This window comes from Microcaecilia unicolor, chromosome 1 (assembly GCF_901765095.1).
Source record: "Microcaecilia unicolor chromosome 1, aMicUni1.1, whole genome shotgun sequence".
NCBI classification, from domain to species: Eukaryota; Metazoa; Chordata; class Amphibia; order Gymnophiona; family Siphonopidae; genus Microcaecilia; species Microcaecilia unicolor.
This window is the reverse complement of record NC_044031.1, coordinates 646,377,642-646,449,730: the sequence shown is the minus strand read 5'-3', so window position 1 is coordinate 646,449,730 and position 72,089 is coordinate 646,377,642. Positions and strand designations below refer to the sequence as shown.

The 72,089-nt window shown below is 43.6% G+C and overlaps 1 protein-coding gene across 2 annotated transcripts; it reads right to left on the bottom strand.

The window, feature by feature from the left end:
- Positions 1–15,023: 15,023 nt before the first annotated feature.
- Positions 15,024–54,409, bottom strand: LOC115482548 (cathepsin S-like). 2 transcript variants are annotated; one of them, XM_030222425.1, is made up of 8 exons: positions 54,306–54,409; positions 50,822–50,928; positions 44,890–45,032; positions 35,059–35,241; positions 31,787–31,969; positions 28,739–28,898; positions 18,299–18,398; positions 15,024–15,324 (listed from the first exon to the last, which is right to left on the bottom strand). In XM_030222425.1, exons 2-8 carry the CDS (start codon positions 50,925–50,927, stop codon positions 15,225–15,227), a joined length of 975 nt encoding a protein of 324 aa, XP_030078285.1. In that variant the 5' UTR covers position 50,928; positions 54,306–54,409; the 3' UTR covers positions 15,024–15,224. The 2 variants fall into 2 exon arrangements, with proteins under 2 accessions (XP_030078285.1, XP_030078293.1); XM_030222433.1 differs by having other exon boundaries at positions 50,822–50,954; positions 54,306–54,350.
- Between the last annotated feature and the right edge of the window lie 17,680 nt (positions 54,410–72,089).

Sequence of the window (72,089 nt, the reverse complement as noted above, 5' to 3'; positions counted from 1 at the left end):
CTTGAAATTTAGGACGTCCATAGAGATGGTCGCCCCTAGACTTGGTCGTTTCTGATTTTTGGCGATAATGGAAACCAAGGACGCACATCTCAAAAACGACCAAATGCAAGTGCTTTGGTCGTGAGAGGAGCCAGCATTCATAGTGCACTGGTCCCCCTGACATATCAGAACACCAACCGGGCACCCTAGGGGGCACTGCAGTGGACTTCCTAAATTGCTCCCAGGTACACAGCTCCCTTACCTTGTGTGCTGAGCCCCCTAAACCCCCCTAAAACCCACTACCCCCAACTGTACACCACTACCAAAGCTCTTACAGGTGAAGGGGGGCACCTAGATGTGGGTACAGTGGGTTTGTGGTGGATTTTGAGGGGCTCACATTTACCACCACAAGTGTAAAAGGTAGGGGGGATGGGCCTGGGTCAGCCTGCCTGAAGTGTACTGCACCCACTAAAACTGCTCCAGGGACCTGCATATTGCTGTCATGGACCTGAGTATGACATTTGAGGCTAGCATAGAGGCTGGCACAAAATATTTTTAAAGATTTTTTTTGAAGGTGGGAGGGGGTTAGTGACCACTGGAAGAGTAAGGGGAGGTCATCCCCGATTCTCTCCGGTGGTCATCTGGTCATTTCAGCCACCTTTATGTGCCTTGGTTGTAAGAAAAACACGACCAGGTAAAGTTGTCCAAGTGCTCGTCAGGGACGCCCTTTTTTTTCCATTATGGGTTGAGGACATCCATGTGTTAGGCACGCCCAAGTCCCGCCTTCGCTACACCTCCGATACGCACCCTTGAACTTTGGCCATCCCTGCGATGGAAAGCAGTTGGGGACATACAAAATCGGCTTTCGATTATACCGATTTGGAAGACGCTGTGAGAAGGACGCCCATCTTCCGATTTGTGTCGAAAGATGGGCATCCTTCTCTTTCTAAAATGAGCCTGAAAGTGAACAAAACCAACAACTGATTAGCTAGGCAGAGTCAGTGTCCTTTTAAAACCAACAGGCGCGGACGATTCCAAGATGGCGCTTTGATCACATGCACCTGAGTAAGCTCCCTGGGGACGCTGTGAATTGTTGCCTCTTGCGGGTCCCTCGTCTCGTCGTTCGCGATGGGAAAACGGAGGGGGAAGGTAAGGGAGCTTCCCTCGGCTCCTGGGCCCTCGTCAGCATTGAAGCAATCGATTTTACAGTTCCCCAAGATGCCACCGGGACCTCTTTGCACGTCGACTCCTTCTGCAACTGTCGACGCGTTGACGTTGATGGGAAGCGGAGATGGGGCTTCTCTGAGTCTGTCAGGTTCTCAGGTTCAGAGCCCGCGGGACTGGGCTCTGGAGCAAACGTGAGCCCTTGGGCTGCTGACGAGGAGCGACAGCAGCAGGCAAAACCCACCAACCAACACTGGGTAAACACACCGGCAGGGACTGCAGGCACTGCCCAGCGAACCGGAACACATGGACTGGAATCCCCCGGACTGGAACACACACCGGACCGGAACACACTGGACTGGTCCCCCGGACTGGAGGACACAGGACTGGAACACGGGACTGGAGCACCCTGGACTGGTCCACACAGCTTCACCTGCACTTAGCTACTAAACCCCCCAGAAGTTGAGCTCCTGGGTTCGAGTAGCCGACAGGACTTACTGGATACCGGATGACATAGGGACCAGGACTGGAAACAGAAGTGCTCCTAAACCTAAACTGATCTACGTGCTCCCAATCCCTAAACCAGCAGGAGTGTTCCTAACAGTAAACTGACAAAAGGACTTCCTAAGCCCTATACTAAACAGGAGCTCCTAATCCCTGCTCAAGAAAGGAACTTCCTAAGCCCTAAACTAACAGAGCAGGGAACTAAACACAAAGCTAACACAGGTGCTACTAAGCACCAAGCTACAAGCAGAACTTTACACTAATAAGCTGAACACAGAACTAACCAGCTACCTAAGCACTGCTCTAGCAAGCTAGACACAACTAACAAGGTGCTTCCTAAGCACTACTCTGGCAAGCAACCAGAAGAGCTCCTAGCACTAAAAGGGAAGACAGGGGAGCCACAAGGAGGGAAGCTAACACATAAGCCAAAAGTGCTTCTAAAGCACCAAACACCAACAGCAAAGACTGCAATGCTCCTAATAGCACAAACACCAGAAGTACTTCTAACAGCAAACTCTGCAGTGTTCCTAACAACACCAAACCCTGAAGTACTTCTATCAACAACAGAGCTTCCAAAGCCCTACACACAGCAATGCTACCAAAACCAAGAGGGACCAGAAGGGAACCAAAAGGGAAAAGCAGGAAAGCTAAACACACAGTCACCAGTGCACACTGCACTAACACTAACCTGGACCTTAGCAAAAGCAAGCAGGGAAACTAGACACAGAGTCAGAAGTGCACACTGCACCACCCTACCTACAGCAAACACCACTGTTGCAAAGGCCCTGAAGGAAACAAGACCACTTCCTTATCAAGGCCCTCCCTGATGATGTCACACTCCCTAGACCTAGGCAAAAGCACACTGACCCAGAGAGGCCCAACCCACACCAATGCAAAACCGTGAAACACTTGAAGCCAGTACACCCAAAGAGAGGTAGAGCAACTCAGGCAACACACAGCTGTAGTAAAGTAAAACAATTAACCCCATGCTGCTGGAAGCTGCCAGCACAGAGAGACAGAGCCAGCTCAGAAAGGACAGAGAAAAGAAACAGAAGCCAGCTAAGAAGCTGACCCCCAGGAAAGAGGTAAGTTTGAGAGAGGTTCAGACCCCAATCATAACAGCACCTCCCCCTCAAGGCTCCCGTGTCCCCACGGGAGCTCCAGGTCTCAAAAGACAATTTAGGTCTCCATGGGTAGCTGTGATGAAATCTCCCAATGGGTTTCACAACATAAATCTGGGCGGCTGGGCAGGACGTGACAAGTACATCTGGAACTAGGAAACCAGAATGGCTTTGTCCGCCACGAGGCTCTTTAGAACGGCTGCTAGGCAGGATCAGAGTCTTGGATGCAACAAGTGGAGTCCTATTCAACAGGAACCATCTCTTGAAGGAGTCCACAACTTCCTTGACTTCCTGGCACTCCACTGTAGCAGCCAGAACTGGGCTAGAGCCCACACCCATCCTGGAATCTAAAGCCGGACAGGAACTCGAACAGGACTTCAGACTGGACCTTGCCTCTTGGCTGGAGCTGGAACTCAGGAGGGGTTCAACATCTTGGTTGAAGTGGGAACTCAGAGTAGACTCAGCATCTTGCCTGAGACTGCAATCTGATCCGGCCTCAGCCTCTGGGCCGGAACTGCCACTCAATTCGGACTCAGCCTCTTGGCTGGACTTGGTACTCAACGTAGACTCAGCATCTCGGCTGGCACTGGGACTTGCTCCGGACTCAGCATCTTGACCGGGACTGCAACTTGACCTGGACTCAGCATCTTGCCTGGAACTGGAACTCCAACTTGACCCGGACTCAGCATCTTGACCGGAGTTGCAACTTGACCCGGACTCAGCATCTTGCCTGGAACTGGAACTCCAACTTGGCCCGGACTCGGCATCTTGGCCGGGACTGCAACTTGACCCAGACTCAGCATCTTGCCTGGGACTGGAACTCCAACTTGACTCGGACTCAGCATCTTGACCGGGACGGCAACTCTCACCGGGCTCAGCATCTTGACTGAAACTACAACTCGCTCCAGACTCAGCATCTTGACTGAAACTACAACTCGCTCCAGACTCAGCATCTCGGCTGCCACTGCTGCCACTCGATCCGGACTCAGCATCTCGGCTGCCACTGCTGCCACTCGATCCGGACTCAGCATCTTGGCAGGCAAAGCCCTTCAGGCTGGACTCAGAAGTTTGGCGGGAAAAATCAGGAAGCCACCTTCTTTCAGCTTGGGCTTCAGGAGTATCCCGTAGGGTTGGCTCTGAGAGGAGTTGGAAGCGGTAAAAGAACAGCTTGGTAGAGGGATCAATAGCAGAAACTGGGTTTTCTTCGAACCCAAGCCAGGAGAGACGCCTTCTTTCCGCTGCAGCTTCAGGAGTATTCTTCAGGGCTGGATCAGACAAAAGTGCAACCCGGTAATCCTGGAGTGTCAGAAACGGATCCAGATCAAAAATGGGGTTGGAACTGGGATCCAAACTGGTACTAGGAGGCCTGGTTTGAAGCGCCACTTGAACTGGACTCCGAGGCTTGCGTGGAGGCGCCATCTGGACTGGCACCGGAGGCTCGGTGAGAAGCCCCTCTCGGACCGGAATCGGAGGCTCGGCCAGCAGCGTCCCACGGACTGCACTCTGAAGCTTGAGTGGAAGAGCCACTTGAACTGGCATCGGAGGCTCGGTCAGAAGCGTCCCTCGGACCGGACTCTGAAGCTTCGCTGGACGTGCTGCTCGGACTGGATTCAGAGGCTTGTCTGGGCGCGCTGCTGGGACTGGACTGGAGTCCAGCTGAGCCCATAGCATAGAATTCCCCAGACGTCTCCTCTCAGCGACCGCTTCAGGAGTATCCCACAAAGCTGGATTCAAGACAAGGCTGCGGCGATACTCAGCGAGCGTGATAAAAGGGTCCATATCTGAAACTGGGTTTTCAGTGATTCCAAGCCACCGGACACGTTTTCTCTCAGCTGCCGCTTCAGGGGTCTTCTTCAAAACAGGATGAGACAAAAGTTTCCCACGATACTGACGAAGAGTCATAGAAGGATCAAGAACAATGACGGAGCTGGACCCCAGCTGGGTCAGCTGGGCAGGGGTTCTTGCCGGGCTCATGGCCTTTGCAATCTGTCAGGTTCTCAGGTTCAGAGCCCGCGGGACTGGGCTCTGGAGCAAACGTGAGCCCTTGGGCTGCTGACGAGGAGCGACAGCAGCAGGCAAAACCCACCAACCAACACTGGGTAAACACACCGGCAGGGACTGCAGGCACTGCCCAGCGAACCGGAACACATGGACTGGAATCCCCCGGACTGGAACACACACCGGACCGGAACACACTGGACTGGTCCCCCGGACTGGAGGACACAGGACTGGAACACGGGACTGGAGCACCCTGGACTGGTCCACACAGCTTCACCTGCACTTAGCTACTAAACCCCCCAGAAGTTGAGCTCCTGGGTTCGAGTAGCCGACAGGACTTACTGGATACCGGATGACATAGGGACCAGGACTGGAAACAGAAGTGCTCCTAAACCTAAACTGATCTACGTGCTCCCAATCCCTAAACCAGCAGGAGTGTTCCTAACAGTAAACTGACAAAAGGACTTCCTAAGCCCTATACTAAACAGGAGCTCCTAATCCCTGCTCAAGAAAGGAACTTCCTAAGCCCTAAACTAACAGAGCAGGGAACTAAACACAAAGCTAACACAGGTGCTACTAAGCACCAAGCTACAAGCAGAACTTTACACTAATAAGCTGAACACAGAACTAACCAGCTACCTAAGCACTGCTCTAGCAAGCTAGACACAACTAACAAGGTGCTTCCTAAGCACTACTCTGGCAAGCAACCAGAAGAGCTCCTAGCACTAAAAGGGAAGACAGGGGAGCCACAAGGAGGGAAGCTAACACATAAGCCAAAAGTGCTTCTAAAGCACCAAACACCAACAGCAAAGACTGCAATGCTCCTAATAGCACAAACACCAGAAGTACTTCTAACAGCAAACTCTGCAGTGTTCCTAACAACACCAAACCCTGAAGTACTTCTATCAACAACAGAGCTTCCAAAGCCCTACACACAGCAATGCTACCAAAACCAAGAGGGACCAGAAGGGAACCAAAAGGGAAAAGCAGGAAAGCTAAACACACAGTCACCAGTGCACACTGCACTAACACTAACCTGGACCTTAGCAAAAGCAAGCAGGGAAACTAGACACAGAGTCAGAAGTGCACACTGCACCACCCTACCTACAGCAAACACCACTGTTGCAAAGGCCCTGAAGGAAACAAGACCACTTCCTTATCAAGGCCCTCCCTGATGATGTCACACTCCCTAGACCTAGGCAAAAGCACACTGACCCAGAGAGGCCCAACCCACACCAATGCAAAACCGTGAAACACTTGAAGCCAGTACACCCAAAGAGAGGTAGAGCAACTCAGGCAACACACAGCTGTAGTAAAGTAAAACAATTAACCCCATGCTGCTGGAAGCTGCCAGCACAGAGAGACAGAGCCAGCTCAGAAAGGACAGAGAAAAGAAACAGAAGCCAGCTAAGAAGCTGACCCCCAGGAAAGAGGTAAGTTTGAGAGAGGTTCAGACCCCAATCATAACAGAGTCCTGGAGACCGCAGGGATCCACCACAGCCAGGAAGTGAACTATTCGCTGCAGCCCAGCCAGTATCCAACACTGAAGGGGTAAATTCGGAGCTGACAGAGGGGAGGACAGCGGTGAATTTGAGTGGGACCTCGGATCCTGTGTTTTCGGCCGAATTGGCCTTAAAGGTACTGCCACAAGGTATTGTTACCAAGCTCTCTCATACTGAGACCCCACCACATCTCCTTTTACCATCAGGTGGAATAAGCAAGCCCTCTATTGTGACACTTGAGTCACTGTGGGATATGGTATATAACACTCACTCCTCTATGCAAAGTATGTTAAAAGAAAATACTAACAATATTAAAACTCTTTCAGAAGCAGTTCTGATACAGGCACAGGTGACAGCACAGCAGTCCTCTAAGATTGAAAAAGTGGATACTAAAATTCAAGAAATGGGGTCTTTGGAATCCGCTTTGGTTAAGGATAATAACTTTTTGCATAAATGTTTGGAATACCTTGAAAACCAGTCTCGGAGACATAACCTTCGGTTCCTTAATTTCCCCAAGTCTCCTTTAATTCCTCCAATTGAGATGGTGAAAAAATATATGATTGACATTCTGGGAATGGACAAAGATTCATTGCCTCCCATAACTCGGACCCATTACATCTGGAACATTAGGGGGACATTGGGAGACCCCCCTGGACGAGAAATGGGTGAAGAAATGAACCTTACTTCCTTCCTGGAAAGTTCGCTGGAAGTGATCACCCATAGGACTACAATGTTAGTCACTTTTGTGCTGGAGCCAGATCGGAATGCTGTATTAAGACTTTCCCTGAGGCATTTAGAAGAACTGTTTATGGGCTCCAAGGTTAGGATCTTTCCTGATCTTTCCGGGCTGACACAAGCGAGACGTAGGGCTTTTTGGAACTGCTTCCCAGAGTAGAAGCCTTGAAAGCAAATTTTGTAATACGTTTTCCTTGCATATGTATTGTATTGCTTGAGGGCAATTTCAATTTGTAGACCCAAAACAGCTTAAAGATTTCCTAGAAACTAGAGTTGAAGTGACTGTTACATGCCCTCCTACATAGCAGGCTGGAGTCTGAACTTAAAGGTAGCAACTGTGTAATAATAATTTAATATTTTTGCTTTTTTTTCCTTTCCTTGGAATCACTTTTCTTTTTATAGTGGACGGAAAATAGTTCTTATTGTTTCCTCATATTTTTATGTAATGAGATTTTCTTGTTATTTGAATGCGAATTGCATAATCACATTGCTGTGTGAATTGTTAAATGATTCATAAAGGATAAAAAAAAAAATAAAACCAACAGGCGCCATATTTAAAAAGCTGACAAAGATACATAGGGCGATATTAATGAGGGTAAGAATATACATGGTCGTTTCTCTCTCGATGCCTGGCTCTCCGTTTTTCTTGAGCCCTCATCCCCATCCCTCATTCTTGGTGACTTCAACATACACATTGATAACCCATCCGACTCATATGTTTCTCAGTTCCTCACTCTTACCTCCTCCTTCAACCTCCAACTGAGCTCCTCCACCCCTACTCACAAATCTGGCCACTGTCTTGATCTCGTCCTCTCTTCTACTTTCTCACCCTCCAATTTCCGCGCATCAGCTCTTCCTCTCTCTGACCATCACCTAATCACATTCACACTTCAGCACCCTCCCCCTTATTCTCGCCCAACACTAAATACTACTTCCAGAAATCTCCAGGCTGTTGACCCCCTCACCTTATCCTCTAGTATCTCTGATCTCCTCCCTTCCATCATGTCTTCCGAATCTGTTGACAAAGCTGTTTCCACTTACAATGCCACTTTCTCCTCTGCTCTAGACACCCTTGCACCGTCCATCTCCCATCCCACAAGGCGTACCAATCCCCAGCCCTGGCTGACCCCTTGCACCCGATACCTTCGCTCCTGCGCCCGTTCGGCTGAACGCCTCTGGAGGAAATCTCGCACCCATACTGATTTCATTCACTTCAAATTCATGCTATCCTCCTTCCAATCCTCCCTATTCCTCGCCAAACAGGACTATTACACCCAATTGACTAATTCCCTCAGCTCTAATCCTCGTCGTCTCTTCACCACCCTCAACTCCCTCCTCAAAGTGCCCTCTGCTCCCACCCCCCCCCCTCACTCTCTCCTCAATCTCTGGCCGACTACTTCCGTGACAAGGTCCAGAAGATCAACCTCGAATTCACCACCAAACCTTCTCCTCCTCTTCATCCTATAACCCACTCTCTCAACCAACCAACCCAGGCCTCCTTCTCCTCTTTTCCTGATATCACCGAAGAGGAAACCGTCCATCTCCTCTCCTCCTCGAAATCCACCACCTGTTCCTCAGACCCCATCCCCACCAACCTACTTAGCACCATTGCTCCTACTATCACCCCCACCATCTGTCATATCCTCAACCTCTCTCTCCACTGCAACTGTCCCGGACACCTTCAAGCATGCTGTGGTCACACCACTCCTCAAAAAACCATCTCTTGACCCTACATGTCCCTCCAACTACTGCCCCATTTCCCTCCTACCCTTCCTCTCCAAGATACTTCAACGCACCATTCACAGCCGCTGCATTGATTTTCTCTCCTCTCATGCCATCCTCGATCCACTTCAATCCGGCTTGCACCCCCTACACTCGACAGAAACGGCACTATCTAAAGTCTGCAATGACCTGTTCCTCGCCAAATCCAAAGGTCACTACTCCATCCTCATCCTCCTCGACCTATCCGCCGCTTTTGACACTGTCAATCACAACCTACTTCTTGACACACTGTCCTCCTTTGGGTTCCAGGGCCCTGTCTTCTCCTGGTTCTCCTCTTATCTCTCGCATCGCACCTTCAGAGTACACTCTCATGGTTCGTCCTCCTCCCCTATCCCGCTCTCTGTTGGAGTTCCTCAGGGATCTGTCCTTGGGCCCCTCCTTTTTTCAATCTACACCTCTTCCTTAGGCTCCCTGATCTCATCTCATGGTTTCCACTATCATCTTTATGCTGACGACACCCAGCTGTATCTCTCCACACCAGACATCACTGCGGAAACCCAGGCCAAAGTATCGGCCTGCTTATCCGACATTGCCGCCTGGATGTCCAACCGCCACCTGAAACTGAACATGGCCAAGACTGAACTTATTGTTTTCCCACCCAAACCCACTTCTCCTCTCCCTTCACTCTCTATCTCAGTTGATAACACCCTCATCATCCCCGTCTCATCTGCCCGCAACCTCTGTGTCATCTTCGACTCCTCCCTCTCCTTCTCTGCACATATCCAGCAGATAGCCAAGACCTGTCGCTTCTTCCTCTACAACATTAGCAAAATTCGCCCCTTCCTCTCTGAGCACACCACCCGAACTCTCATCCACTCTCTCATTACCTCTCACCTTGACTACTGCAACCTACTCCTCACCGGCCTCCCACTTAGCCACCTATCCCCCCTTCAGTCCATCCAGAACTCTGCCGCACGTCTTATCTTCCGCCTTGACTAATATACTCATATCACCCCTCTCCTCAAGTCACTTCACTGGCTTCCGATCAGATACCGCATACAGTTCAAACTTCTCCTACTAACCTACAAATGCACTCAATCTGCAGCCCCTCCTTACCTCTCTACCCTCATCTCCCCTTACGTCCCTACCCATAACCTCCGCTCTCAAGACAAATCCCTCCTTTCAGTACCCTTCTCCACCACCGCCAACTCTAGGCTCCGCCCTTTCTGCCTCGCCTCACCCCATGCTTGGAACAAACTCCCTGAGCACATACGCCAGGCCCCCTCCCTACCCATCTTCAAATCATTGCTCAAAGCCCACCTCTTCAATGTCGCTTTCGGCACCTAATCACAACACCTCCACTCAGGAAATCGAGACTACCCCAACTTGACATTTCGTCCTTTAGATTGTAAGCTCTTCTGAGCAGGGACCGTCCTTAGTTATTAATTTGTACAGCGCTGCGTAACCCTAGTAACGCTCTAGAAATGTTAAGTAGTAGTAGTAGTATTTCCAAAGCGTGGAAGGTCCATAAGCTCATAAGTTTCCTTTACTTTGAGCAAACCTATGCAAACAGCACATCTTTAAAGATAAGTATCTGTGATGCCCTTAAGAAAATTATTTTCAAAAACTCGAGAAGAGGATCAAAGAAATATATAAAGTGATAAAGCACTAATTAATAAGAAAATAAAAAAAATAAATAAAAAGGTTCTCTCTCTGGAGGTTTTTAAGGCTGATGAAGAAGTCCGCCCAGCAAATCATCGCAAAAGCAAAAAAACTAGCCGAGCATCTGAAGCCTTTCTCCTCCTTGAAATAAAGGATTGCTAAATGAAAAATTATAAGAAGGTAAAGATTGTAACGTGTTCCTAGTAGATTTAGAGGATTATTTTTCTTCCAGTTTGTAATATTGGATGATCATACTCAAAAACGTTACATCAGTATATTAGTTTTGCTTTGATAATCTTTTACTATTAAAAAATCTTGGTATTATTTGAAACTAGTAAAAAAGGCCCGTTTCTGGCTCAAATGAAACGGGCGCTAGCAAGGTTTTTCATTGAGTGTGTATGTTAGAGTGTCTGTGAGAGTGACTGTGTGAGAGAGAGTGAATGTGCAAGTGTGTGTGTGTGACAGAGTGAGTGTGGGTGCAACTGTGTTTGTGAGAGTGTGTGTATGTGAGAGTGAATGTGCGAGTGTGTGTGTGTGTGTGTCAGAGAGAGAGAGTGAGTCTGGGTGCGAGTGTGTCTGTGAGTGAGAGAGAGTGTGTGTGTGAGAATGAGGGTGTGCAAGTGCGTATGTGAGTCACAGTGCGTGTGAGATAGTTTGTGCTTCACACAGATCCAGTGTGTGTGTGTGTCTGAGAGAGTGTGAGAGAGTTTGGGTGCGATACACAGACTCTCTGTGAGACGGAGAGAGTGTATGAGACCGATAGAGTGTGTGAGAGTGGCTGTGGCCCCCCCTCCCTCTCTGGTTTCTGGATCCCCCAGGCCCCTCCCCCTCTGAGGGTTGTGGGCCGCCCCTCCCCCTTTTAGGTCTGAGGCCCCCCCAACCCCCTCTGGTCTCTGGACCCCGTTCCACATCCCCTCTCAGGACCCCATTCCCCCCCTCTCTTTTGTGAGGACCCCGTTTCCCCCGGGTTCAGGACCAGCCCTCCCCCTTTTGGGGGCTGATGGCAGTTCGAACAGCTGCAGAATACATACACTGATTAAGTGTAACATAGTGATTAAAGAATTGCACCTTTGAAACTGCTATAAATTCTTACATGCCTGTCAAGCTTCCCGCACTCTCGCTGGTCATCTCCCACACTCCCACTGGGGAGCCAATAACTTCCGCTTAGCATCCTCCCCTTCCATAAGCAGCAGGAGATCCCTTAACAAGGCATCATTTGAAGTATGTCAAAGGGTAGAGCCAGGAGGCAGAGGGGTGGGGATGGGCAGAGCTGCGGTGTGTCCTAAAATCTCCCACTGAAAAATAGAGTCCCATTGGCAGCTCTAATACACATTCAAGCACACACACACATATTAGGGATGGGCAGTCAGAAATGTTTGTTTCTTGTCATTACTTGTGTCATTTCCAGGAATGTTCATGTTATGTGTTTTTGTCTGGCCATTTTGTCATCACAGGAGCAAAGTCATTTATGGACTCATTTTCAAAAGAGAAAAACATCCAAAAAGTGGCATAAAATCTTCATTTGGATGTTTTTCTCACAAAAACATACAAACTGGTATTTTCAAAACCAATTTTTAGATGTTTTTCTATGAAGTCCATCAGAAGTGCGTTCAAATCACAAGGGTGTGTGTCAGAGGCAGGGGCATAGCCAGACAGCAGATTTTGGGTGGGCCTAGGCAAGAAGTGGGTGGGCACCAAGCGTTCTCCCCCTCTCACCAAAAAAAATATCTCAGCTGGTGGGAAAATGCTTCGCTCCACTTTGGCAGTCTGCAGCAGGCATGTGCTGAAAACTGAGCATTCACAGGTGCCAGTATCGTGGAAAGCAGCGTTTTTGTTACCATCAGGGGGAAGTTTTCAGTTGGCGGAGCTTGGGATCCCCACTAGCTACTGCTAAACATGTGCTACTGTTGGGTGGGCCTGAGCCCTAAGTGGGTGGGCCCCGACCCACCTAGGCCCACCTGTATCTACGCCACTGGTCAGAGGCATGTTAAAGGTGGGATCTGGGCATTCCTAACACTTGGACGTTTTTCAGTCATAATAGAACAAAACAAAACCGTCCAGAACTAAAACTAAGACGTTTTGAGCTAGACCTGTTTTTATAATGAATAAGGCACAAAAGGGTGCTCTAAATGATCACTGGAAGGAATCAGGGGTTACCCCCAATATCCCTCCAGTGGTCACTGAGCCCATCCCACCCTCCAAACATGTGAATACAAATATGATTTAGCAACCTCTATGACAGCCTCAAATGTTAGAGCCAGGTCTATTAGAGCAGCATGCAGGTCCCTGGAGTAGTGTAGTGGCTAGTGCAGTACAGTGCACCATGGCGTGCACCAAGCTTTCCCCCTCCCCAGCTCACACCACTGCCTCATCAGTGACAGCTTCCTTCACATTTTACTTCGAATTGTTCTTCCATGTTCAGTCTCAATCCTATGTGCCTTGTGTGAAGAGGAAAACCTGTAGGCAAAGGCCTCGGAAGGTAAAACAGTAACCTGAGAACTCAGGAGACTACAACTCCCAGCTGACCCGGGATAGAACACCTGACCCAACTAATGATTGTAGCACGCACTTCAATTCCCAAGCTCCTAGAGAGGGGGGGTTATGACCTATGTATATTCCTTCTTATGCTAGGCCTGTTACAAAAGCCTTTACATTGCTCTGTTTGGTTCTCACAAGTTAGCCTAATACGTTTGCATCTTTGTAACATACAGTGCTTTCTCAGGAACTGAGGAATGACACTTCAAGGATGCACATTTGGCTGGAGCTGAGACCATGCCTTTCATATAAGGTGGATATAACCTTGGGAGGTGGTGAGAGACTGAGGATACAGTGAGCCTAAGATGTCCAGAATGTTTCAGTTTTGGGGAGAGAGGACACAAGGGGATTGTAATATGTATTACTTTGCTCTGTGACTAACTACACGCTGTACTCACGCTGTACTGATAAGTAATTAGCCAATGGCCACCAAGTGTGCATGTGCACACACATCAGGAGAGACTGATATAATACAGGAACATCCATATATGGCACAGGCTACTTTATGATTTTAGTTTAGTTAGTTTAGGAGAAATCACATGATTTGGGAGAAAAAGGAACTTACAAATGGTATATATGTGAAGGCTAGGAAAGGTGTTAGTGAGCAGACTTTGTTATTCAGTCTTTGCGTCTTGCTTTTCTGTGTGACAACTTGCTCCAGAGAGAACAATTATTTTGTATTTGGCTTAGTGATATACCAATAAAGATTTTTACTGGTTGCGCCTACAACTAAGTCTAATTGTCACTCTTATTTTTTCAGCCCACAGGGCTGAACTCTTTCCCCTCCCTAAGGACAAGGGACAGGGATTACACACCTGCTCTGGGGGCCCAATCAGGAGGATTTGAAGAAGCTGGGGGGGGGGGGATACAAGGAGAGGAACCAATGGAATGGCAACCCTTAGAGGGAGTTCCTGAGGTCTCCCAGGAGAGTGCAGCTACTGAGCCGGAGCCTATGGATGTTTCAGCCCTGGCCAAGGTAAAGGGGTATAAGCTGAAAGGATTTATAGCAGTCGTGCTCTTTAACCTGGTACAGCTGTGGAAGTAGGATTCTCAGAAAAGAGCCCTGGAGTTTGAAGCATTTGAACCAGCTCAGGGCTTACTGCAAAGACTGAAATTTGTTCCCGAAGGGTAAGGGAAACTGGATAACGTGCTTAAGCCTGATCCAAGTGGGTGAATACCATGTGTTTGCTGCTGGTATGGTAAAGGGAGGTGGTACCTTCAACCTCTAAATGCACAAGGAGGTGAAGGAACAAAGGGCTTGAGATGAAAACAGAGGAACTGTCATATATAAATGAACTTTATGCTAGTAGATAAATGAACTGTGTTCCAGTATGAACTTTATTTCAGTATGCAAAGGAACTTTGGGCCAGTATAGGAGCATGCTTTGTTCAGGTGAAAGAATTTTCTTCAAGACTGTATTAACTGTTGAGAAGGAGAGCACCTTCTGCTGGGAGGGCTTCTAGGTGAGGGCCTATATGAACTTAAAGGTTAAGTGCTCAGGCCCTTGAAAAGACTGATCCTGGAGGTAAGGGTCAGAGATTTGTGTTTGTTCATGGACATGATTTCTAAATATTAAAGAAAGGCCATACAGGAAAGATGGAGTGGAATCGTGGCTCAGGATTATCGAGGGCTGACTGACACCCCAGCTACCCCGTGGAAGGAGATGTTGTGACACTTGTCTGTACAGACTGACCACTGAGATTCCAGTTTGGGGGCTTCAATTTATACTGCCCTTTCTCTGCTGAATAGAGATTTCAGCTAATTACCTTGATGCCTCTAATAGCTATCAGTTGTTGATAAGTAGCTAGAGTGACCACTCTAGAGTGGGATTTGTAGTATGGAGTGTTGCCAGAATTTGGGTTTCTGTCAGATACTTGTGACCTGGCTTGGCCACTGTTTGAAAAACAGGATACTGGGCTAGATGGACCATCGGTCTGACCCAGTATGGCTACTCTTATGTTCTTATGTTCTAAATGTTAGCATTCAAAGTGGCAAAATGAGGTTTGGTGACTATTTTTTCCCTTTGTGCTCATCAGATGTAACAGCCAGTTAATATAAGAATATCTTCAGTAAAGAGATGTCTCCGACACAATATATTTACTAAATATTCTTTTTTTATTAGTTTTCCAAAATAGCAGTGATTTTTGAGAAGCAGAACAGTGTTCAAATCAGGAACAAATAGCATATGAGGACATTAATGAGTCCAGAACCTTGGTTATCAGCAGTGAGGACCTTCCATCAACATACACGTGGGTTCTTTAATAAGATGTCTACAAACAGATGATAATTCCAGCCATCGAGATCACATAAGGTCTGCAGCAGATGCCCACTCACCGATATTACAAAGGTTGACATTGCGTCTGATTTTCACATAGCCATTTTCTCCCCAGTAGTGACCCCAGCTGGAAAAGAATGAATGAATGAATGAATGAAAAGAAAAATTAACACAGAATAAATTGTAAAGACAGTAGAAGAGAAAAGAAGAACTACATCAAAAAAAGAAGGCAAGATTCAGGAGAATAAAAAAAAGACCACCGAAAGAGATCAGAGAATTTAGAAAGTGCTAGGAAGATTATATATTTGACTACAGTTAATTTTCAGAAAATTTTCAGGACTGCATCTCTTTAGAAGATGTATTATTGAAATTCTCCTAATACTCAAGGAAGTTTACTACCATCTTCAAAGGCACATACACACTCACACCAAATAGCCAGGTCCGAGAGTTCATTCAGGGGTCCTTTTACCAAGCTGAGGTAAAAGGGTGCCTGAGGTAGCGTTGGTGCGTGTTTTTGCCATGTGCCGAGGCCCTTTTTTACTGCCGTGAATAAAAGGCTGCCTTTTGCTTTTTTTAAAGGTAATCAGTAGAGATAAAACAAAATAAAACATGAAAAAGAAAATAAGATGACACCTTTTTTATAACTTAGTACATTTCTTGATTAGCTTTCGAAGGTTGCCCTTCTTCGTCAGATCGGAAATAAGCAAATCTTGTTATATGACAGTATATATAAGTGACTTGGGTATAACAAAAGAGAGGGAACAAAGTACAAACTAAAGTCCAAACAAAAAAACAGCACCACGGGCCTTTAAAATGGAACAAAGTTCTTTAATGAATGAGCCTTGACCCGACACGGGCCGTGTTTCGGTGACTAGCACCTGCGTCAGGGGTCACAGTGATGACGTGGAAAACTTGGGGAATAACTCGAATATTTTCATCTACAATATTCCTTACCCCACGTCTCACGTAGCAAAAGTTATAAAGCACCAAGGCACCTTCACTTTCTGTATCCAACTTAAGTTAATCAAAAAATGTCTCCACCCTGTGTGACGTGGTATTAAAAGCAGAGCCTTTTGAGAGCACAGCTTTTCATCCATTTGGATACAGAAAGTGAAGGTGCCTTGGTGCTTTATAACTTTTGCTACGTGAGACGTGGGGTAAGGAATATTGTAGATGAAAATATTCGAGTTATTCCCCAAGTTTTCCACGTCATCACTGTGACCCCTGACGCAGGTGCTAGTCACCGAAACACGGCCCGTGTCGGGTCAAGGCTCATTCATTAAAGAACTTTGTTCCATTTTAAAGGCCCGTGGTGCTGTTTTTTTGTTTGGACTTTAGTTTGTACTTTGTTCCCTCTCTTTTGTTATACTCGGGTCAAGGCTCATTCATTAAAGAACTTTGTTCCATTTTAAAGGCCCGTGGTGCTGTTTTTTTGTTTGGACTTTAGTTAGTATATATAAGTGAGACATCAAAGCATTTCAGTGACAATCTAACAGGGTGGGGATGGAGGTGCATGGGTGAGACAGGGGGATATGCATGGAGACAGGAGAGTGACAAACAAAGCAGTACAATTTACAATTTTATGGCTTATAATGGGCTAGAAAGCCCAGATCTCTGTTAAGTCCTGTCTGGTGGGTGTCAAAATATTTAATCATTCTGACTTCAAAGGTCTTACGTTCCTGTATTGTTTTAAAGTTACCTTTCAGGATTCTTACTATGAAATCACTAGTACAGTGTTCCGTTTTTGTAAAGTGTTGCCCCACATTTAAAGAAATGGCCATGTGGCAAGTGAACCACTTTCTGCGCAGCCATTTCTGGGCAAGGCTGCCAAAAGACACAGCTGGACCTAGGGCAGGACCAGCCCCCCCACTCAGGCCACCACCCTGCCCCCTTACCTTCTTGTGTCTGCTCCTCCCCCTCAGTCTATCATCTCCTGTTCTTGTGTACCGGGACTCGGGTTATCACCTTAACGAAATCACTTGGGCCCTGGTACACAGGAGCAGGAGACAGACCCGGAAGCAGGCAGGCAGGAAGAAGGTTCTGCTCTCTTGAAACCTTGTCAATGCCTGGCCTCCCGTCGGAGGCCTGTATTCGGGGGGGGGGGGGGGCCTTACTGCCACCTATTTACGTGATGGTAAGGGCTTCCATGCTAACCCAGGGGTACAAAAATAGAAAAATAGAAAATATTTTTGTAGCGCTAGAAATGGCCCACACTGGGGTTAGGAACTACTGCCAGGATTCTGCGGTAGTCCCGATCTGGCACATGGCAAAGCAGCGGTAGCCCTTCCACACTATGTAAAAGGGCTCCTCAGTTTGAGAATTAGGAGGATCTGTTGATAGAACCTCAGAAAGAGACACATTATTACTTTGGAGTGGGAAAAAATGGACCCAAAGCAAGCCCTCCAATTTTAGGGGAGTCCCAGGGGTGGACTTGGGAGAGGGCAAAACATACCCCCTCCCCCCCCCCCATGCGTTAAACATACTTTTGCTGGTGGGGATGCAGAAGACCCACCAGCCAAAGAAATGCAGTGACTGAACCACTTCTCGCCTCCATGTGCTGCTTCTGTAATGCGGAAGTCAGCAGCATGCCTCCAGCTGTCAACTCTAGAACTTTCCAAGCATGCTCAGGTCTTGTGCAAACTGAACATGCTCGAGAAGTCCCAGCGTGAACAGCAGGACTTCAGATTTACAGAAGTAGCTCAAGGAAGAGGGAAGCATCTCGAGCACTACATTTCTTTGGCTGGTAGGGCTTCAGCATCTCTGCCAGCCATTTAAGGGGGTGCTGCAGGTTAGAAGGGCACCCTGTGGCTACGCCACTGGCTCAAAATTGTCTATTTAAAAGGACAATACACTTTTTCTGGGACAAAAGTTCTGCTTTTCCCAGACATGTTGAGACCTAAGCAAGGGAGACTGAGTGCTTTGTACATTTTAACATTGTTAGAGGGTATTTCTCTTTTTGGTGCAGTTCTAAAGACAAAAATAAGTAAATGATTCACTCAGGGTCTTTTTAAGGAAACAGAAAGTGAAAGGCAAGCCTATTTATCTTTTGTATTAGTGTCTATGCAGTGTAATAGTGAATTCTCAAAGGGTTTCCATCATACCTGTTCTTTACTATCCAGTATTGTTCATAGTCCAAAGATCCATAACCCACAACAAGCATTGCATGGTTACTATACTCAGCACACTCATCATCATAGATTCCTGGTGGTGGCAGTGGATGGAGGGAGGGGGAGATAGAAGAGACTTTATTACATGTCAATTTTGTATATGTATCAAGACAATAATTGTAAATTTAGCATCGCCCACTGTCAATATTCCTGTCTACACAATAAACCTATACCTCTCTCTTCTTTTGTCCCCAGCACAGTTCTGAAGGGGAATATTTACTTTTGAATGGTCTGGTGGGGGGGGGGGGGGGGGGGTTTCTTCATTTTTTAAAATTTTGTTCGTTGGGGGGGGGGGGGGGGGTGCTGTTGAGCACCATGTGAGCAGGATGTGTGTTAGCCGAGCTCCCACCAAAGTCAATATAACTTAACCAAATAATATAACTTAAGCAAATAAATTGAAAAAAAAAAGGAAACTCTGCTTTTTTTCCTTTATATAATAACACGGATAGTGTGATTATTAAAGATGACATCAATTAAAGCAGGTAAACGGAATAGAACAGAGCCTGCACCTCCACAAAAGAACACTACTATCGATTCTGATGAAAATGCTGCAGCCATATTAGAAGAAATCCGCTGCCTAAAAGAACTCATGTGTGAAACTAAAGGTGATGTCACAGAAATAAAAGAAGACGTTTCCACCATTAAATTGGAACTATTGAGATTCAACAATATAATAGAAATTCTTGAAAACAAAGCTAAGGTTGCTGAAGAGAACATCAAAATACTTCAACCTCAATGTAAGAAAATCACTGTATTGGAATGTGAGCTGGAAGATGGTAATAACCGAACGAGACGCAACAATATTTTCGTGTACTTGGTCTACCTGAAACAACTGAAGGATCTAGTATGACTTCCTTTCTGGAAAAATTCATTCCTGAAATATTAAATCTAAAATTTAACAAAGATTTCAAAATTCAAAGAGCACACAGAGTGCCTACCTACCGGAGCTCACATGATAGATATTCGAGGCAAGTAGTGCTCAAAGTTCTCCGATATAACCAAGTATTTGACATAATGCAACAAGCAAAAATTAAAGCTCCAAACATGAAGGATCGACTTTGCATTTCCTGCCGGACCTCAGCAAGAACACCATTAGCAAATGCAAGTACAAGCTTGTTACTTGGCTATCTCTCTCCGCTCTGCCTTCATTCAAATGGAACTAGAACTGCCTGCTAATCAACTCTGTCTGAAGTTATCTCTTACTTAATTGAACAATAGGCTGTTCAGAGCTCTTGTTTAATGTTGTTTACAGAGCTTTTGATGTCAAATTTGCACTCAATGATAGTGGCACTTTGTCAATTAGCTCAAAAGCTGTAATGCTTAGTTAAAAGATAGCCTACTGTGTAATTATCCTTATTAGCAGTGCTAACAAAACTATACAATCTGCAATATGGTGGATTTGATATCTTCTTACTATATTTCCCACGCTGACACTTATAAACTCACAGATATACTAATATAAATATATCCACAGTGCTCACCAAATTTGAATAGCATGGAGATTTATGATCTTGTCAGCGAAGTTTACATTAATTCAGTGATAGGATTTATGCTATTAAAGATATATTCTACAGTCTATTTATCTTTAATTGCAGTGCTTTCAATGTAATACAGTCTGCCAAATGTCAGTTTTCCTTTCTCCCGCGCTGCTGTCTAGCATCACAGCGATTGCCATATTTAACAGGGTGATGATTGGGGTATTAAATCTGTGCTGTGTTTGTATAGTGGTTGGCAATACAAACACAAACCCATTTATTGTCTCTAATCAGGTAGAGTCAAAAGTAAGGCTGTATTTTTGATGAGATTCTTGATGTTCACTTATACTTTGATAACAGCGCTCACAGAATCATTCAGCCTGCAGTTTGACGTTTCTCTTTCTCGCACAGCTGTTTTTGATATGAAATCTATATTATTGTTGATATGTCTACGGTTCTCAACAAATTCAACAGCATGACATTTACAGTCTTTCCTTTTATCCTGCGCTCATTAAATGATCTTGAATCAAGCTCGTATACTTATCAATGAGTATGTTAAAGAAACATTAGATAATGCTTTTGGTTGATTCAATAAAGCTTAACAACATCAATGACTTACTGATTAGTTTTCATCTTCTCTTTCTACACTGCCACTATGGTATCAGTGTAAAAACCATACTGTGATTAAATCAGATGGTTCACAACATAAAAACAGACTATACTAGGATTATCTCAGATGGTTGCAATATAAAGATATTTGTATTGCTATTATAACATGATATATTATTGTTAATGCATCTTTATTAACTATGCATATAATGATATATAGCCTACGACATGTTGTTTTTCCTTTTCTTACACCGTCAAAGTGATTATTTCCTCTAAACCATGAATTGGTTGTAGGGGAAAAAAAAAAAAAAAAAAAAAAATATATATATATATATATATATATATATATATATATATATATATATATTGCACTATCTCTGATATCAAATATGACCCAAAGACATACTATCAATGTTACTATTTTTCATATATTATGCTCTTTTCAAACTCCTCTTATTGACCTATAAGTGCATTCACTCTGCAGCTCCTCAATACCTCTCCACTCTCATCTCTCCCTACATTCCTCCCCATGAACTCCATTCACTGGGTAAATCTCTCTTATCTGCACCCTTCTCCTCCACTGCTAACTCCAGACTCCGTTCCTTTTATTTTGCTGCACCTTATGCCTGGAATAGACTTCCTGAGCCGGTACGTCAAACTCCATCTCTGACCGTCTTCAAATCTAAGCTAAAAGCCCACATTTTTGATGCTGCTTTTAACTCCTAACCCTTATTCACTTATTCAGAACCCTTATTTTATCATCCTCACTTTAATATTCCCTTATCTCTTGTTTGTCCTGTTTGTCTGTCCTAATTAGATTGTAAGCTCTGTCGAGCGGGGACTGTCTCTTCATGTTCAAGTGTACAGCGCTGCGTACGTCTAGTAGCGCTATAGAAATGATAAGTAGTAGTAGTAGTCTTTTACACATGGTGGGAGTCTCCTAGGTGTAACACTCTCTCCCTCACTTTATTATGTGCATATCATCCTATGCCATTACACTTGTGCTTATGTTATTGTTTTCTTTGCACAAGATTAGCATCAGTGCATGTTTAAGTCATTCTCTCACACAAGTATTAAATAACGCTTGTTTCCTTCTCTATAAGTTACGGAGTTTATATCAGACTAAGTCACCAAGAAGTTTCATAAATAATTGTTATGGTTATTAAAATAATCTCTCTCAATGTAAAGGGTCTAAAAAATCCTATTAAGAAAAAAAATCTTCAATTATGTCACAAAATTAAACCCTGATATAATTATACTACAAGAAACCCACCTATCAGTTACCGAAGCTAATAAGATCTCACCACGCTGTCCTGATGATGGCTTCAGATGAGACTGGAGCAGAATCTCCCCAGATGCTATCTCAGCTGTCTGTGTCTTAGATGTAGTGCAGGTCTTTCTCAGCAAACAAGTAGGTTTCCGTCTCTCCGTTGGTTTTCAGAGCCAATATCTCTGCCACAGGTATTTCCACCAGTTATCCAGGTCACAAGGTTGGTATCATACAGTCTCTGGCTCACCCCGAGCCTTGCTGGATTTCTCAGGTCCTTACCAGGTACTCCTCCTCCAAGGGTCTCCGACTAACTAACTTCTCCCACTCTCCCCACGTTCTTCCAGATCTCTCGGTCGGGTGATAGCCTGGACCAATTATGATCACGTACAGTCCAGTGCATGGGCAAGAAGAATTCTTTGTTTTGTGACCTTAGAGATAGTAACTTCTGGTGCCATGAGTATGACTCCCTTCCCAGCTTCTCAGAGATAGAAGGGGGATGGTTGGAACACAGAATGTCCTTGGCTTCAGCAAACCTGTCAGTGATTTTCCACAAGCTGAAGCTGGATCTTGCTGACACAGAGATGTGCAGGTCAGAGGGTTGTAGCAGCCATCTTATTGTACCAAGATGTCATAGGCTTGTATAGGCCAAGACCAGCTTATGTAAGATCACAGGGAAATACCCCTACAGTCCTCTGGGGAGGCGCAGAGCAGAGGCGAACCAGGCATTGAATACAAACAAGATACCAGACATGGCAAATAGGACACACTCAAGACAAGCAACAAGCACCACCAGAAAAGGGAGATAGACCACTCAGGCGGGCCGCAAGGCCGATCTGGAACCCACTCATACAGAGTCCAAGATTATGGGTCTCACAGCTGAACTGAAACCGAATCATACCAGAGGGAAGGGAAAAGAAACAGAACAGAATCTCTTGAGCAAGTACTACTCAAGCAGTGCACACACACTGCACTAAACAGAGCCACAAACAAGGGGTCAAAAAACCCTACACAATGGCACAAAGAAACTGAAGAGGAAAAGACAACCAACCCCACTTAGACTCACATGGTAGAAATCACAAGTAAAAGATAAGAAAACCACACAGGAAGGCAGCACAGGACTGGGCTTAGAACCCCAGCTATAAATGAATAGTCGTAACCAAGTCAAAAAGACATCACACAGAGAGGTAGCTCAGGACTGAGTTAGTAGTCCCAGCTAAACGGAAGAACTGTCCACCCATGTCAAACAGAGAGGCAGCTCAAGGCTGAGTTAGTAGTCACAGCTAAACAGAAGAACCACCCACTCAAACACAAACAGAACCAAACAGAGAGGACACTCAGGGCTGTGCTAGAACCACAGCTATAAACAAATAATCCTAACCAAGTCAAACAGAAATCACAGAGAGAGGTAGCTCAAGGCTGAGCTAGTAGTCCCAGCTAAACAGAAGAGCTGTCCACTTGTGCCACACAGAGAGGCAGCTCAAGGCTGAGCTAGTAGTTACAGCAAACAGAAGAACCATCCACTCAAACAGAATCAAACAGAGAGGATGCACAGGACTGTGCTAGTAGACACAGCTAAACGGAAGAACGGCCCAGTCGTGCCACATAAAGAGACCACTCAAGGCTGCGCTAGTAGTCACAGCTAAAAGAAAAAGCAGCCCACTCAAACACAACCAGAAACCTCACAGAGAGAACTCAAACAGAAAGCACACAGGAAAACCTCAAGGCAAGGCCACACAAAGGAACACTCACGGCTATGCCACACAGCATTCAAGGATAAGGGAAGCCACTCATGAAGGAACATTCTAAGCTGTACCATACAGCACTCAGGGAAGAGGGAAGCCACTCAAAGGAATATTCAAGGGTGTGCCACCAGGCACTCAAGGAAAAAAAGGAAGCCGCTCATAGGAATACACAAGGCTGGCCAGGCAGCACTCAAGGGTATAGGGAAGCCACTCATAGGAACACTCTAGGCTGTACCATACAGCACTCAAGGGTAAAGGGAACCCACTCACAAGAATACACAAGGCTGTGTCACACAGCACTCAAGGATAAAGGGAAGCCATTTATAGGAATGCACAAGGCTGTGCCACAGAGTCAAATATCAGACACTAGAGACAAAGGGCAAAGCAAGCAAACAGGCAAATCTGCCTTTACATACACAAATCAGATAAGGAGCAATGCTCACAAGAATCAGGAGACAAACACAGCAGACAAAGAGTTAAAGCAGGCTAAAGGGAAAGGCTGCTTCTAAAACACATCAGAAAGAAGCAGGGCTTACACTGCAGTCAAATGTTTAAAGAAAACAAAGGGAAAAACAAACAATGTTTTTACCAGAACTCAGCCAGCACCCACAGCCAGGTAAGGAAAAGGCAGGCAGAGACAGAGCACACACAGCTGCACGTAAGCAAGATAATCAAGGAAAACAACAACCGGCTCTCTGAACAGAGAAAGGTAACAAGGGAAACCACACAAGGAAACAGAACAGGCTTATGCTGGAGAGCCTAGATAACAAGGAAGGAATCTATTCAGGTACAAACCAGAACCACACACACAGAAAAACAGAACAGGGCTTTGCTTGGGAGCTAAGTTAGCAGGCATGCAATCCATACAGATTCAAACTAGAACAACACACACAGAGAAACAGAAGAGGACTTTGCTTAAGAGCAAACCTAACCGGAAAGTAATCCATACAGATTCAAACCAATATCACACACACAAGGCTCAGGGCAGTGCCCAGAGACACAGCTTAACAAGAAGACCAGTTCCCTCAGAATCAAACAACAGTACAACAAAAAAAAAGGGAAAAATAGACCTGTTGAAAAGGCCACGCAGGAAAGCTCCCTGGGTCATAAGTACATAAGTACATAAGTAGTGCCATACTGGGAAAGACCAAAGGTCCATCTAGCCCAGCATCCTGTCACCGACAGTGGCCAATCCAGGTCAAGGGCACCTGGCACGCTCCCCAAACGTAAAAACATTCCAGACAAGTTATACCTAAAAATGCGGAATTTTTCCAAGTCCATTTAATAGCGGTCTATGGACTTGTCCTTTAGGAATCTATCTAACCCCTTTTTAAACTCCGTCAAGCTAACCGCCCGTACCACGTTCTCCGGCAACGAATTCCAGAGTCTAATTACACGTTGGGTGAAGAAAAATTTTCTCCGATTCGTTTTAAATTTACCACACTGTAGCTTCAACTCATGCCCTCTAGTCCTAGTATTTTTGGATAGCGTGAACAGTCGCTTCACATCCACCCGATCCATTCCACTCATTATTTTATACACTTCTATCATATCTCCCCTCAGCCGTCTCTTCTCCAAGCTGAAAAGCCCTAGCCTTCTCAGCCTCTCTTCGTAGGAAAGTCGTCCCATCCCCACTATCTTTTTCGTCGCCCTTCGCTGTACCTTTTCCAATTCTACTATATCTTTTTTGAGATACGGAGACCAGTACTGAACACAATACTCCAGGTGCGGTCGCACCATGGAGCGATACAACGGCATTATAACATCCGCACACCTGGACTCCATACCCTTCCTAATAACACTCAACATTCTATTCGCTTTCCTAGCCGCAGCAGCACACTGAGCAGAAGGTTTCAGCGTATCATCGACGACGACACCCAGATCCCTTTCTTGATCCGTAACTCCTAACGCGGAACCTTGCAAGACGTAGCTATAATTCGGGTTCCTCTTACCCACATGCATCACTTTGCACTTGTCAACATTGAACTTCATCTGCCACTTGCACGCCCATTCTCCCAGTCTCGCAAGGTCCTCCTGTAATCGTTCACATTCCTCCTGCGACTTGACGACCCTGAATAATTTTGTGTCATCGGCGAATTTAATTACCTCACTAGTTATTCCCATCTCTAGGTCATTTATAAATACATTAAAAAGCAACGGACCCAGCACAGACCCCTGCGGGACCCCACTAACTACCCTCCTCCACTGAGAATACTGGCCACGCAATCCTACTCTCTGCTTCCTATCTTTCAACCAGTTCTTAATCCATAATAATACCCTACCTCCGATTCCATGACTCTGCAATTTCTTCAGGAGTCTTTCGTGCGGCACTTTGTCAAACGCCTTCTGAAAATCCAGATATACAATATCAACCGGCTCCCCATTGTCCACATGTTTGCTTACCCCCTCAAAAAAATGCATTAGATTGGTGAGGCAAGACTTCCCTTCACTAAATCCGTGCTGACTTTGTCTCATCAGTCCATGTTTTTGTATATGCTCTGCAATTTTATTCTTAATAATAGCCTCCACCATCTTGCCCGGCACCGACGTCAGACTCACCGGTCTATAATTTCCCGGATCTCCTCTGGAACCCTTCTTAAAAATCGGAGTAACATTGGCTACCCTCCAGTCTTCCGGTACTACACTCGATTTTAGGGACAGATTGCATATTTCTAACAGTAGCTCCGCAAGTTCATTTTTTAGTTCTATTAATACTCTGGGATGAATACCATCAGGTCCCGGTGATTTACTACTCTTCAGCTTGCTGAACTGACCCATTACATCCTCCAAGGTTACAGAGAATTTGTTTAGTTTCTCCGACTCCCCCGCTTCAAATATTCTTTCCGGCACCGGTGTCCCCCCCAAATCCTCCTCGGTGAAGACCGAAGCAAAGAATTCATTTAATTTCTCCGCTACGGCTTTGTCCTCCTTGATCGCCCCTTTAACACCATTTTCGTCCAGCGGCCCAACCGACTCTTTGGCCGGTTTCCTGCTTTTAATGTATCTAAAAAAATGTTTACTATGTATTTTTGCTTCCAACGCTAATTTCTTCTCAAAGTCCTTTTTTGCCCTCCTTATCTCCGCTTTGCATTTGGCTTGGCATTCCTTATGATCTATCCTGTTACTTTCAGTTGGTTCTCTTCTCCACTTTCTGAAGGATTGTTTTTTGGCTCTAATGATTTCCTTTATCTTACTGTTTAGCCACGCCGGCTGACGTTTAGTCTTTTTTCCCTTTTTTCTAATACGTGGAATATACTTGTCCTGAACCTCCAGGATGGTGTTTTTAAACAGCATCCACGCCTGATGCAAGTTTTTTACTCTGCGAGTTGCTCCTTTCAGTCTTTTTTTCACCATTTTTCTCATTTTGTCGTAATCACCTTTTCTATAGGAGTAGGCTGATGATGTCTCAAGTAGGAAATTAAGCAGAAGCAGGGAGACCAAAGTGAGGCTTTGCTTCAGGGACACCAAAGTGAGGCTTGGCTAACAGAAAGAACAACAACAGGAAAAAAGGCAGACTGGAGAGGTCACACAGCTAGATACAGAGAAACAGTAGGTCTGGACATAAGGGCACGGCCACAACCGTGACACTCATGAACAATGGAACAGAATTGGAGTCCTTCATCGAGGAACTGAACAACCACAATGAAGTCATTGCTGCTGAAAGAGTGTGGCTTACATTCAACAAACCCAAACAGGAGGAAGTCCGTCACATGATAACAAGATTCTCTACATCATATTGCATGTTGGTATATGCCCAAATTACATGATGATAGAAGCCCTAACCCTCTTCCTCAAACAATTCACAACCTACATGACAACAATGCTGGAGTGGAGGAGTGGCCTAGTGGTTAGAGCACCAGTCTTGATATCCAGAGGAGCCCATTTCAATTCCCACTGCTGCTCCTTGTGATCTTGGGCAAGTCACCTAACCCTCCATTGCCTCAGGTACAAGCTTAGAGTGTGAGCCCTCCAGGGACATACCCAGTAAAATTACCTAACCCTACTCTACCCAAACTGTCAGAAACTTGTATACAGGTCTGTCCATTCAACAGAGTTCTCATACATACCAAATAATGGAACTCTCTTCCTAAGGACCTCAGATACACGTCCCACTACCTAGAATTTCGTAAACATCTCAAAGCTTTTCTGTTCTGGAAATTCCTCCTTGAGAACAACACTACATATCCGAGACTAAGAATCATCACCCCCCACCCATTTGCTGCACACCGCATTCCTGGATATAACACAAATGATGCTATCTAACATGTTCTTACTTTAAAATTTGTTAGCCACATTGGACCAATTCATTTTGGAAAATCGTAGGATATAAATGCTGTTATAAATAAATAAATAAATAAATAGGATCTCTAAGGGAGTGATAGGGAGAGTAGATGACATGGATGAGTAGACTGGATAGGCCATATGATCTTTATCTGTCTTTATTTTTCTCTGTATGTTTCTATGCGGATTTACAAAGCCCGCCTTTTTTTTTAATTTCTCCCTCCTTTCGTTGTCATACCTGCTATGATTTATCAATGGCAATGTCTCCAAATGGGTTAGTTTTGCAAATACCATGACAATAAAGAACCTCACTCCTAAGCCAGGGTATGTGGAATATGATCTCAGTTTTTCAAATTTGCACTGTATAAAGAATGTGAAATTTAATACACCTATGCCTGAGTTGCATACAGGCGGGGGTGGGGTTATTTTATAAGAGGCCATTTACCTGCATATAAAAGTAAAAACATGTGAAAAAGCCTTTTCATAAAATTATCCCAGAGAGTTTCCAGAATAAACACATGTAAATTCTTATTTGTCATGAATGTTTGTCTTGACTAGACTGTAAGCTCTATAGAGAAAGGGTCGCCTCTTACTTGTGCCTGTGCAGCACTGAATATGTCTAGATTTTGTTTTCTGAAAATATGTACATTAAACTAAATTAATTTAGTGCTTTAAAAATTATTAGTTGTAGTGGTGGCTGGAAGTTACTGCTTCCTATGGGGGACAGACTTGTTTTTCTCTGGCATTTGCTGTTAATGTCACCCTCAGAACTTGTCCAGCTCAGTTTATCATCCTCTGCAGAACATCTGAATTAAAGTGACAATGCGCATGAAGTGAAGAATCATTTTGACATCATTTGTGGAACCATGTGACTTGCAGCAGTAACCAGAGCTCTGTGATATAGAGAGATTTCCTGCTTTTTCACAGTACCTCATCTCCTCTACCTTCTACAACATCTGAACAGAGCACAGTCTAATAAGAAATGCAAAACTCTGACCTCTGTCGTAGAGTTGGAAGTTAGGATGTACAGCAAATGTTATAGACATAGGTCCATCAGAAGCCAATGCAGATGCAATGTTGTCTTCTGTAGCCAAATTATAGAATTTAGAAGAGTTCAGTGCCAGGGCTTGACGATGTTTGTATCGACATTCACTGCCCTGTGGAGAGAAAATATTAGCAAGGGAGAATATGCTCGGCTCTTGCAATGAGAATCAGCAACAGAAAACAGTGTTAAGGAAAGGTTAAGCCATATCACATTTCACCCCATTGCATCTCTATACTTGTAGTCATGCTTTTCCTAGGGATGTTGCAGTCCATAGCGTAGTCTGCTTCCTTGCCTAGTCTACCTAAATGCTTAGAAATTAAGTCTCACAAAATTAGCCAGGTCAATATTCAAAGTCATTTACCTGAATTACTGTATCAGAAGCACTATTCTCAGTCATAAGACCAACTCTAAAAACTTTAAAAAATGTATACTATCTTTGACCATGTCTTCAGCAACAAATTCCAAGCCTAATTATGCATTGGCTTAAAAAATACTTTCTTAACTTGTTCCTAATTCACTACTGGTGAATTGTATGGGTGGCTCCCTAGCCCTACTGTTATGCATTAACTTTTCCTAAACTATTTATGGTTTTATGAATCATATTCCTTCTGAAGTGTATTTTCTCTAGCCTGAAGTGGTAAAAGTCGCGCAGCAATGCCGACACAGCCCATTCAAAGTGAAAAGGCTGTGTCTGCATTTCCGCACCAACAGCTGCTAGCGTGGCTTTGTAAACAGGGGGGAAAGTATTTTCTCATAGGGAAGCCATTCCATCACTGTTAAATCTGTCCATTTGCATGATCAAGTTTTATTATGTTATCCTACTGTGAAGAAAGTCAAGTCTGTAAAATTTTTGTCATCATCTTTTTTGTATCAGGCTCTCTCTTTATGGAATTGTTTACCACTTGAACTCAGAAAAATCAGAAATTACTCAGTCTTTACAAGGTTGCTTAAGATTTTCCTATTTTGTACATATGTTGTATCTGGAGCTAAATGATATTATTGTTTTGATTATTTTGCTTTTCTTTTAAAATTATTTAGCAACTTTGTTAGCTTTCTTGAAGAAATGGTTCAATTATTTCTATCTTATCATTACCTGCAGTGGACTATTTTGGTATCTGTAGGCTTTAAGCTTTGCATGCAATGTAATGATGCTCTTCTCTGTTCCCTTTTAGTTCTACCATATCTTTCTTTGAGATGAGATGAGATGAGATGACAAACACTATTCAATGAATAGTGCCAAAGTTAGGTGCCTAAATCCAGTGTGCGGTGCTTGAATTCTACAAGAGAATCTTGGCACTCAAATTCCATTACAGAATAGTAGCGTAAATCATCATTTATGAACCTACATTTAGGTATGAATGGCAGGCATAAATGTGCAACCTATATATAGCACTTTAGTACATAAATAGCAGTATTCTATAAGCTACACGTGTAAAATGTAGCTCTGCCCATGCCCCTCCCCTGTGAATGCCCCCTTGCACTTTTGTGTTATGCAGCTTGCATCCTCGCATTAAAGAATACTACTGCAGCCACACTAAGGGAGAAGAAATTTTGGGTGGGCCCCGGGAAACCCAGGCCCACCCGTGTCTACGCCACTGTAACACAGTAAGGGGTCCTTTCACTAAGTTGCAGGAAAAAGGGCCTTGCAGTAGCAGCGGGTGCTGTTTTTCCCATGCTCCAGGGCCCTTTTTACTGCAGCCAGTAAAAAGCCCCCCCAAAATGTCCAATAAGATAACTCTTACCGCATGGCCATGCGGTGGGGAGCACTTACCGCCACCCATTGAAATGGTGGTAAGGGCTCCCTCGGTAACCTAGCAGTGTGCAGCGATGCCCAATTACCACCAGGTTTATTTTTTCTCTGGAAATGGCGCGCACTCGCCCTAGAACTACCGCTGGTGGCTGCATTGGGCCGGCGGTAGTCCCAGAATAGTGTGCAGTAAGCCCGCATTGGGATTACTGCCGCTTTGTAAAAAGACCTCTAACATAGTAAATGACATTCTGCCCAACAAGCTAAAGTCATAGCATATGGTATAATGAGATATTACATATGCATATGTGATCTTCATCTGTCCTTGCCATTTTTGGAGCATAGACCTTAGAGATCTGCTCAGCACTGGTTGTATTCCCCAACTACTGGACTTACTGTTGAAGCCCCACTCCAACCCATCCAGGCCTGTTCAGGCATGATCAGGATACTGACTGTAGAAATCTGCCTGGAATTGGCCTTATTTCCTAATTACTAGAGTTGCCATCTAAGCACCGCTAAGTTTGTTTTGATTCTATTCTTTTTCCATATAGGATCCTTTAGTGTTTATCCCACGTTACTGTTTTCATCTCCGCCACTTCCAGCGAGAGGGTATTCCAGGTATCTACAACTCTCTCTGTGAAAAAGTACTTCCTGATGTTATTCCTAAGTTAACCCACCCCACCCCCTAATATTTACATTCCCATTTAATTCTGCCAGGCTGCCCTGCTGCATTGAAAAGCAGTACATATCTTGCCCCTCCAAAGCAAACTGGATGAGGTAGGCTTTAAGCACATGCATGTGTTCAAGGGCCCTCTGCTATGCACAGTGCTTTTAATTGTTACAATTGCAATGTGCATGTGGCCTTCTTGAATTTTGTCTATTCTCCTAAGGATGTGATTAGAAAGTGTCAAGTAAAAAAAAAAGGTTCTGTAAACCATTAATTTTGGAACAACCCAAATCATTGTGAATGTATCTTTATTTCTAGAGATACAAAGGAGATTCGTATCCTTAACTGCCTTGAAAAATGTCTCTCCCTCCGACTTGAAGAACTCCGGGGGCCGTAGGGGTTGCATGGTAGCACCAGCAACTCTCCAACGTGCCCCCTTACCTGGAGGTGAAAGAGGTTTACAATACTTTCTGTCTTCACCTGGAGATCAGTTTGCACTATTGTCAGCTTGACGCCTTCCATTAACACTAGTCAAGTTTCATCAGACTGTAATTTTATTACGCATTGGTTATGAAAGAGTACTCACATATCCTTTGTATTTGTAGCTGGAACTTTTCATCAGGCCATTATCTAGTACATAATCAAGTGCAGCATCGGGAAATCCACCACAACAGCCGCCATTTTCATAGCTACAATCCACCAGCTGCTGCTCGCTCAGTTCCACGAGTGGTCCATATTTGATACAGTATCGAGATTCTATCGTACCCACCTGGGAAAAGAAAAGAAAAGATGAGGTGTGACTTCAAAACGATGATTGCACTGATTTAGAGAGACCCCTAATAAAACAAACATTTCCCAATTTTGATAAAGATTCAAATCTGTTGTAAAACGTGTTGAGCACTATTAGTTTGAAAATTTGGAATAAAGTTTGGAATAAGGAAATGATGATGATGCCGTACTTCCAAATTCTTCCATTTTTGAAAAAATGTCAGTTGAAGACCCTGCCATCACATATCTATAAGGCTCTAAGATGTCCACTACCACAAATCTATAGGGCTCAGTGCCTGAGCTCTCAGATGTCCACTACTTCTTAGAGAAGTCCTCCCATCCCCTTTATCATTTTTGTTACCCTTCTCTGTACCTTTTCTAATGCCACTATATCTTTCTTGAGATGTGTTCATCCTTAGGTTTTAATTCACCACTCCTTAACCCAGGGCTTTTTTTGAGGGGGTACTTGGGGGTACTGAGTACCGGCACCTTTTCCATTGTCTGCTAAAATTGACCTATGGACCCCAAGTTTTAATGAAAAAGCTCAGGCTCTACACACCAGTTCTGCCTTGTCATAGATTCTGTGACTGGTTGCAGGGGACCTAGCTATTGTGGGGCGATCACCCCACCCCTGAAGGGTGGCCTAGCATTTGAGTACCAGCACCTGTTTTGCTAGAAACAATGCACTGCCTTAACCATTCATGTGTCCGGTTTTGATCAATGAATGGTTCCTGGAGTAACACTTTGTAATTCCCACTCTACTTATGCATTTGCCAATCGTTGTTTCTCCCCCTGCTGATCTAATTCCTTGAAGAGGTTTTTAAAATTCTTTTGCAATTTTGTTGCCTCCTTTGTTGTGGTACAAATGGAATTTCACCCATTCCTTCTTCTCATCGGAATGCTTGTCCAAGTTTAATGACGGAACTGGATTCTGGAAGATTTATGTCATATTTCAACACCTTTTGTGCGTTGAGATTTGATGATGCCTGTAATACTGTATGCAGTAACTCTGTGCCGTGCTCCTTCCTGAAACCTGCTTGATAATTCCATACATATAAAAACTTACATCCCACAATCTACCATTTAATTTTTATGTGGATCACAAAAGATTAAACTAGGCATCCCTAGGATATATAGATCAAAAGATTTAAAGGGAGTAAAACAATAAAAACAACTTATATTCCAAGGTGATTCTTAAACAGACAAGCCTTCAATTTACTCCAAAAAAAACCCCTCAAATACTCAGTTGTTAACCTAATATCTAGCGGCAAAGAGTTCAACAAAAAAGCAGCCTGATACTGAAAAGATTGAACCATCCTTTTCTTAGATCTTATCTGTTTCATATCTGGAAAATGTAATTTCAAGGTATTATCCTGTTGCAAATAATCCAAATAACCAAGAAAACGTCTGAAAATGAATCCATTTTTTTTTGTCTATGAACCATCCGTACAATGTGTTATTCAAAATGACCTTGAAAAGGCAGGTGTGCAAATACCAGCACTCTTATATAGCAAATTATTTTTAAAAGTGTTGTTTCCTTTAGGGATGGACTGTGTTTTTGCAATGTCAACAAATATTTCATGTCACTGCATGCCATTAAAAAACAAAAATGAGTAGAAAAACACAAACGTGTGTGTGTGTATATGTTTGCTAATAATGGGAAAAGGATACACTCTTTTCCAATAGTGCACCATTGCGAATACGTGAACCATTGTGTGCTCTTTTTCCAAATAGTGTGCACGCTTTCAAAAGAGTACACACTACATGACTGTTCCTGTGACAAAAAAAATTGCCAAATGAAAATGACTAAAATAAGCATTCTCAGAAATGGCATGTGAAACAACACAAATCACTAGATAATTTGTGTTACATTCTGTACATTATTATGTTTTATTCACTTTATTGTTTGTAAGCCACGTTGAACTTGAGTCTATTTCGAGTTAACGTGGGGTATAAATGTCATAAATAAATAAATAAATATTCAGTACTATTTAACCAGCCAGGAAAGGTTCCTGGCTGGTTAAATAGCACTTAACTGGCTATTCGCGAATACTCAGTGGGGGATAGCTAGCTATTCCCCGCTAATATTTGGCATCAGAGCATAGCAGCTAATAGATTATATCATGTGATATAACCGGCTAGCGTCGAATATTCAAATGCTGGCTGGCTATGTTTTGTGGCCAAATCAGGCTACGCAAATACCAGGCCTATCTTTGGCCGCTATGAACTTAGCCAGCCAGCGCTGAATATTGACTTAGCCGGCTAAGTTTACAGTGGCCAAAAATAAACTGGAAAAGGCCCGGCATTAACTGCAGGAGTTAGCCAGGTTGCCTCCCACAGTCTGAATATCAACTCCAAAATGAAAATTTTCTGCCCATCCCTAGTTTCCTTACCACCCTCACTGTAATGGTGTTTCCGCTTTAGCACTCAGCATGGCTGGATTGTGATTAGACAGTGGATGTGTTAGTAAGGCAGTCCCCAGTTCTAATTCACTATCAACAATCACTGATGAGCCATGGATAATGTGGGGCTTGATCTCAGGGCACTGTTATCTCCTCTCTACCAAACTAAACACATAAAAGGCAAGTCTATAAGCCAGTTGCTCACATTTAAACACACATTACTGACATATATAGGCGTATGTGCCAATATTCTGCCTGAGTGCTACTCTGCAAATGTCTGCTTAATTTGCATAGCAGGTACAAACATAAATGTTTTTGCAAAGGGACGTACACAAGGAAAGAGCATGGGCAGGACACAGATGGGACTTCTGCTTACACAGGTAAGTTACAGAATACTGTATATTATATGTGTCCCTGCTGCATTTAGGTGCTCATACTTAGACCAGAACCATAACTGGCATAAGGTAGGCATGGAAACCAGACTTTCAAGATTGTTTTATTCCAACATGCCTTTGGTGATAATTTGAATGATATATGATGTCAGATTTCTGTTACCTCCACCTCTCCTTCCCCCAGTCCATTCTCTCAACCCTCCTTCATACCTTGCATCCTTTTCTTCCTGTTCTGAAATCACTGAATATTTAAGGATTGAAAGAGCCATGTTCTGGGAGAGTTAAATCATCTTTACCGTGGCGAAAGCCCAGCAGGAGCCACAGGCTTCTTGGTTCTTGACAGCTGTGACACACTTCTTTTCTCTCCAATCAACATTTGGGGGCAAGGCTCGATACTTCTCATCCTGGTAGTTTTTAAACTTTCTCTCCTCACGTGGCGGAAGATGTAAGCAGTCCATCCTTTTTAGTTCATTTTCACTCTAAAAAATGAAATAATTTTGTAAGAAAAGGGCAAAGAGAGTGCAAGCAATGAGATGCTGACAAGGAAAAACTAGGTTTGAGTTAGGAAATGTCAACAACAGGTTTGGCAACAACAGCCCTCCTGAGATATCAGCTCCCCCCTCCCATGATCTAAGCCCCCTGTTTCTGGCCCCCTCCCTGTGACCACTCCTTTCAACTCCTGAACCTCCCCTTGCAGACCCTCGGGCCTACTTCAATCCCTGAGGGTCTTGCAATAGAGGGACCTGCAGAGAGTTGGAGGGGGGTCCCATGCGGAGATAGATGTCGTAAGGGGTGGGAATGGGAAGGAGACAAAAGGAAGTGGGCTTGAATTGTGAAGGGGCTACAGGAAGAGGGCCAGAACATTTTTTGTGTCATTTCTCGTGATGACATAAGGAGGGGCGGATCCACACAAAACAGAATTTCCCTCAAACAACATGGAAAACAACATGAAACGAAAATTTTCTCGCTGGCCATCTTTAGTGGAAGCACTGAGAAAGAAACAGAAAATGAAAGATAGTGTGAGTGACATTATGGACTAAAAAATTGGTGCCAAAACAGAATATGCTTAAATTTACGAATACTTTATAGAATAAGCCTACAGTTTCATGTGGTTTATGGAATACACTGAGCACTCGTCCTTGTGACTAAATTTAGTTGCAGGCAGTTGTGCCAAGTAAAACTTGGAGTAAAAGCTAATGTCTAAATTAGGTATTGATCAGGTGTATTCTCTGTTTACAATGATATATCATACTATTGATTGTGGTAGGAGAAGCAGGAAGTACAGAACGAAGGAGGGAGAATGGAATGGGTTAAAGAGATAAACCAGTATGATTGTGTTATGAGAAGGAGGGAATGAGAGAGAGGATACCTAAATTTTCTTTTTTGAACCCAAGATTGAAATAAAGAAAATGAAAGAGTGAGATAAGCTTCAGGGCACGCTGTGGAACTGCAGGGGGTAAAACTAAAAGCAAGCAGCTGCAGGAAGCCTCAGGCTGGTGCAGTGTTGCCAGTTACCCGGTTCCCAAACCCGCCCAAAACGTTCACACCCCGCCCCCGCCATCATCAACCCCGCCTCCGCCATCATCAGCTCCACCCCTGCCGTCATCAACCCCGCCTCCTCCGTCATCACCCCCGCCCAAAACGTCATCAACCCCGCGCAAAACGTCATTAGCCCCGCCCCCTGCGGCCCGAAAAACCGCACAAAAAACAGCGGAAAACCCCCCCAAAATAGCCCAAAAAACCGCGACCCGCAGCGGACAAAAATTTCCTGCAGCGGTTCACGGAAAACCGCCCAATTGGGCGGGAAAACTGCCCACCTGGCAGCCGTGGGCTGGTGTCTACTTCTCCCACCTCCCTCTGCAACCTTTTGGCTAACTAAGGAAAGTCTGACCAATGGGTTGCAGGGTAAGCAAGAAGCAAGGTTGGTGTCTCCTCAGCACCTGCTCTTGCCTCTCCCTGCAGCCTTTTGGCTGGATAAGGACTATCTGGCCAATGAGCTAATGGGATAATAGAGAAGAACTGCAGTGTAGGGTCAGATAAACTCCTTCCCTCCTCCAAGTCCCTCCTTTGATCAGCCATAGAGAGAGAGAGGGGGGGGGGAGGGGGAGAAGTGCCGCTGAGAGAGGCACTGGGAAAGGAATGAGGAATTAATAGAGAGGCAGGGAGTGGAAAGAAAGGTCTGAGAGAGAACAGAGGACCAATAAGAGGTGTGAAAGAGCTGCTGGCAGAGGGACTGGAAAAAGGAGGTTAGCTGTGAAAGGAGTACTGGTTAGAAGATATAATACTGCTGTGAGGTCAGGAGGAGGGAGGTGAGGAACCAAAAACTATTTCTCAGAAACATTTAGACTATTGGTACAATCATTAACATTATCCCAATTTGATTATTGTAATGCCATGTATGCTGGCTGTGAGGAGTACCTGTTGAAAAAAACTCCAAACAGCTCAAAACACTGCAGCCAGGTTTCATATATAAAATATCTCGTTTTAAAAGTGCCCCCCCCCCTTTATTAATCAAATTACTCTGGCTTCCCATCAAAATGAGAATCACCTTCAAATTATGTACCTTTATCTTTCAAATACTAAATGGCACAGCTCCAGACTATATGGTACCAATAAACTTACGTAAGTATTGCCACACTGGGACAGACCAAACGTCCATCAAGCCCAGCATCCTGTTTCCAACAGTGGCCAATCCAGGTCACAAATACCTGGCAAGATCCTGAAAAAGTTCAATACATTTTATACTGCTTATCCCAGAAATAAGCAGTGGATTTTCCCCAAGTCAATTTAATAATGGTATATGGACTTTTCAGCCGTCCAGACCTTTTTTAAACCCCACTATGCTAACCGCCTTTACCACATTCTCTGGCAATGAATTCCAGAGTTTAATTACTCGTTGAGTGAAGAAACATTTTCTCCGATTCGTATTGCAGCTTCATCGCATGCCCCCTAGTCCTAGTATTTTTGGACAGAGTAAACAAACAATTCACGTCTACCCGTTCCACTCCACTCATAATTTTATAGACCTCTATCATATCTCCCCTCAAGCCGTCTTTTCTCCAAGCTGAAGAGCCATAGACGCTTCAGCCTTTCCTCATAAGGAAGTCATCCCATCACCTTTATCATTTTCATCGCCCTTCTCTGTACCTTTTCTAATTCCACTATATCTTTTTTGAGATGCGGCGACCAGAATTGAACACAATATTCGAGGTGTGTTTGCAGCATGGACCAATACAAAGGCATTATAACATCCTCATTTTTGTTTTCCATTCCTTTCCTAATAATACCTAACATTCTATTTGCTTTCTTAGCCGCCGCAGCACACTGAGCAGAGGGTTTCAACGTCGAGATCTCTTTCTTGGTCAGTGACTCCAACGTGGAACCTTGCATTACGTAGCTATAGTTCGGGTTCCTCTTTCCTACATGCATCATTTTGCACTTGTTCACATTAAACATCATCTGCCATTTAGACGCCCAGTCTCCCAGTCTCGTAAGGTCCTCTTGTAATTTTTCACAATCCTCTTGCAATTTAACAACTTTGAATAACTTTGTGTCGTCAGCAAATTTAATTACTTCACTAGTTACTCCCATCTCTAGATCATTTATAAATATGTTAAAAAGCACAGACCCATGGGGAACCCCACTATCTACCTGTCTTCATTGAGAATACTGACCATTTAACCCTACTCAAATTTAACCCTACTTAAATTTTGTAACCACCTTTTTAGCAACACGTAAGCCACATTGAACCTGCCATACGGTGGGAAAATGTGGGATACAAATGCAATAAATAAATAAATACTCTGTTTTCTATTCTTTAACTAGTTTCTAATCCACAATAGGCCACTACCTCCTATTCCATGACTCTCCAATTTCTTCTGGACTCTTTCATGTGATACTTTGTCAAAAGCCTTTTGAAAATCCAGATAACACAATATCAACTGTCTCGTCTTTATCCACATGTTTTTTCACCCCTTCAAAGAAATGTAGTAGATTGGTGAGGCAAGATTTCCCTTCACTAAATCCATGTTGGCTTTGTCTCATTAATCCATGCTGTTGAATATGCGCTGTAATTTTGTTCTTTATAATAGTCTCTACCACTTTGCCTGGCACCGACGTCAGGCTCACTGGTCTTTAATTTCCCAGATCCCCTTTAGAACCTTTTTCAAATAATGGCGTTACATGGGCTACCCTCCAATCTTCTGGTACCACACTTGATTTTAACAATAAATTACATATTGCTAACAATAGTTCCACCAGTTCATTTTTCAATTCTATCAGCACCCAAATATCCGCTCCCCTGAGATGTACACATAAACTAGTTGATTAATGAGCCAATTAACATTAAGAATTGGACGCTAAAGATCAATAAATATTAATTGGCACCATTAGGTGTTGCGTGCACATCTGGGTACATACTATTTCATAAGCCTTGTCACTCAAATCCCATAGCACACAAACCAAAAGAGGACGTGGCCATGGGAGGGGCATGAATAAGTCAAGGGCATTCTCAAAAGATGCATACAATGTTACAGAATTCTGGGGATCCATGCCCAACTTGTGTGCCAGGATTTATACCAAGTTTCAGCTGTCATAAGTCCTCTCACCCAGTGGAAATCCATTTTAGGATTCCTGGAGCACCCATTATAGGACAGTGCTGATTTTTCCCAGCACCTATTTTTCAGCGCCATTTACTGAATCTGGCCCTAATGGGGGAAGAGAGGGATGGAAGTTGCAGAAGGAGTGCGGTTAGGAAAAGAGTCAAGAATAAGCAAAGAAAGAAGATAGATTCAAGTCATAAGCACCCAAAGCTGAAAAATATCAGCTGCTCCCTGCAACTGAGCAAGCCCAAGTATCAGTGGATGGGAGATGTAATATTACTAATTGGGCTGGGTCAGTTTTGGGTGGCTGCTGGTATCTGCTTTTTAGTTCAGCCTTGCAGACACTGGGGTAAATAAGGCATTTTATTAGCAGGATAGGGAAATGAGAAGAAGTTGTGGTAGCATACAATATCATGAACTGAAAAATTCCATTTTGAAAATGACTTTTTCTTAGCAGTACTGATATTGAGAGGGGCTTTGGTTAGGAGTTGAATTAAGGTGTTTCAGTTTTCATAAATAATAAAAGTATTGTTCCCCCCATTATATCCCACAGGAGGTAGAAATGGTGAGCTTAGATGGTGCGCTGAGCTAAAAAAGTAGCATTGGAGCAACAGTAGAAAGAGGTGACAGGAGACCATTAGCAAAGTTTAGGTGGGGGGAGGAGAACAAAGGGCATATTGTCTTACAGACTTTTATGTGTTTCCTGTTTAAGCTTCCTGGCTTTCCTCCTGCTTAGTTGCTGAATCCTTTCTCCCATCTTTGGTCTTGGTAAAACTCTGAAGCCACCTTCCAGCTCTTGGCTGGGCTCCCTGAATCGGATACTTGTTCCATAGCTACTGGAGCAATATCATGCAGGCAGACCAGAGCAAAGTGACTTAGTATGAGTGCATGCTCCTATGCCCTGGGCTACTAAAACATGTTCTCCCAGTCGGCATATAATCTGATCTCTAATAATTCTGTATATTTCCTGGAATGTAGGAATTTTAAGATGTAATCCGCTTATAGTCTATTTTGATGTTAGCGGAATATAAAAATATGAAAAGAATAGAATAGGTTTCAAGCTGTGATCCTTGCTGGGCTTCCAGGGCTCAGAGTGGACATGTAACAAAGAATCTAATGTGGCAGCAGGGGGTGAATCTGTGAATACCCCGAGAAGTGCTACAGTACAGGGAATGGGGAAGCAGGACCAGTCTTAGAAAACAGGGATATACCCGATGCCAGAGAAACAATCCAAGCCTGAGTCACAAACTGAGAAATTAGTTAAACCTATCAATGAAAGAAAGAAGTCTCGCCTGCAGAGAAGAAAAAGCAGTGAAGGGACGGGTGAGCCAAACTTGCATGAGAGGGCAACTGGTTAGGGGAGAGGTCATTGGAGCTCACTGGGGAGTGGAGGTAAATAGAAGGCTGGATCAAGAGGAAGCGAGAAGCAGAGCAGGCTAAAAAGATATAGGGAGTGGAGCAGGCAGAGAGCCAGGTCTGCCGAGAGACTGAGCCGGGTAAGGGGCAAGGCCGCTACCACCCCACCCCCTCCAGGATCGTCACCGCTGCCGGGCCTCCCCCCCCCCCCCCAGGATTGTCACCGCTGCCGGGCCTCCCCCCCAGGATTGTCGCCGCTGCCGGGCCTCCTCCCCAGAATCATCACCATTGCCGGCCCCCCCCAGGATCGTTGTTGCCGTTGCCGCCAGTCCTCCCAAGGATCGTTGCTGCCACCAGGCCCCCTCAGGAACCGCTGCCCCACCCTCCCCGATCGCTCGATCGCTGCTGCCGCCTGCCATGGGTACCTTGGCTGGCGGGGATCCCAAGGCCCCACCAGCAGAAGAGTTCTCCAGTGCTGCTGTTCTTCCTTCTGCCGCATGGCCTTTTCCTGCGGCTGCTTTTTTTCTTAGGCAGCCTGAGGGGAAAAGCAGCTGCAATGGAAGGCAATGCGGCAGATGCTGTGTCTGTTCTTCCAGGTCCTCCCCAGCCTCCAGATCCTGTTGGGACACGATCTCCCGGGTCCCGTCAGGAGCAGGAGAGAGAGAGACCCTGGTGCCAGGCTCCCCCTTGGAGGCCTGGGCCTGGGGAATTTGCCCCCCCCCCCTCGGTGGCCCTGCAGAGAGCTATTTAACTCCCTGCCCCCAAATATAAAACATCAAATTATGACTGTGCATGAGTAGAAAAAATTAAAAAGTACAGAGGAGTAAGAAGGGTGAAAAGAGGACAAGGGGGAGAGAAGAGGAAGAAGAAATTAGGGGAAAGCGAAAGAATGGGGGAAAGAGAGAGTGTGGGATAGATGGGTTAAGAGTAGAGTGAGACTGGTGAAAACTGGTTGGGGGAAAAGTGCTGTGGGTGGGCTGAAGGAAGAAACAGAGAGTATGATATTGGCTGGTGGGAAGGAGAAGCGACTGGCAGGACTTTTAGCTTTTGATTTGGGCAGGTGAGTCTGCCCCATGCCCACATTACCTGTCTTGCTCTTGACATTTAGATACAGGTTGGCAGAGTGGAGGAGTGGCCTAGTGGTTAGGGTGGTGGACTTTTGTCCTGGGGAACTGAGGAACTGAGTTCAATTCCCACTTCAGGCACAGGCAGCTCCTTGTGACTCTGGGAAGTCACTTAAAACCTCCATTGCCCCATGTAAGCCGCATTGAGCCTGCCATGAGTGGGAAAGCACAAGGTACAAATGTAACAAAAAAAAAAAAACTCACAATGAAATGTACTTTATTTTTTCCATTTTTCTGGGTGAGGGGACATTTGTTGTGAGAGTTCCTGAGTTCAGCACCCCCAATCATTTTCAAAAGTTGGCTCATGTTAAGAGCACAGAAGACAACTGAAAACTTCTACATACAAACAGTCCGATAACCCAAGATTAGGTTGATATTTAAAAGCACTTGGTTGGCATCAGCACTGATTGCTTCTACTTAAACAGTTAATTCTGCCCATTAAAGTGCTAAATGGTCAGTTATCAATGTAAAATTGGCAGGATTTGGGGCAGCTCTTAAAGTTTCCGCTCAGAGGTGAAACTCAGCTGTTGATATTCAAAAGGGTTTAACTGGGCAGGAGAGGCTCCTCCCCAGTTGATTTATGCTGAGCTAGCCGGGCAACGATATTCAGCAGCACTTAACCAGGTAATGCCACTGAATATTTCCTCTGATAAGCAATCCCCTAACTGACTAGGAGGTGGGTTAGGTGGAACGGCAACTTAGAGATATTCATTATGCTAACCAACTAAGGGGTCCTTTTACTAAGGTGCGCCGAAAAATGGCTCACAGTAGTGTAGATGCGTGTTTTGGGCATGTGCACAATTATTTTTCAGCACACCTACAAAAAATGCCTTTTTTGCCGAAAACGGACGTGCAGCAAAATCAAAATTGCCGTGCGTCCATTTTGGGTCTGAGACCTTACCGCCAGCCATTGACCTAACGATAAAGAATCCAGGCAGTAATGGCCTACGAGCCCAAATGCCACTTGGCGCGTCTGTTATGTTCGCCGAAAAATAAAAAATATTTTTTAGACGTGCGTATTGGACGCACCCCAAAAATTAAATTACTGCAAGAACTACATGGTAGTCGGGCGGTAACTCCATTTTGGCACACGTTGGGCGCGCATAGACACTTACGCGGCTTAGTAAAAGGTCTCCTTAGTAAGCAGAGGTGGCCGGTTCAAATCCCACTGCTGTTCCTTATGATCTTGGGCAAATCACTTAACTCTCTATTGCCTCAGGTACAAACTTAGATTGTAAGCCCGCCTGGGACAGAGAAATATCCAGTGTACCTGAATATAACTCACTTTGAGCTACTACTGAAAAAGGTGTGAGCAAAGTCTAAATTAATAATAACTAGTAAAAAAGGCCCGTTTCTGACACAAATGAAACGGGCGCTAGCAAGGTTGTCCTCTAAGTGTATATGTTTGAGAGAGAGTGTGTGAGAGTGACTGTGTGAGAGAGAGACAGAGTGAATGTGCGAGTGTGTGTGTGTGTGTCATAGAGTGAGACTGTGTGTGTGAGAGTGAGAGTTTGTGTGTGAGAGTGAGAGTGTGTGGCAGGAGCCCCCCTCCCCCTCTTCCTCCCCCCTCTCTTCCCCCCTCTCCTCTCCCCTGTCCTTCCCTCCTCCTTTTAGGGTCGTTCACCCCCCTCCTCCATTTACGGTCATTCTCCCCTCCCTCCTCCATTAGGGTCATCTGCCACCCCTCCCTCCTCTTTTTAGGGTCACCTCCACCCCTCCCTCTGCCTTTCAGGGTCGTCGTGAGCTCTTTGGATGAGGAAGTGTCTGTAAGGTAAACGGGAAGGGAAAGCAAAAATGAAACTTGCAGTGCGCATGTAGGTGGACTCATGTGAGTCCTGGCAGCATGGGAAGCAAGTGAATGAAATTAGAAGGCAGAAAGGTCTCAGAGGACGCCATATGCGTGACGTCCCCGTGGAATGCGCGGGACCTAGCTGGCGCTGTCGTTACTCGGTGACTGCTGTCTTCTCCTCCGCGTTAAGGGCCCCTCCGTGTGGGCCTGGCCGTCGGGAGTGGAGCGTCAGGCATTTTGGCAGAGGCGGCGCTCCGAAGATGTCCCGGGTCTCTCCTTCGTGGTTCAGAGAGGAGCGCCAGCCATCTTGGCAGAGCCAGAGCTCCGAGGATGTTCCGTGCCTTGTCTTCGGGTCTTTGGGTTGCATGTTTCGCGCCCGGGTTAATCCGTTCTCGGCTGGTCTGCTTGGTCCCGGAGTGTGGCCATTTTCTCCCCGCCTCCTGCTTTGTCGTGATTGGAGTTTGTGGCCTGACTCCTCCCCCTCCAGAGAATTAGCCTACGGAGGGCTCTCCTGCCCAGCTGATCCTCTGTCTCCTGATGGTGGAGGCTATTTGTAGAGCAGCTTCTGACTTGAGGGGGTGTGTTGAAATCGGAGGGATGGGGGAGTTTTGAACTCGTGAGGGGCCTTGAACGGGATGGGACGTGTGTGTGTGTGGAGCGGGGGTGTTGATGTTCTTTGGGTGTGGGGGGGTGCTTTTGTGATGCGCGGGGGGGTGTTTCGAATGGTAGGCAACTCGTGTTAGTTTGCGGAGACGTTTGGTCAGTAGGTATTTTGTTCTGGTAGGGCGGGGGGAGGTGCTTGGGTGTTGCGCCGGGGGGGAGGACTTGTGTGATGCGCCAGCGCGGAGGGGCTTGGGTGTTGTGCCAGGGGGGCTCTGTGAGTTGTTTCGTAGGCAGGGAGAGGAGTAGGGAAACAAGCGGTGTATATCGATGTCTGCCTCTGCAATTGGTTGAGTGCCATTGCTCCGCCCTCGACGTCATCACGTTTGACGTGAGGGCGGGGCAAACACTCATGGGCAAATTGTGGTTTCACCACCATGCAGTTAGAATGTTGGGACTTGTGGAGGCTTCATTAGAACGTTGGAGGTGCGTTTTATATAGAGAGATAATAATAACATGTGTCAGGCACATGATAACCTTACCTTATGAAATATGTTTGCAACTTGCTCAGTTGAATTTCAGTGTTTTTCATCTGGATTCTTCAGAAGGTATATTGTTCTGCAGGGATTCTCAGTGTCCTAAACCTACCAGTCTTACCTTGTCTGCAAAATGGTTCATTTTCATCCAGTAACTTTTCTTTCCTTGGTCGGCCAGTTGGTTGTGTTTCTGGACTTTTTGCCAGTTGGTTTCCCAAGTTATTCTTCGAAATTCCTCTTCCTTCTTAGAGCTATATTTTCTCCCTATTATAAGAGAGAAATCAAATCATTTTCATGGGAAAACTGTAAAACTCATTCATCAGCAATACTATAAAAAAGTAAGGTTGATTTTCAAAGGGTACATGTTCCTAACTTTGAAATTTAGGCTCCTACATTGGTCTCTTTGAAAATTTACTAGGGCTGAGTTCGTAAATTTATGCTCAATATTTCACTAAACTCCTAAATTTGACAGATTTCGGTTGGTTAAAAAAGTTAGGAAATTAGGACGGATTTTCAGCACAAGGCATCTAAACTAGATTTATACGTTCAGACAAATGAATGTCAAACCTACATTGGGGAGCATAACTTTATTTTTAGATAAATTATTGAAATTGTCAAACTTTCTGCACAAGAAAAATAACATAAACATGACCTTGTTACCATTAATCCTTCCAACATATCAGAAAATCAGTCGGATTACAAATTCAAAATATGCAGCAAGCTTGACACTACTTTTGATATCCACATGTCATATACTTTCTGCTGTAAACATAGGGGTCATTTTACTAAGCTGCGTAGGTGCCTACACGCGCCCAACGGGTATCAATTTTGAGTTACTGCCTGGATACCATGTGGCCCTTGCAGTAATTTCATTTTTGATGAGCGCCCTCTACGCGTTCCAGAAAATATTTTTACTTTCTGGTGCGTGGGCGGTAATTGGGCAGTAATTATCATTCTACGCGCGTAGACCATTACCGCCCGGTTACCGCGTGAGACCTTACCACTAGGTCAATGGCTGGCGGTAAGGTCTCAAACCCAAAATGGATGCACGGCAATTTTCATTTTGCTGCACGTACATTTTCAGCAAAATGAAAATTGCCGCGCGTCCGTTTTGGGTCTAAGACCTTACCGCCAGCTATTGACCTAGTAGTAAGGTCTCACACGGTAACCGGGCAGTAACGGTCTACGCATGTAAAATGCCGATTACCACCTGATTACTGCCTGCGTGACAAAAATTAAAATATTTTCCAGCATGCGTAGCGGACGTGCGTAAAAAATGAAATTACCACAAGGACCACGCAGTAGCCAGGCGGTAACTGAAAATTGACACGAATTAGGCGTGTGTAGGCACCTACGCGGCTTAGTAAAAGGGCCCCTTAGTCCACCAACAGCAGAAAAATAGGCAGCAGCTTTTGGACTGAGTTTCAACACAACACAAAGGACTTAGGGCTTCTTTTACAAAGGCACACTAGCTTTTTAAGTGCATGCTAAAAATTAGTGTGCGCTAAATGCTAAGATGCCCATTATATTACTGTGGGCATCTTAGCATTTAGTGTATTTGCACTAAAAACGCTAGTGCGTATTTATAAAAGACCCCCTTTGTGAGTTTTGGCACAGGAATAAGCTACAGTAAAGGAATGTTGCCTTGATGAATGAAATTAATTACATATCTCAAAACTGACAAAAATGAACTGTGAGATTTGGAAAAGTGCTCGTCAGTTTTTTAAGTCTTAGTATTTTTATTGATTTTTGTTACAAGAAAAACATTAGTGTCAACAATCGCATTACAATATATAATTTAATTTAACATTGAAAGTACAGAAAGAAGAGGAAGATAAAAAAGGATATATAACAAAGTGTGATTCATGCATGTAGTACAAGAGAATATGTACATATAAGGAACCTTCTCATTTTACATCTTTAAAATAAGATAACAAAGGAGACCACTTTTCTTTATACCAGGCAAAACAAAGTGATTTTTTGGCAAAATATGTTTCATATTTATAAGTTTGAAATAACAAATTCCACCATTCTTGACAAGTAACTTGTTGCAGAACTTTCCAAAGCTAAAGTCATCGTGGTATTAATAAGTGCACATTCATTGATCTTTAAAGTGGTTCTAAAACATTGATCTTTAAGTATCACATATTTATATAATATTGGACCAGAAAGATGGAATATATCTACTAATACGGACCAAATGGTCTACCAAAACGTTTGAATACATATACAATCAAATGTAATATGTTTAATAGTGCATTGTTGGGATTGACAGGAACAATACAATTTGGAGATAGAAGGGTCAATCATGTGTGACTTGAGAGGTGTCCATAAAGACCTATGTGTAAAAAAATAAAGAGATTGTATTGTCGATGAGGATTTAGAACATTTAAACTGTGAACTCCATACTTCCCACTCTTTATCTGTAATAGGTTGTTGGATATCCTCTTCCCAGCATTTACGTAGACCTATACATTTAATAGGAGATTTATTTAGAATAAATTTATATAAATGAGATGCAACATGTCTAGTGGATTGAAGTTGCCTGGATATATCAATGAGCTCAGGTTCACGCTATCCAAAAATACTAGGACTAGAGGGCATGAGTTGAAGCTACAGTGTGGTAAATTTAAAACGAATCGGAGAAAATTTTTCTTCACCCAACGTGTAATTAGACTCTGGAATTCATTGCCGGAGAACGTGGTACGGGCGGTTAGCTTGACGGAGTTTAAAAAGGGGTTAGATAGATTCCTAAAGGACAAGTCCATAGACCGCTATTAAATGGACTTGGAAAAATTCCGCATTTTTAGGTATAACTTGTCTGGAATGTTTTTACGTTTGGGGAGCGTGCCAGGTGCCCTTGACCTGGATTGGCCACTGTCGGTGACAGGATGCTGGGCTAGATGGACCTTTGGTCTTTCCCAGTATGGCACTACTTATGTACTTATGTACTTATGTGTATGAGGTATTTTTGAACTTGTAAGTTGTTTTTTTTTTTAGCATTGAACTAAGTTGTAACCATTGATAGAATTGAGAATCTAATAAGGAAAATTCAGCTTTCATAGTAGAGAATGGTTTCCAGGTATGATTATTTAAATCAATGAAATTACTGAGATCCCATACACCTATACATTGCCATTGTGACCAGGAGATCTGTTTTTTTATTGATTATAAATTTGGAATTATTCCATATAGGCATGTGTATGGTAGTAAACCAAGGTATGCATAATTGTTTATCAAAAGAAGATATTAATTTATGAGTGATGTTAATAATTGGATTAGAGGCAATATTTTTAGGAAGATGCATGCCTATTAGATGAGAGTGTATTAATGGATTTATAATAGATTGTTCAAAGATTTGCCATCTAGGTAGAGAAGTCATGTTGAAAGAAGTAATCCATTCTAAGCCCTGACTAATAATGAAAGCTTTATGGTATGTTAGGAGATCAGGAAATCTTACCCCACCTTCCAATTTAGATAATTTCAACTTGCCTAAGGAGATTCTGGGAGACTTAAGATTCCCTAAAAAGTTAGTGATTTTTCCAAACTTTTATAGAAAGAACTAGGAAAAAGGAGAGGAATCATGCTCAGGATATATGTAATTTTAGTTACTGTCATCATTTTGATAGTGTCAAGCCTGCCCCACCATGTAAAGTTAAGTGGAGACCAAGATGAGAGGGAATTTTCAACTTTTGCAATAATTTTATCAGAGTTGATTTTGATAGTGGTATGGAGGTTCCTATCAAAAAACCCACCCAAATATTTAATAGAGGAGACTACCCATTTGAGGGGATAACCAGATATAGTGAAAGGAATACAGGCATCATTTAAAGGCATTAACTCAGTTTTATCTCACTTGATTTTGTAACCGGATAACACTGAAAATTCAGAAATTAGCTGAATAAGTGCCTTCAAAATGCCTGTGGTTTAGTGAGATATAACATGATATCATCAGCATATGCTGAAAGCTTAAACTCTTCTTTACCCATAACAGAAACCAAATTGTCTAAGTACAGAAAACAAATATTTCCACTCCACCTGGTCAAAAGCGTTTTCAGCACCCAAGGAGACAGATAGTATAGGACAGTCTTTAGACTGGGCGAAGTGGATGAGAAAGTATAGAGGTGCATAATCTAAAGGGGAGCCTACGTTTTCCTGAGGACGTCCTCGCAGGACGTCCCAGCAAAGGGGCAGGGAAACCCATATTATCGAAACAAGATGGGCATCCATTTTTTGTTTCGATAATACGGTCGGGGATGCCCACATCTTAAAATTTAGGTCGTCCCTAGAGATGGTCGTCCTTAGACTTGGTCGTTTTGGAGTGTTTTGAGGTCCTTAACTCTCATTACAAGCATCTCTCTTTGTTTTAGCCTCTGATGACATCATTACGACATTACTGGAATGCATATAGGGCCAGTTCTATATAAGGCGCCTAAAAAATCCACGTGGTAAACATTTCCGCCTAAGCATATTCTGTAAATGGTGCCTAGATTTAGGCAAGGTACATAGAATATGCTTACTTGATATCCCAGCACCTAAAACTGTGCACCTCCATTTACACTAACGAAAATGTGGCGTAAACCCCTGCATGTAAATTTACATGCACTGGGCCATATTCTATAGCTACATGCGTAAATTCTGGAATGTCCACAAAATGCCCATTTCCCCGCCCCTTTTGAACTGCTCGCATTAGAATTTAGGTGCAGTTCATTACAGAACATGCTTAGCAAGTTGTGCGCGTAAATTCTAATTATTACTAATTAATGCTTATTATTGATTAAGTGCTGCTATCAAAGCTGATTAGCTTGTTGAGCCAATTAAGTTATGTGCATTGTTATAGAATATGCCTGGATTTCGGTGTGGATCTCTAGGTGCACTATATAGAATCTGGGGGATAATGGCCTCTGGAACACATGAACTTTTTAATCATTTTCAGCATTTTTAGAGCATTTTCATTGGTGTTTTTTTAGCAGAATTGTTATTTTCGCCCTGGAGGAACTTTTTGAGTTTCACAGATACTCATCTCCAGGAGCCGTTCTTTAAGTTATATAGATACCATTACCTTCAAAGCCCCATTTCAAGGATTTAAATAAGAATCTGAGACTACAATTTAATAAATTAGAAGGGGGTTTGAACAATCTCTACATTGATGGAGTAGAAAACTAGCCTAATGGTTAAAGCAGCCTGAGACCAAGGTCCCTTAGTTCAAATCCCACTACAGCTCCTTGGACAATTCATTTAGGGGTTCTTTTACTAAGATGAGCTGAAAAATGACCTGCAGTAGTGTAGACGTGTGGTTTGGGTGCGTGCAGAATCATTTTTCAGCACACCTGCAAAAAAATGCCTTTTTAAAATTTTTGCCAAAAGAGGACATGCGGCAAAATGAAAATTGCCGTGCGTCCATTTTGGGTCTGAGACCTTACCGTCAGCCATTGACCTAGTGGTAAAATCTTGTGGTAACCAGGCAGTAATGACCTACGCGCGTCAAATGCCACTTGGAATGCGCCCAATACACGTGGCTGAAAATAAAAATTATTTTTTGGACTCGCCTATCGGACGCGTGCCAAAAATGAAATTACCGCAAGAGCCATGCAGTAGCGGCAGTAACTCCATTTTGGCGCGTGTTGGGCATATGTAGATGCTTATGCCGCTTAGTAAAAGGGCCCCTTAACCTTCCATCCCCTCAGATACCAGCATAGATTATATACCCTCCAAGGACAGGAAAATGTCTGTTGCAGCTGAAAATAACTCCCCTTGAGCTACTCTTGAAAAAAGAAATAAGTTAAATCCCATTCCTTTCCTTCATCTTTGTAGTGACTTTTCAGGAATTCAAATCCATTCTCCCAGACATACTTTCAGCATTAACACAAACTCCACTTCCTTAGAATATAACAGAACAATTGAATATATAGAACCATTAATTCTATACTGTATAAACAGGCAGCCCCTCCATTTATGTAATTTATCAAAATGAATAATAATTAGTTATATTCATTTCTGAATAAACATAATTGCATTTTGGAGTATCATAAGTTGTAATATTTTCACCATACCATAATTTGATTTCCAAAGTTTCCATTCATTGTCCAGACTTTCCAAAGCCAGGGCATGATAGGCTAGCGCAAATGCCAGAATGAGCAGGAATTTCTCTGAATACATTCTAGTGACAAAACAAAAACAAAAAAACTGAACAGAATTAAGCAAATCATAAACAATTAGGGAAATAAAAGAGACAACGACAGAAAGAAGAAAGAATAAAAGAGAAAATACAAGAAGGTAAATAGACTTAAACAAGAACTAGAGAGACATAAAATGATGATGTAAGAAATGAAGAGACAGAGAAGGAAGAGAGTAGCAAGTTGATAGAGACAATAATAAGGTAATTGAAATAAACAAGTCGATTTTCAGTTCTCATTGTCAGTGGGTCTTTTTATATACCATCTATGGCTTTTTTTTTTTAAAAAAAGCATTTCTATTCAGCACGGCTACATGCATAGGCACTGACTCTATGTGTAGACCAGAGACTGCCAGCAGTTATATGTACAACAGTAATATTTAGCCTTCTGCTGGCCTAAACTAAACTACTATATAGATGGCAGCTGAATTTTGGCCTGATAGACAATAAATGGGTTAAAACCTACTTTAGGATCATTCTGTCATATAAATTGCCTTGATAAAGTGTAATGTCATTGCTTGGTATGTAGTATGTTCTGGTTGTACTCTCCTTTTTTCAGAGTGCAGTAAGATGTCTCCGCAAGTAGAAGGCAGACTCAAGAAAGGGAGTTTTGTCTTGAGCTGCTCCTGTTAGGGGAATGAAACAGCTTTGAGCTCAGAATCTGAGGTCTCAAGAAGGAGAGTCTCAGTCTGCCTGTTTATCTGGTTTGAAGAGAGATGAAATCTTAGGAATGAATCCTTGCAAGATAAGAATTTACTTGTCCAGAGGAAAGTGTAGAGAAAGCTGTTAAGAACCTGGACTTTGTTCTAACTAAGAAAGATCGGCCTTTGAGACTTTCATCAAGAGAAGATAAAAGGAGGAGATCTGTCACCAGTTCTGAGATAGATCAAGTTCCTTTAACTTTCATGTAAAGTCTGAAGATGAAAGACTGGGGGTGAACTGGGTAGTATTATTCTAACAGGAAAGTCTATAAAGGTCCTTTGCTGTCAGGACTGACTTTGGCAAAAATTGCATCAATGAATGACTTTCTTTCCAAAGTAATATTCCTCAATGTTGAATCTCTCCTTTACGTTAACAGGATCAGCAGAATGAAAACAAAACTGACTGTCAATATTTTTCTTTCACCATTTTCATTAAATAAAATATATTTTGTGTGCACCACCAGGTCTATCCCACAATGATGGGGCTCACTCAATACCAGGGCTGCATCCCGAATCACTCCTCTCTGTCCTGGTGGGAGGACGATTTTCCCTCATGGCTCTACATATTTACAAATTCTTTACATTTTCTCAGTTAGAAGTCATCAGAGTTTTCCAACACAAGCATAGGGGCCCTTTTGTAAAGATGCGCTAAAAAGTTGCCTGTGCTATTTTTAGTTTGTGGATTTCCCGTATGCTTTTGCGTGGCTGTAAAATGGGCACAATTTCTATTTTCCCATTCATGGCCACATTCTAATTTCCCGATTAGCTTGTGGCTATTAGCGCATGAGCCCTTGCCACCACCTATTTACAAGATGGTAAGGGCTCCCGCACTAGCCCTGCACTAATCGGGCAGCGTACAGTGATTTATCTGCGCTTCTCAGTTAACTCTCTGCCTCCAAACATGCCTCTACACTAAAAATTTAAACCTGTTTTGTTACGCATGAGTAGTGCATGCCGATTCCAAAACTACAGTGGGATGCTTAAGTGCATCTCGCAGTAATGCCTTTTAGCATGTGGTAAACACGCATTAGTGCTTACTGTCACTTAGTAAAAGGGCCCCTTAGCCTTTACTGAGGAATTTTTCCAGTAAAAATAAGTTGGCTTCTAATACACTATCTTGAAGTGGCATCCATCCTGCAAAGAGAACACAAATTTAGCCTGTCATAATAAGTGCTTAAAATACCGCTGACTGCTGCCAGCTTAATATTGATGGGACTGTTTATTATAAATTTAGCTATTATTCCCTGGAATACTCATAAGTGTTGCCATACTGGGACAGACCAAAGGTCCATCAAGGCCAGCATTCTGTTTCTAACAGTGGCCAATCCAGGTCACAAATACCTGGCAAGATCCCAAAAAAAGTACAAAACATTTTATGCTGCTTATCCCAGAAATAAGCAGTGGAGTTTCCCCAAGTCCATTTTAATAATGGTCTATGGACTTCTCCTTTAGGAAGCCGTCCAAACCTTTTTAAAACTCCTCTAAGCTAATCACCTTTATCACATTCTCTGGCAACGAATTCCAGAGTTTAATTACACGTTGAGTGAAGAAAAAGTTTCTCCAATTCGTTTTAAACTTACTACTTTGTAGCTCCATCCAATGCCCCCTAGTCCTAGTATTTTTGGAAAAAGTAAACAGATGCTTCACATCTACCCGTTCCACTCCACTCATTATTTTATAGACCTCTCTCATATCTCCCCTCAGCAGTCTTTTCTCCAAGCTGAAGAGCCCTAGCCGCTTTAGCCTTTCCTCATAGGGAAGTCGTCCCATCCCCTTTATCATTTTCGTCGCCCTTCTCTGCACTTTTTCTAATTCCATTATATCTTTTTTGAGATGCGGTGGCCAGAATTGAACGCAATATTTGAGGTGCAGTCGCACCATGGAGCGATACAAAGGCATTATAATGTCCTCATTTTTGTTTTCCCTAGGAGTCCCCTTTTTGGCTATCCCGAGGCTGATGTTGTTTCCTCCTTTGTGTTTAGTTTTTCCTTCTGTACCTTTCCTGCACTGTTTGATATTGACTACTAACTTCATTCCTTTCCTCCTCTGTGTTGCAGGTGGGCACCAGTTCTTCTGTCTAGTCTGGGTGACTGCTAGGTGGGTTGCTGTCTCCTCTCTTTCTCCAAAGTGGCACCAACTAGGATCTCACTCCTTCAGAAGGTTTCTGCCATATTGGCACCGTGTCTTTAAGGCTGACTGACACAAGGACAAACTGTAAGGTTCCCCAAACCACTGGGCATCCTGCCACCATCATCTCTAAGAACAAACTCCTTACTTCCAAAAATTAACCATTAGCTTATCTCCTATCAAGATCAAGAACCTTGAGGATTTCATCAAGTTTTGGGGCAAACTCTCTCTCCTTTCCTTACAAAGAAAATGTCTTCCAAAACCAAAAAAAATATGAAAGGAGAGAACAACTCTGTAGCCCTGGGAGTGGGTTAATGGTTACTGTTAAAATTCTGAACTTGATGGTCCATTGATCTGACCTGCAAGGAACCTCCTATGGTCTTATATATGTAATAGTCCAAATCCAGGACCTGGATCATAGGAAAACTATATGTGAAGATTCCTACATGGCTGTTTTCCTTATTTCATTTGACTGTATAATTCATCTATATTTACTAACAAAAAAGAAACCCTAAGAGAAATAAGAAACCCTACCTGAATGTTTTGCAGTCTATAAAGATGTGGAAGGTCTCCTGATCAGTCTGTCTTCGTGAAGGCAGAAATTCTTGTTTAAATAGGCAGTCTTGAAATAGAGTCTATAGGCAGGACTAGTCCCATGACCATGACATTCATTATTAGATTTCTGTTAGCTGGCTTGAGTTTTGATATCCGTTTTATCAATTAAGATAAAGATGTCTGCCGTGATATTAAAAAGACGGTTGTAGAATAATCAGCTGACATTTTGATCATGAGTTATTGGACCCATGTTCAACCCAGCAAAGGATTATTATAACACCTGTGTGCTGTTCGGGGTCCCAACATGTCCCCACACAAAAGTTGTTTACTATAAGTGCAGTTGCACAGATGCATTTGCCACTCACAGTAAAGTGGGTTGAACTGTGCTTTTATGTGATGGGATTGTGCTGGAAGGAATAAAAATTATAAGGGTATTTGTCATCTCCCGTGTTAACTGCATTACCCAGTTAGCGCATGCTAATGGGAACACGCCAGCTGGATAACGCTTCCATGCCCATTTTCCACCCTTGACACCCCCCCTGCAAAATATATTTTTGAAACATAGCTAATTTGTAGGTTACCATACTGACAGGCAAAATACCAGAATTCTGCTGCTGAGCTGTTTTCTTTGCTGTTTTTGGTTTGGACTAATGTACTATTAGCTGTTTGTGCCCTTTGAGACCCTAATAGTTGTTTACCCCTGACCAGTGGGCGTAGCTAGGGTAGTTGACACCTGGGGCCGGTCATTTTTTAACCCCCCCCCCCCCCCCGAAATCCAGTACTAGGCATACCGAGAATATAAAACATTCAGGACCTGTAGAGCAATTCTACCATACCATAAGCAGTAATTTGTACGAGTCACACAAGGAAAAGGAAAGCATCTTAAACACTACAGTGAGCACTAGAACATCAATTCACCTATTGTAAAATGAAAACAGACAGATTAGTACAGATCGTCAATGCCAACCGAAAGCCATGTCTTTTTCACAAATAGATACACCCTAATCCACTATAGAATAAGTAATCATAAACTTTCTATTTAGACAAAAATTAAACTGAACCCCCAATGCCAGACTCTGCATACAATACAACACCACAGAAACAGAAAATGTCCTCTAGTACTGTGCAAAATATAAGGACAGCAGATGTAAATTTGAAAAAACTAACAAATACCAATCACCACTTTACAAATTAACAAATAGAAATAAAACAAATAATATCATTTTATTGGACTAATACATTTAGCTTTCAGAGGCCAAAACCTCCTTCCTCAGGTCAATTCAGTATAGTACTGTTACAGTGTCCTATCCTGACCTGAGGAAGGGGGTTTTGTTCTCCGAAAGTAAAATGTATTAAAATTAGTCCAATAAAAAGATTACCTTATTTACATGTTCTATTATAAACATTTATTAACACAGCTACAATACTACTTTATCCTAAAGCAAAAAAATAAAAATATATATTTACAGTTCGTTATCTCTGGTTTCTGCTTTCCTCATCTTTTCACTGTCTTCCTTCTATCCAGCATCTGTCTTCGCTCTCTCTCTCTCTGCCATCCAGTGTCTGCCCTCTCTCTCTGCCCCTTCCATCCACTGTCTGCCCTCTCTCTCTTCCATCCACTTCTGCCCCTTCCATGCACCATCTGCCCCAGTCTGCCATCTCTCTCCCCCTTCCATCAACATCTGCCCTCTATCTCTGCATCTTTCATCCACCATTTGCCCCAGTCTGCCCTCTTTCTCTCTCCCCTTCCACCCATCATCTGCCCTTTCTCTCTGCCCCTTCAATCCGTCTGCCCTCCCTCTCCCATCCGTCCAGGGTCTGCCCTCCCTCACGTGCCACCCTTCCATCCAGGATCTGTCCCCTCTCTCACTGCCCCCTCTTTTCAGCCCCCAGTTCCAGTCCCCTTCATCCACCACATGCTTTGCATCCCCCCCTTTCAGCCCCAGACCCATTCTCCCATCTGCCCCAGGCATGGACCCATTTTCCCTCCTGCCCCCATGTCAGACCCCAGTTCCAGCTTCAGACCCCTTCTCCCATCTGAGCACTCCCCTCCCCCCTCTGAGCACCCCCACCCTCCCCAATCCCCTTCTCCCCTCTCTGAGCAGCCATCTGAGCTCCCCCACCCTCCCTAATCCCCTTTAAGCACCCCTCTGAGCTCCCCCACCCCTCCCCAATCCCCTTCTCCCCTCTCTGAGCTCCCCACCCTCCCTAATCCCCTTTAAGCACCCCTCTGAGCTCCCCCACCCTTCCCCAATCCCCTTCTCCCCTCTCTGAGCTCCCCCACCCTCCCTAATCCCCTTTAAGCACCCCTCTGAGGTCCCCCACCCCTCCCCAATCCCCTTCTCCCCTCCTTGATGCTCTCCCACCCTCCCTAATCCCCTTTAAGCACCCCTCTGAGCGCCCCCACCCCTCCCCAATCCCCTTCTCCCCTCCTTGATGCTCTCCCACCCTCCCTAATCCCCTTTAAGCGCCCCTCTGAGCGCCCCCACCCCTCCCCAATCCCCTTCTCCCCTCTGAGTCCCCCCCCCCCCGAGATCCGTTCTCCTGCTGCTCCTACCCTGTCCTGCCTTTAACATTTTTTTTTTTTGAAGCGCCTCGGGTCTGCCCTGCTAGTAAAGAAGATCTCGCTGACGTCGTCGCCCTTCCCACATTGAGTCCCACCCCCCTCTGAGGCAACTTCCTATTACCGCGAGGGGGGGTGGGACTCAGTGTGGGAAGGGCGACGACGTCAGCGAGATCTTCTTTACTAGAGCAGGGCAGACGCGAGGCGCGCTGCCTGCCACTCTCCGGCGCTTCGAAAAAAAAAATATTAAAGGCGGAGCAGCGGGAGTGGAGCACCCCCCCATCTGATGACACCCGGGGCGGACTGCCCCACTGCCCCGCCCTTGCTACGCCACTGCCCCTGACGCTAGAGAGGTGAAATGTGGCCACATCGAGTTTTGTTTTAAAGTGGCAAGAATAAAAGCCTTTTAACTTTTGAAGATGTGTGTTCTGCTTTTGTGGCCTGCACTATTATCTGCTAGGCCAAAACAAAGAAACAGATGATGAAATGTTAACAGAAATATGGCAACATTATAAGAGTGGCTGTTTTGAACTAGTCCAATAGGTTTAGGTCAGGGGCCCTCAAATCTAGTCCTCAAGGTCCACAACCAAGCCTGGGTTTCAGGACACAATAAATATGTATATTTATTACCAACCACAGGGAAGATTCACAATAATTAGTCACATAAACTATCACCACTATTTGACTAATATAATTTTCTTAATATCTGAACATACTACCATCACATCATTGTGTGCATTTAATTATACAATCTTTATCATGTTCATTTGGACCTCACTCTTTCTCTTGCTGTACACTAGTCGCTTTAAGGTCCTCAGACACCATCACCCCAAGGTCACTCTCCCCATCTATACATGTCAGCCTCCCACCTCCTAGGACATACGGCTCCCATGGGTTTCTACTCTCCAAATGCATCAAGTTGCACTTCTTTGCATTAAATTTTAGTTGCCAAACTTTAGACCATACTTCTAACTTTTACAGATCCCTTTTTATGTTTCCACTCCCTCTGGGTTGTCCACTCTATTAGAAATCTTAAGGTACCTTTTTGCCCGAATAGGGCTAGATTATGTAGCGCCTGAAAATTCCACATGGAAAAAAAAACACCTAGTATCTTCGGTAAAGTATGCTTATATTTTATACAATAGGCTTAAATTTCTATGTGGTATATAGAATAACATCAAGCACCTTTCCATATGACCAAATGTAGTCATGGCCATTTACGCTAAGTAATACTTGGTGTTAATACTGGTGCCTAAATTATGGAGCAGGTGCATTCTATAAACATGCATGTAGTTTTTCGGAACGCCCATGACATGCCCATTCCCCACCCATAGCCACGTCCCTTTTTAGATGCACACATTAGAATTTAGGGGTGACCACATTTTCCTGAGGACGTCCTCGCAGGACTTCCCAGCGAAGGGACAGGAAAACCCATATTATCGAAACAAGATGGGCGTCTATCTTTCATTTCGGGGTCACCCAAATCTTGGCATTTAGGTCGTCCCTAGAGATGGTCGTCCTTAGACTTGGTCGTTTCTGATTTTCTGCGATAATGGAAACTAAGGACGCCCATCTCAGAAATGACCAAATGCAAGCCCTTTGGTCATGGGAGGAGCCAGCATTCGTAGTGCACTGGTCCCCCTGACATGCCAGGACACCAACCGAGCACCCTAGGGGGCACTGCAGTGGACTTCAGAAAAAGCTCCCAGGTATCTAGCTCCCTGACCTTGTGTTCTGAGCCCCCCAAAACCCACTTCCCACAACTGTACACCACTACCATAGCCCTTACTGGTGAAGGGAGGCACCTAGATGTGGGTAAAGTGGGTTTGTGGTGGGTTTTGGAGGGCTCACATTTACCATCACAAGTGTAGCAGGTAGGGGGGATGGGCCTGGGTCCGCCTGCCTGAAGTGCACTGCACCCACTAAAACTGCTCCAGGGACCTGCATACTGCTGTGATGTACCCGAGTATGACATTTGAGGCTGGCAAAAAATATTTTTCAAAGTTTTTTTTGAGGGTGGGAGGGAGTTAGTGACCACTGGGGGAGTAAGGGGAGATCATCCCCGATTCCCTTATTGTGGCTTGGTCGTAGCAAAAAAAGGGCCAAGTAAAGTCGTCCAAGTGCTCGTCAGGGACACCCTTCTTTTTTCGATTATGGGTCGAGGAAGCCCATGTGTTAGGCACGCCCAAGTCCTGCCTCCAACACGCCCCTGGGAACTTTGGTCGTCCCTGCAATGGAAAGCAGTTGGGGACGCCCAAAATCGGCTTTCGATTATGCCGATTTGGGCGACCCTGGGAGAAGGATGCCCATCTTCCGATTTCTGTCGAAAGATGGGTGTCCTTCTCGTTTGAAAATAAGCCTGCTAGTGAGTTATGCAAGTAAATTCTAATTATTGCCAATTAGTGCTCAAATTGCTTGTTAAGCACTGTTATCAATGCTGGTTGGCTTATTAAGCCAATTAAGTTACGTGCATTGTTATAGACTATGCTTGGATTTCAGCCCAGAATGCTAGACGTGATGCATAGAATCCCGGGGACAGTGCATGTTCTGGCAAAATGTTGTGTACTCTTGCATCTTTCACAATTTTAAGTTGACTTGGAAATCTCAATCAATGTCTGTGCTGGTATTAGCTTTGAGATAAGTGGCTGAGTTGCACAATATGGATTTGTAATAGTATTGATATGGAAAAACAAACCCGGTAAGGGACTTGTATAATCAGGTAAAGAAAAGACTGAACCTATCAATAAAGACTGGAGTTAGTGTAGAGGTATATAACTACTACAATGGACTCATTTTTTACAGAGGTCCCTATAATAAGATGTAAGTTTGTATTGGGAGGATTGGATTCTTTGTGATGTTTGGTTAATCTTCCATTCCGAAAGTGCCTGTATAAAATATGCATAAAATAGGCACATTTTAAAGATTTCACATAGGTATCTGGTTATGAAATTTTAAAATTCCCCACCCCCACAGGTCACAATGCTATATCTCAATCTTGTAAGATATCTCATTTACAGCACCCGTTAACTTACAGTCTTCCACAAGACCAATCTTGTGTTTTTAAACTGCCATTGATAATCAGAGCTGCATCTAGCTGGCTCTTATCTATATAACAGTGGTCTATTTATTTATTATTTATTTTAAACTGTCTATGCCGCCTACAACAAAGTGGCTCACAATAAAACTTACACAAAACGCTCTTCTTACATCAGTCAGGGAAAACAAAAAAAAAAATCATCTCCACGCTGTCACAAAGAGATGCGTCTTCAGCAATTTACGGAACTGCATCATATTGTTACACAATCTTCAAGTGCCAGGTAAAGTGTTCCAAATCTGTTAACCTGCTATAGAAAAATCTATCTTCCTAGAACAAGCAAGTTTAACAGAAAGCAAATCTCTTGTCACCAACAACAGAGAACTGGTGAGGTAGATATTATCTCTCTTTCACTGGAATATCAGAGATTTATATTGTCAGCAAGTCTCCCTTCCACTCTTCAGTCTGGGTCAACGCTGCTTAGCAGATATGCTTCAATGCTGGCTTCTATCTCTTTAAACACCAGTTAACACCTGTTCTTCTTTCTCCCACAGCCAGGACCGTCTGGATTCACTGTTCCTTTGACTTGTACTTCAGTGATAACCCAATAAATGGACAGGGACCCCAACATTCTTATAATAAAGGTTTCTCATTTATTTATACCAGTTCATTTGTAGCAACTTTAACATCACAGCATACTGCATTATCTCAGGTTCCTTGACTTTTGTTCCCATTCACAATGTCACACAGGATTATATCCACTAGCTTGCTGCTTATAGTTCAGTCCTTTAACATCACTTTCTTTTTGCAGGTAGTCACTAATTATCTTGTTATATTTCATAATTTTTATTAGTTTACTTTAAACTTTAACAGAAATATTACTGTTAAGTGAAAAACAGCCACAAAATAAAACATTTCTTACATAATCTTTTAACATTACACTTTAAATGGCTTTCTTAGACCTCAAAAAGTTGGGGGGTTTAGAATAGGTGAAGCTACCTTTATATTAACAGTTTCTATAAGAAAATGATGACACCGCATTTCTCAGTCTACTATTTTGTTATCTCTATCGTTGTTTTGAATCTAGGAGCAACTTAAGCTGATCAGGAACGTAAAAAAAATATTTAGTATTATTAAACCTCATAATACATTTGCATGGATATGCTAACAGAAAGGAACCTCCCAATTCTATTGTTTTTAATCTCATTGAAAGAAACTGTTTTCGCTTTTGCTGAGTCACTTTTGTCACATCTGGATACAACCATATTTTTTCTCCACCAAAATTGTGATTTGTTGTTTTAAAGTAAAGTCTCATTACAGCATTCAAGTCCTGTTGAAAAAGAAAAGTCACCAACAACGTCGCCCTTTCAGTGGCAGTTTCTATTGACTGTTCCAAAATCGCTGTTAGATTTTCCACGTCTATTTCATTTCCAGGTTGAACATTTGTTCCCTCATCTGTTTTTTTAATCGTATTTGGTATAAAGTAAATTTTTTATAATGGAGGAATTGCTTCTTGAGGATATTTTAAATTTTCTTTAACAAATCTAGTAAATAGATCTTGGGGAGAAACCCCATACAATTTAGGAAAATTAAGCAGGCGCAAGTTCAATCTCCTATTGTGATTTTCAATATGTTCAAGTTTTCTCCTGATATCCACATTGTCTTTTATCACAGCAGCTTTAAATTCATTAGTTTGAACCACCTCATTTTGTAAGTTCTCAATTTTCTGTGAAAACTCTTGTTTAATCGTATCAACAGAGTCTTTCAATTCTTGCATCTTAACACCTAAGGTTTTTACCTCTCCAGACGACTGTTGAAGGGTTTTTTCCATTTCTAGTAATTTCAGCCATATTGTCCCCAGATTAACCTCCATTTCCTTCCCAGCAGATTTAGATGTTATCGGTGAGTCGGTCACCCCACTGGGTCCGCCAACTTCCACTCTTCCGGTGTCCGTCAGCTAATTATCTTGTTAATCACCAGTTTCTTACAGTACACGGTATTCAACTCCCCATATTCTTAACCTTTTGAGTTACCTGCTGCCACAGGTTTCTTCCCAGCTGCATCAATTCTGTCTTTCCAATTCTAGACAGTTTAGGAAATACAGCAGCCAGGAAACCTCTCACCTTAGTACCAGCAGTCTGCGTGAATGCAGCCACCACCATACTCTCCTCCTCACTCTCCTCTTTAGCCTCCTCTTTATCCCATTCCATTTCTTCTTCCTCCTCCCAGGGTTCCCCCAGCTGCTCCTCGTCTCCAGTGGTGTTCCTAGGGGGGCGGTGGGTGCGGTCCACCCCGGGTGCACGCCGCTGGGGGGGGGGTGCCACGCGCTTGTTGTTGGAATGTAATTGTATTTTACATGCATTGCCTGTCACCTATTATTTCTCTGTGATTACTCTGTGACCTCTGATGTGAATTACTTAGAGAGGTCACATAGCTATGCAACTTCCTGTTGGGGGTTAGATGCAGCACATGCAGCACATGGAGCACATGGAGCTCATGATCTCTCCTAACCTGAGAGGATCTATGGTGGTGTGAGCATCCATTACCATCTAAGCACATGGAAGGAGCTGATAAGACAAATGTATAGTAATATGTATATAAAAGCCTGTCTGATTATAATCTAACTACAAACTGTGAGTAAACAGATGTTTTGTTACTTCAACTTTAAAGTGACTCAGCAGTGAATTATTCAGGGGTGAATGAGAGAGAGATGAAGAAAGAAATTAACATTTCTAAAGCTGAAGCTGTGTGTACTAAAATCTGCTAATTATTTACTACAAATAATCCAACAAAAGGGTTACGGGCCCAGGGTCCAGGAATTGAAAAAGAAGAGAAATATTACCAGGCAGAAAAAAAGGCCACATTTTTCTCTTAAGTTTTAAAGGAAAGATTCAGTCTGTCTCTCTCTCCCCCCACACAGCAGACAGAAGGTTAAGAAAATGGCTGAGGGAAGAAATTCACCATTGTTCTATTCTCTCAAGGTGCCTAAATTAACTGAGTTTAATTATCAGCAGTGGGAACTAAGATTCATATGTCTCCTTCGAGCAAAAGGATTATATATATGCTTAGATCAAGACAGAACAGCTGAAAATATGGCTGAATGGGACAATGCAAACTATTATGTGAAGTGCATGCTTTTGGAAGCTCTCTCAGAGAAACAAGCCATATTAGTGGAGGGAAAAGATACACCAAAGGACATTTTATATAAACTGAGAACTATGTATGCAACTACATATGCAAAGCAGCAACCAATTTGGTTGGCAGAGTTGAATGAAACCAAATTAAGGGATAAAAGTAAATGTAATGATCACATTATGTATCTTATGTCTTCATTTCAAAAGTTAGAACTTTCTGGAATTCCCATGTGTGATGCATTGAAAAGAGCATTTCTTTTTACCTCACTATCAAAGAAGTTTGATGTTTTTAGGTCTGTAAATGAGGCCATTGAAGGGCAATCTTTTGAACAGGCAACATCAAAACTAAGGCAGGAATGCATAATAAATGATTCTGAGGAGATGTGTTCTCAAAGCAAGTCAGAGAGAAATGAAACAAATTTCTTGGCAAAGAACAGAGGAAGGCGGAGCTATGGGAAAACTCCACCCAAGGGCAAGCTGATTTGCTACTCATGTGGAAAGGAGGGACATGTATCTAAATGGTGTAAGGAAACACAAAACACTCCCTCTAGCTCACCTAAGCCAATGGAACTAAAGAATTTTCAAACCAGGAAATGTATGAAGGACAAAGATAAACACAAGGGCTTTCTAATGGCAGAAAAATCTTTGACTATGGTAAATAATAATTCAAATGAAAGTACTTGGATTTTGGATTCAGGGAGCACATGCCATTTAACCAATTGTAAGGATTTCTTTCAGGAAATGTGTCCAGAGGAAGGTATTCTTAAAACTGCAAACGCAGGGACTGCTAAGATCCAAGCAAAAGGTATTGGATTCTTAAAATGCAAAGTGTCTAATGAAGTTAAAGAAATTCCTGTAAGTGATGTCTTGTATATTCCCCAAGCAGTTTGCAATATGCTTAGTGTATCTACATTAGATAAGAAGGGATTTGTGATTCATTTTGAAAACAGTAAGTGCACAATCTCTAAAAATGATGAAGTGTATGCTGAAGCTTTTATGCATAATGATGTTTATAAGCTGAACATTTCAGGTGAAGCCTCACATATGGCGCAAGTAAGGAAGAATGATGGTAAATGTAGTCTGGAAATCTGGCACCGCCGCCTGGGACATCGTGATTCTAAGGTGATCCAGGATCTTTACAGTAAGCAACTAGCCACCGGCATTCAGATAAGTGCAGATGCTGGTAAAATGGAGAAATGCATAGATTGTGTTACTCAAAAAGGTGTGAGACCCTCATTTCCTGCATACACAGGAAATAGGAGTAATAAAGTGCTGGACTTAATACACAGTGACTTATGTGGACCGTTTAATATCCCATCATTGGGAAATAACAGATTTGTGCTGATATTCTTGGATGATTTCTCTAGATATTGTGTGGCCTATTTGCTGAAAGAGAAAAGTCAAGTCACAGACATGCTGAAGAAATACGTAGCCATGGTGAGCAATAAATTTGAAAGAAAACCAAAGGTTCTTCAGACCGACAATGGTGGTGAGTTCACTTCACAAAGCATGCGCACATTTCTAGAACAAGAAGGCATTCAGCATATCACAACAGTAGCTTATACACCAGAGCAAAATTCTGTTGCAGAGAGGAAATTTAGGTCAATTGTGGAAATGACCAGATGTATGCTGTCAGATAGCAATCTCCCTAAAAGACTATGGGGGGAAGCCATTCTCACAGCAGTGTACCTACAAAACAGAATGCCAACTAAAGGCGCTGAGCGCACACCACATGAGACATGGCATGGTAGGAAGCCAAACCTGTCACACATAAGAACATTTGGAAGTACAGCATATGCTCATGTACCAAAGCAAAGAAGGCATAAGCTGGATTCCACAACAGAAAGGGGCATTTTAGTTGGCTATGCTCCAGGACACAAAGGATATAGAATTTTGAATCTGAAAACTGGCATTGTTGGCATAAGACATGTTACATATTTTGATGAAAACAAAAGGGTTGATAAAGGCTGGATTATCCCAGATGAGCCTTATCATCCAGAATATGAAACTAGAACCATAATAGACATGCCAGTGTATATAAATGCCATACCAAGGCAGATGTCTGAAAGCAACTCACCTGTATCTAACGAGGAACAGGCAGAGGAAGCAGACACAGAAAGGATCATTGAAGAAGACAGTACAGTTGGAGAAGGGGAATCAATTGGAGAAGGACTCTCAGATATAGAGGATGCGGAAAGGTCAGACCAACCTGTTGTCAGACGCTCATCCAGGGAAAACAAAGGTGTTCCACCCCCAAGACTGTCTTACTTAACAAAGTCAGCAGAAGCTCAAGAGCCCTTAACATGGGATGAGATTGAGAAAATGCCAGCAGAAGAAGCTGCTGAATGGCGTAAAGCTGCACAAGAAGAAATTGATGCATTGGATAAAAATAATACTTGGATTCTTACAAAATTACCTCCTGGCAAGAAAGCTATAGGATGCAAATGGGTATTCAAGTTAAAAAGGAATGCACAAGGAAAAGTGGAAAGGTATAAAGCCAGATTAGTGGCAAAGGGATATCTTCAAAAATATGGAGAAGATTTTGATGAAGTGTTTGCACCTGTAGTGAAACACACGACAATTAGAACACTTCTGAGCATTGCAGTCTCAAAAGGCATGCAAGTCAACCACATTGATGTGAAAACAGCATTTCTTCACGGAGATATAACTGAAGACTTGTACATGGAACAGCCAACAGGTTTCATAAATACAAAACAAAGACAGCTAGTGTGTAAATTGAACAAAGGTCTTTATGGATTAAAGCAAAGTGCAAAATGTTGGAATGAAAAATTGCATGAAATATTGACAAATTTAGGATTTAAGCAAGGTGAAGCAGATAAATGCTTGTACACTAGGTGCACAAATGGACAATATGCATACATTTTAGCTTTTGTTGATGATCTGCTCATTGCAAGCAAAAGTGAGCAAGAGTACAAGGACATTGTAAAATATTTAAACCTCAATGTTGAGATAAAAGAACTTGGTAATGTGTCATACTATCTTGGTATAGAAATTGAGAAACAAAATGATGGTTCTTATCTTCTAAGCCAGAAGCAGAAAATAAATGAGCTTATTGAAAGTTTAGGTATGCAAGATGCCCAAGTTGTAAGCACTCCCATGATCACTGATTTTCTGAAGGATGAAACAGTAAGAGAACCTTTACCAGATAACATCCAATATAGATCAGCCATAGGTAAGCTTTTATATCTAGCTACCACATACAGGGCTGATATAGCAAATGCAGTAGGAATTTTGAGCAGAAGGGTCAGCTCACCTACCAAATCAGATTGGACTGCAGTTAAAAGGATGGTAAGGTATTTAAAGGGTACCATTGATTGTAAATTAAAGATTTCAGCCAATAGTAATCCAAAACTAATATGTTACTGTGATTCAGATTGGGCAGGGGATCATTCTGATTATAAATCCACAAGTGGATATTTGTTTATGTATGGAAATGTACAAATTTCATGGGCCAGTCATAAACAAAGTATTGTGAGTTTGTCTTCTACAGAAGCTGAATATGTGGCTGTATCGGAAGCGTGCAGAGAACTGATGTGGATTGAAAAACTTTTGCTGGATTTCGGAATAGCTGAACAGAGACCAATCCAGATAATGGAAGATAATCAGAGCTGCATCCGACTGTCACAGAATGACAAGGTTCAGTCACGCACCAAGCACATCGCAACGAAATACCACAACGTGCGAGAGTTGGCGAAAGAAGGGGTCATCAGTCTACACTATTGTCACACCAGTGAGATGACAGCTGACATCATGACCAAACCGTTACCCAGAGAACATTTTGTGAATCTGCGTATAAAGCTTGGACTTTGTATGAATAAATAATTGCATGACAGTTATGCATGAGAAGGGGTTTGTTGGAATGTAATTGTATTTTACATGCATTGCCTGTCACCTATTATTTCTCTGTGATTACTCTGTGACCTCTGATGTGAATTACTTAGAGAGGTCACATAGCTATGCAACTTCCTGTTGGGGGTTAGATGCAGCACATGCAGCACATGGAGCACATGGAGCTCATGATCTCTCCTAACCTGAGAGGATCTATGGTGGTGTGAGCATCCATTACCATCTAAGCACATGGAAGGAGCTGATAAGACAAATGTATAGTAATATGTATATAAAAGCCTGTCTGATTATAATCTAACTACAAACTGTGAGTAAACAGATGTTTTGTTACTTCAACTTTAAAGTGACTCAGCAGTGAATTATTCAGGGGTGAATGAGAGAGAGATGAAGAAAGAAATTAACATTTCTAAAGCTGAAGCTGTGTGTACTAAAATCTGCTAATTATTTACTACAAATAATCCAACACTTGTCGGCTCCGCTCGTTCCGTGCTCCCTCTGCCCCGGAATGAGCGACGCCGACAGATGCGCAGCACCCCCCCAGCAGGTAAAAATGCACCTGGGGGGTGTCGTTTCGCCGGGGGGGGGGGCGCATCGGCGATCCGCCCCGGGTGTCAGCCGCCCTAGGAACGCCACTGCTCGTCTTCCTGATTAGAAGCCTTCTCCCAATCCTGCCCCTTCCCCTTCACTTCCTGTGAGTCCTGTATTAGGTCAGGTGCATTGTGGGCCTTGTGGTCCCTGGGCTTATTCCTTATTCCAATTAATCTCTTGGCCATCAGAGGGCGCACTCCTCCTCTATAAGAGATTTGTAAATGCCTCTTTATCTCCCTCCGGGGCTGCTCTCGCTTTCCTTGAGGCCGTCTACTCAGTAACCTCTCACAATATACAAAACTGAGAAAGTGATGTGATAAACTATGTCATAAAGGGAGAGAAAGTTATCAACAGGGCATCTTAAAGGGCATTGTAGCCTTGCCATTAGAAGATGCACTTTTTGAACTGACAAGCAGCCAAATAACCTTCCATTACCCTATAACTGTGTCTTAATGCACCAATTCTAACACATCACACAAAAAGTTCACCCCCAAATTATTAGTCACATAGCATAACTATAACAGGCATAAAATATATAAATGTAGGATATATCGTTGGTGAGGCCCCACCTAGAGTATTGTGTTCAGTTTTGGAGGCCGTATCTTGCTAAGAATGTAAAAAGAATTGAAGCGGTGCAAAGAAAACTACGAGAATGGTATGGGATTTGCATTACAAGACGTATGAAAAGAGACTTGCTGACCTGAACATGTATACTCTGGAGGAAAGGAGAAACAGGGGTGATATGATACAGACGTTCAAATATTTGAAAGGTATTAATCCGCAAACGAACTTTTTCCGGAGATGCGAAGGCAGTAGAACGAGAGGACATGAAATGAGATTGAAGGGCGGCAGACTCAAGAAAAATGTCAGGAAGTATTTTTTCACAGAGAGAGTAGTGAATGCTTGGAATGCCCTCCCGCGGGAGGTGGTGGAAATGAAAACGGTAACGGAATTCAAACATGCCTGGGATAAACATAAAGGAATCCTGTTCAGAAGGAATGGATCCTAAGGAGCTTAGCCGAGATTGGGTGGCAGAGCCGGTGGCGGGAGGCGGGGATGGTGCTGGGCAGACTTATACGGTCTGTGCCAGAACCGGTGGTGGGAGGTGGGACTGGTGGTTGGGAGGTGGGGATAGTGCTGGGCAGACTTATACGGTCTGTGCCCTGAAAAGGACAGGTACAAATCAACGTAAGGTATACACAAAAAGTAGCACATATGAGTTTATCTTGTTGGGCAGACTGGATGGACCGTGCAGGTCTTTTTCTGCCGTCATCTACTATGCTACTATGTTACTATGTATATCAGTATGAGAACCATAACAGCTTTGAATGGTTCAGCAGTTTATTGCATTCCATTGTATTGTGGCTGCCTCTTTTGTTATATGCAGTAGTCCTGTTATCATCACTTTGAGAGGGGCTCATTTATGACTTTGATCAAGCAAGGAGAAGTAGAGGCTGACCAACAGATGAATCCAACACTGGGGATATGTTGAAGAAACACTTTATTGTCACTGGTACAGGAGGACCTGACACGGTCTGTGTTTCGGCGTCACAAAACGTCTACATCAGGGGTCTTCTAATAGTTCCTTGGGAAACACTTTCAGGCTTATTTTCGAAAGAGAAGGGCGCCCATCTTTCGACACAAATCGGGAGATGGGCGTCCTTCTCTCAGGGCCACCCAAAAATCGAAAGCCAATTTTGAACATCCCCAACTGCTTCCCTTCGCGGGGACGACCAGAGTTCCTGGGGGCGTGTCAGAGGTGTAGCGAAGGCGGGACTGGGGCGTGCCTAACAGATTGGCGTCCTCGAGCGATAATGGAAAAAAGAAGGGCGTACGTGAGGAGCACTTGGACGACTTTACTTGGTCCATTTTTTCTTACGACCAAGTCTCAAAAAGGTGCTGGAACTGACCAGATGACCACCTGAGGGAATCGGGGATGACCTCCCCTGACTCCCCTAGTGGTCACTAACCCCCTCCCACCCTGAAAAAACAATTTTAAAAACTTTTTTTGCCAGCCTGAAATGTCATACTCAGGTCCATCGCAGCAGTATGCAGGTCCCTTGGGGGGGGGGGGGGTATGTGTGTGTCAGCGGAGGCATAGCAAAGGTGTGAAAATACTTCTTTTAAACATTTTGGACGTCCTGATCTGCCCTTCCCCATAGGGACAGCCAAATGTCAAGGAAGTGGCACAGAGGAGTGACCTAGTGGTTAGAGTACTGGTCTTCCAATCCAGAGATGGCTGGTTCAAATCCCATTGCTGCTACTTGTAATCCAAAATAAACAAAAGGGGATGTTGGAGGCATAGCAAAGGCATGGATGTCCTTCTCATAGAGTCATCCTCAACTGCAGAGGCATAGCAAAGGACTTCCTTCACCCATACTCTAAAAAAAAAAAGAAGTCCCTGATGAGCACTTGGATGTTTTCACCTGGACTTGTGTTTTTCTAAGGTTGTAGACAGCAATTTATTTAAGGTTGTAGACAGCTATTATACACGCAGCTTGTCTGCATGTTAGAAGCAGTCTTTGGCATGCGTAGAGCAGCCACGCATAATGCTTGGCTGCTCTGCACTGACTTCCCCTCCTTCGGAAAGAAATCGTGTGCAAATGAGCTAACAGCGAGCAGCTCATTTGTATGCGTTTTCCTTCATGCATGCTACTACTACTACTACTACTACTCAACATTTCTAAAGCACTACCAGACTTACGCAACGCTGTACAGTCAAACATGAAGAGAGAGACAGTCCCTGCTCAAAAGAGCTTACAATCTAAAGGACATAACAACAGAGACAATCAAATTAGAACAGCATAGTCCATCTGATTACACAATAGTTCATAGGGACAGAGGTAAGGAGGGGCAGCAGAGTGAAAGCATTTGTAGGTTAGTAGGAGAAGCTTGAATTGTATGCGGTAACGGATTGGAAGCCAGTGAAGTGACTTCAGGAGAGGGCTGATGTGAGCATATTGGCTCTGGCGGAAAATAAGACGTGCCGCGGAATTCTGAACAGATTGAAGGGGGTAAAGATGGCTAAGTGGGAGGCCAGTGAGGAGCAGGTTGCAGTAATCTAGGCGAGAGGTAATAAGAGTGTGGATGAGGGTGCGTGTGGTGTGCTCTGAGAGGCAAGGGGGAATTTTGTTGATGTTAAAGAGAAAGAAGTAACAGGTTTTGGCCGTCTGCTGGATATGAGCGGAGAAGGAGAGGGATGCATGCCCGTTCCTTTCCGAATCACCAAGGGATCAGTAAGGGAAGTGTTTTTTCCATTCAGTTAGTGCATCTGGCTGAAGGTAAGGGAGCTATATACCTGGGAGCAATTTGTGAAGTCCACTGCAGTACCCCCTAGGGTGCCCGGTTGGTGTCCTGGCATGTCAGGGGGACCAGTGCACTATGAATGCTGGCTCCTCCCCTGACCAAATGGCTTGGATTTGGTTGTCTCTGAGATGGGCATCCTCGCTTTCATTATCGCTGAAAATCAGAAACGACCAAGTCCTTGGGACGACCATCTTTGCTGGGGACGACTATCTCTAAGGTTGACCTAAATTTGCTGATTTGGGCGTCCCCGACCATATTATCGAAACGAAAGATGGACATCCATCTTGTTTCAAAAATACGGGTTTCTTCGCCCCTTGCTGGAGCCGTCCTGCGAGGACATCCCCAGGAAAACTTTGGTGTCCCTTTCGATTATGCCCCTCTTTATATTCCAAAAGAGTCAGGAAATGCATGGGTAGCGCATGAGACCTTACCGCTAGGTCAACGGGTGGCAGTAAGGTCTCAGGCCAAAAATGAACACATACTGGTTTCAATTTTAGCGCACGTCCATTTTCTGGCCCCTTTAAAAAAAGCCATTTTTCCTAGATGCGGTGAAAAATGGCCCAGTACACGCCCCAAAGATGTGCTCACACTACAGCAGGCCACTTTTCACCATGGCTCAGTAAATAGACCCCTGAGTGTACATGCAAATTTGGATGTACATCCAATTTGCACATGCAACTTAATTGATTAATGAGCCAATCAGCACTAATAATTGGGAAATAACCAATTATCAGTACTAATTGGTAATTATTTATTTTATTGTTTTGTTACATTTGTACCCTGCACTTTTCCACTCATGGCAGTCTCAATGTGGCTTACATGGGGCAATGGAGGGTTAAGTGACTTGCCCAGAGTCACGAGGAACTGCCTGTACCTGAAGTGGGAATTGAACTCAGTTCCTCAGAACCAAAGTCCACCACCCTAACCACTAGGCCACTCCTCCACGTGTAGAATTTACCTGTGCATATTTTTAGGCATATTCTATAAAAAGGTACGCATAAATTCTAGTGCATGGATCTGAAAAGGGGTGTGACCTTGGGAGGGGTATGGACGGGTCAGGGGTGTTCCTAAAATTTATGTAAATGTGGTTTATAGAATAGCACTAAGCACTATTTTTTTCGGCACTGATTTTGTAGGTACCATTTATAGAATTTAGTCCTTAGAGTGCATTAGTGCATTCTAAACTTTAGTAAAATGGCCCCTGAATGATGTATATTGAGCTAGTTAAATTTTATTTATTTATTACATTTGTATCCCACATTTTCCCACCT

What these genes read in the sequence shown, in the direction of transcription:
- LOC115482548 (XM_030222425.1), bottom strand. Translation starts at nt 50,927, where the DNA reads ATGTATTCAGAGAAATTCCTGCTCATTCTGGCATTTGCGCTAGCCTAT. An exon ending in GCTACAAATACAAAGGATAT is followed by an intron (nt 28,899 to 31,786) that starts GTGAGTACTCTT and finishes TTCTCTCCACAG; the next exon opens with GGCAGTGAATGTCGATACAA. An exon ending in CTTCCAACTCTACGACAGAG is followed by an intron (nt 18,399 to 28,738) that starts GTCAGAGTTTTG and finishes TGCCACCACCAG; the next exon opens with GAATCTATGATGATGAGTGT.